Source organism: Phyllopteryx taeniolatus, chromosome 11, assembly GCF_024500385.1.
Source record: "Phyllopteryx taeniolatus isolate TA_2022b chromosome 11, UOR_Ptae_1.2, whole genome shotgun sequence".
NCBI lineage: Eukaryota > Metazoa > Chordata > Actinopteri > Syngnathiformes > Syngnathidae > Phyllopteryx > Phyllopteryx taeniolatus.
In genome coordinates, this window is record NC_084512.1 from 26357803 (window position 1) to 26418750 (window position 60948).

Consider the following 60948-nt stretch of genomic DNA (forward strand, 5'->3'; position numbering starts at 1 on the left):
ATAATCCTCTGGACATGCAAAACTGGTTGGAAATGTTGTAGTATGCATGCCAGGCCTTTAGTTGGCGACATCACTTTTTTAAAGTAAATCTAGTGCTCCTCCTCACAAGTCTTTCAAATACGTGTCGTCATCACGTATGTGTTTGAAATCCGCTTTATGTGGAACGAAATGTAAAAGCTGACTTCTTGTGCATGCTACAATAACGAGCATGACTACAGTTTTATTTCATGATTGAAATTTCTTTATGGCTTTTTTTTCCAAGATGGTACCGTGAAGTAAGCATCCATCTTCAAGAGCTCCACTTTTTTAGTCATATGGTGTTTGCTGTCCTTCGTGTGGACTCGTGTTGGACTGTTCAAGGGGGCACTGGGACATTCATTGGAGGAGAATGTCGGTGCCTGCGCCTGGTGGCGCCCACTTGGCGGCCGGTTTGCAGCAGTCGGCGCTGTTCAATTGTCGCCACTTGTTTTTGGTTGGTCAGTTGGTTGGTAAGTCCTTGAAGAGGAAAGCTAGATTGGGGAGCAAGGTGGTCACTGTGTCCACCCTTCTCCACTTTAAATGGAAGAAGTTAGCCAGCAGACAACACTTTTGACCTTCTGGAGGTTTTCTACGAAAGGTTGTGTGCGTGAAAATGGAAAACTTCACAAAGTGTACCTCCAGGCACTGTAAGTAAGGAAAAACCGCAAGATACGAAACAATTATCCAATAAAAATTGTGTTGCCTGGACAACTCTCGGGAAAGTTGAAATGTTTTATTTACTTCATGTTTTATTTGGACTGGCCCTCGTGAGTCCAACTCCTCAACTCTGCATGCCTGACAAACTTATCACCTGCTTAATTCCTTCAGGCGGTGTGTTAGTGTGTGTGTGTAATTAAGATTGTACAACACCGTGAACACACCTCCCATGGCTCCTGTTGTCAAAACGAGAAGAGGCTGTTTGGAGCAATGCGGTTTGAAAATTGTGGGGCGGGGTGGGGGGGTGAGGGACAAAGGTGACTGCGGCACAATGGCGTCCATTCCTCGTGCGCAACTAATACATGCCACGCTAATTGCTAGCAGAGGGATCTTTAATAAATATTTCATCCGCTGCAGCATCATTACAGCCTTAATGTCGTTATTAATCTCCACCAGTAATTTCCACTTGGGAGGAAAAACGTCTTTGTTAATGGGGGTGGGTGGGTGCTCTTTTCCCCCTTCCCACATGGAGCAATATAGCTATAGCATATATTGCCAAGGTTATGAACAAGACGTTTACCTAACCTGCACAAAAACACGTTACAAAATGACTAAGTTGGTCTGATTTCTGCGTTCCCTTGTAGCGTCACTACTTAGTATAATTTATTTGCGTTACCCTGTAGCATCACTTTCTAGCGTCATTGTGCAGGATTAACCTGTAGCGTTACCTTGCAGCGTTTGCATGTGGCGTTATCCTGTCGTGCCCACCCGGAAACTTCCATTGTGTGTGTTGCGCCGTAGCATGAGCCTGTGGTGCGTCTTTCTTGTTACCCTGTAGCGTTATTGTGTAGCGTTACCAACCATGTAGCATTATCGGGTAGTTGTACCATGCACCATTGCCCTGTATCGTTACGTTGTAGCATTATCCTGTGACATTACGCTATGGAATTTCCCTGTATGTAACTTTCTAGCATAACTTTTATAGCATCACTTTCCAGCTGTAGCATTACCCCGTAGCCTTACTTTCTAGCGTCGTTTTAGACGGTGTTTTTAGAAATTCTTCACCGTGAACATTTTTATTGCTCCTGAAAAAAAAATGGAACAATATGCTTCCGCTAATGAAATGAAGCCTATCCCCTGTTTTTTTGTTTTTGTTTTGTTTTGTTTTGTTTTGTTTTGGCTGTCTTATCTGACAAGTTCCGAGCACCGAGTCAAGTTTAAAGTGTTATTGTGTACCGCATGTTGTTAGCTTGCAACTGAGAGTAATTTGTGGGCTAAAGATGAGAATGTGAAAGTGTCCCTGATGCATTTGCAGAGCATGTTGTGCGAGCCCTCTCTTCCGTCACACTGTTTAATACGCTAAAAAGGCGTGACAATGGCACCACGCTAAGCCTCGGGTGGATAGCAAATAGCATTAGCCACCACTTTTTTTTTTTTTAATATCTATCTGTGCCCGCCGGCTACGCTAGCCGACTGCTACTATGGGAATTCTCCACACTTGGGCTGCTTTTTAGGACAAAATACAATCTGAGATAAGTAAAAATCCCAAATCCATGTTGGTTTTATCCAACAGTGTATTTCAAGGCTTTATTTCTAACTTTTACGGGTATAGGTCATGACTGATTAGCAGGAAAGTGATTATATGTTCATACGCCGTGTCTCCATTTTTATATATACATTGAGGGGCTTGAGCTAAACCGCCCCAAATGCATCCAATCAGCCTCCATTTCGCTTATTCACACACACAGAACGTGATGGCGGACAAGGAAATAGAGCAGTGCGTACCATCCAATTATGTGTCAGGGGTGAATAATAGCCGCAATAATATATTCGCACTGCCTCCGCCGCCGATCAATTTTTAATCAAGCCCAGAAATATGGAGGAAGCCACAATGACCCGTCAGGAACTGGCCCGTAATACTTCACCAGAGAATTCCCTAATTCCGCACCAATCAAATTACCTCCTCAAAGGCTAACTCTTCCTTCCCCTACAGAACAGCGATAATGGTACCACCCGATGAAGGGGGCCATGGGACAAACTAATAGCCACGACCCGGCCTGATCATTAACAGGGTGGAGGTTAGGCAGGGTGGTGACCTTATTAGAGAAATGTTCTCTGATGATAAAGCCATTAGCCGCGACTCGAGGGCTAACGTGCATTCGCAGGTGCGCCGTGACATCGTTCCAGCAGATAAACAGGATCACATGACCCCAATACAGGGCAAGACCCTTTCTGGGAGTCCTGCTTTTTTGCAAATATTTGCTTAAAACTAATTTAATGGGTGGAAAGCTTTGAGGTGCAGCCCTTGCAAGCCCTCAGTTTATTTAAGATGACACTGGTTTTGTCAATATCAATTTTTGGGAAGACTTGAACCAAAAATTGGTCCAAAGGAATACTTGATGCGCAAGCCTTACAACGCCGCAGTTCAAGTTTACATTGGTGTTTTGTTTTGGAAGCAAAAGGTAAAGTGTATCCTCAAAAACCTTGGATTAAACTGAAAATTGGTCCTGAGGAATCCTTGATCTGCAACCCTTACAACACCTCAATTTACAGTGGTATTCTTGTCAATTTCATTCTGTTTGGAAACCGATGCTAAAACTCAGAGTTCAATCAAAACCTGGGTCCACAGGGATTCTTGACCTCGAACCCTTAACAACCATTGTCACTCCTTAGTTTACGTTTACACTGGTTTTTTTTGTCAATTTCGGGCTTCTTGGAAACAGAAGGTACAGTGGACGGGGAGAAAAATAACCTTTGAATTCAACCAAACATTGGTCCACAGGAAGGTTTGCAACCCTTACAACTCTTGCAAACCATCAGTTTGATGAGTTTACATTGGCATTCGTGTCGATTTGAGTCATTTTGGACACAGAAGGTACAGCAGATCCTAAAAACATCAACCGTAACTTGGTCCAATTATTGTCCGAACAATCCAGAACCTAAAAGAAAAACTGGGCATGATAGTGTCTTGGCATCAATTAAATAGATTTTTGGCATTTCTTTGGTTTTTTTGTTTTGTTTGTTTCTAAAAGGTCATCAGTGATGATAGGCCTACAAGGAATTGGTAATAACAATGTAAGAAGTAAAACTGTTAAAGGCAGGATCTTTTCGCTTCGGCAACCTCAGTAGCAGAGTCTCGTAGCTCCGCCCGTCCAATCTGCAATGAAAGCCTTCCTATTTGTAATAAAGCGCAGAGCAATCCTTGGGAGGATCCGGCGGCTCTTCGCTATAAGCACCGTGTCCGTAAAAACAAACGAGCCGGCAGGTGATTGCGGATAAACAAAAATTACATTTCCAATAAAGGCTCTTGTCTCTTCGGGGCCGCCGCGAGGGCTCCCCCCCCCCCCCCCCCCCTCCCCCAGCCCCCACAAGCCCCCCCTTTCCGCTGTTTAACAGCCTTAATATAGCCTCTCATCAGCCTTCCCGTTGAGAAGCCACCTGAGAGCTCTCGTCTTAATGCCGGCAGCTTGAAATGTTTCAGGCAATTAAATGTGCCACGCCGGAATAGATGTGAACTCCTAGAAACGGCACTCGGCGCATTGGATGATTGGGATTAAAATCATCTCCTTGAGCTGCAAGGCCATTACTTAGACATACATATCATAATCTTTGGCATACGTCGAAATAATAACAGGGCATTATAATGCATTAGGAGGCCGTAAACGTGTTTACGGGAAACAAAAAAAACAAAAACAAAAACAGATGAACTGAGTATTGATATGGATGTTGACCCTGAGACATAAATACAACCACAGGAGCTAAATGTTCCCTTGAGTGTTTGAAAAAAAAATACAACCAAAATACAGGTAGTTGTTAAGACTTATTTGTTGGTCTATTTGCTGGTTCGTTGGTTAGTTAGTTGGTTGGTTGGTCGGTCAGTTAATCAGTCAGTGAGTTCAGATCATTGAATCTACTGTATTTTCACTTTGGACTGTTACAGTCCGCTTGCATTGGGGCCAACTTGCCCCACTCACCACAATTGACCATCAAGAATGCTCCTAAAAACATTACCTGTACATCTCAAGTGATACGTACATTCATCTCAATATAAATTCTAGCACATGTTAAGGTTACAAGCCTTTAGATACACACGCACGCACACACGCACACACGTGCATATACATGAGGAGAATTCCATTGAGAGCAGGCGCAGATCCAATCAGTGTTTATCTGATACTGAGCCAGCGCAAGACGAAGGCTCCTGCTCGCCTTCCTTTTATCAAATCCCACAAAGAGTGAACAAGCATTTGGAAGGGGGCGCAAATTGATTCTATTATTATATTGTTATATTATTCTAATTATTATTATAAGAACAATGACGTCACGTGAGCCAGGACACCTGGTGACTAAACCTGGTGAGATTTGGATGGGAGGTCACAGGGTTCATTTGGCAACAAGTCACATAACGAGCGCGCGCCAAGAGTTCATATCATGTGATGACGAAAGACACTTCACTGAGCCCAGTTAAACTCTAAACAAAACAGCCATTGCGTATACAGTCTCTCTGATGAATGATGATGAAGGCCTAACCCAATGTTAGTTAGTTAGTTAACTAGTTAGACAAGTGGTGCACTGACCCAGCAAAATGGGGCATGAAGAGCGATCAATCCAGTCGACTCCGACGTATGGCCGCTCCACAATGTTGCGTGCGTCCATGTTTGTGCCCACCACCAAAAAATAAATCAAATCAAAATCTGCCGTATGCACCTCTAACGGCTCCTTGCCGTTATTTGTGGGAATAAGGAACATAAATGTGAAGTACCATCTTTTTTTGCGTGGATGTGTGAGATTGAGTCAAGACAAGTGAGAAAGTGTGTGATTCTAACGGGAGATTGAGTGCAAATAGTTTGGGGGTATTTGTGTCAGTTTAGTCTCATGGCGGTGGCTCCTGTGTGGCCTCCTTCGACTGCAAGCTTGATGGGAATACTCGGAAGGAGGAAAACATGCTAAACGTCTTTGGAGATCTTGAACTGGCTAATTCCTTCTTGTTCTTCTCGCCATCAATCAAAGCACAGCCGCGGTGGAGGCAATGTGCATGTCCCGAATGGCAACGCAAAACAAATATGCGTGTTTAAATAAAAAGAAGAAGAAGCTGGCACACACTCAAACACATACACACGTAATTGTATAAATGCATCTTCATGCTCAAACGTTGCCGTGGGCACATTATTTCTCTACGTAGGGTATTCAACGAGTCTTCAAGGACTCTTATGAACTAAGTTTGCTCAAGCACAGAGCGAAACTACGTCGACTATGCTATACTTCCACATTTGCTTTCCTTTCGAGACTGTCCGAAATGACCAAAACATGTCACATGAGCTCAAAATTGTTGGCGAGTTCGTTGATTGTGGTCAGCTGGTTGGTATCGTCCCACTTTTTCGCTTTTTGCTGTCGCTGGCCACTGTGGTGGAATCGCAGAAAAAAAGCCATAGAAAAAGCGAAACATCTTGCGGAGTCAGCTGTCCATTGATGATGATGATGATGATGATGATGACGATGATGTTGATTTTGGAAGTTTATTTTGGGGGGCTCTCAATATAGTTTTGATATAACTTCTAATTAGCCTGGACTTAACAATGCACTAAGTAACAGAAGTAGTCATGCAGTTCTATCGTGTGGACAAATTGCAAAGTGGGACGTATCATGCAGGATTCCATGCACGCCCCCCCCCCCCCCCGGCCCCCCCCCAACAGGCCGTCAAGCCCCGTCTGCTTCCTCCTCTGATGTGTTTTCCGTGTTAACACTTTGCAGTGCCTCAGGTACATCGTGCCGCTTCCCGCCACACACGAGACCCATTTAGGATGTTTTTCATGGGACGGCATCCTTTTTATTTTTCAATTAAACTTTTATGCTTTTGTGTCTTTTTCCCCCCACATTCTCTCCTTTTTGTAAAAAAAAAAAAAAAAAGTGTTGCTATTTTTCGTACCATTTCTTTATGTGCCTTTTCGTCTGAGAGGAAGGATGCATTGTGCTTACTTTTGTCTTTCTTCTGCACCAAAACAGCAAATACTTGCCATTTTCTTTTAAAAGAAGCTCTTTTTACATAAAGAAATGTGAGTACACATATTTTCCCACAAATTAATATAGTGGAACTTCAGGAGTTGGACATAGTAAATCATTCATTCCAATATAAAACCTTTATGAATTCTACAGGTGAAGTTTTCCGTAAAAAAAAAACAATAATCTTAACACTATAGAGAAGCGAAACACTGTATTCTAAAACCAAATAAATGTAAAATAAAGTAAAGCTGTGTTCTAAGGACAACAGAAATGCAGCTGTAATTACTGTGAAATGTTCATCAATGGAAACGCAAACAAAACGCACACAAAAAAGGGCAGAATGCACGCCTCTCATCTTTTGTATCAATGGCAGTCTTCAATTTGAATGGTTTTGTTTTGATGAGCAGCAAAGCTTTGAAGCGTCGGTCAGCGCCGGGCTCATTCGTGTCCTATCACATCTGACGCCCCCAAAGTCTGAGGAATTGATTCCCCGGCATTGCCATTGATCGGCTCAGGGCGGAGGGGGTTTGAGGGAGGCGGAAAGGGTCAGGAGAGAGATGTGCGAGGTCGTGGTAATCGATGGTCTCTCCTCGTGGGGAGGAGGCGGGAAAACGATGCCGGACGGGACGCGGTGCGTGGCAGTGAACGTTTTTACGAGGGAGCGCGAGCGTGACACCCTGCCTTCCCTTTCAAAATGACATTTGGTTGGCGTGTCGATCATAAGTAGACTTACAAAAAAAGTATCAAGAAGCCATGACCCGAAAAGACCGGAAGTCTGACATTTTGCTTTGAAACGGACATTTTAGTCATTTCCAGGGCTTCAAAGACAAACTTTTCTGAATTAAATATTTTGCAAATGATTGCTTGTGGGAGGACCATGGCAACAAAGTTTAGTTCAGTCATGCACTCCAGATTTCGGGGTAAAATTCAGCCCATGAGAACAGTTTGAATTAGCAACATCAAATTTGGGAAACGTGTCTTATCATGAGTAGACCCACAAAAAAGTCCCAAGAAGGCAGGCCAGTTCTCAGGACCCGGGTTTAAATCCGGCCTCGCCTGTGTGGAGTTTGCATGTTCTCCCCGTGCCTGCGTGGGTTTTCTCCGGGTACTCCGGTTTCCTCCCACATGGTGGGTTGTCTGTAGGTATGAATGTGATTGTCTATATGTGCCTTGCGATTGGCTGGTGACTAGTTCAGGGTGTACCCCGCCTCTCACCCAGAGTCAGCTGAGATAGGTGCCAGCACACCAGCGACCCTCGTGAGTATAGGCAGTTAAGAGGATGGATGGATGGATGGATGGATGGATGGATGGATGGATGGATGGATGGATGCTACAGGCTTGTAGCAGAGAGGGCCACAGAGCGACAGCACTGAAGGGCCCGGGAGAAGCGTTGTTGCCAGGTCCCCCGTGCAAACCTCCTCGGCCGCTGGGTAATGAATAAAGAAACAGCCCCTCCAACCATCTACCCTCATCTTCTCCTTCTTCCTGCGCTGCATATTTGGCGTACAAAAGGCAAACACGCGTGAGCGCCATCGGCCTGACAGGCGCAGGATACAGCCTCGGGTTCCGGGGATTGTGTGTGCGTATGTACAGGTGTGGGCCGCCATCTGCGATGTATTTGGCTTCTCTTTAGTCCTTATGGATTCAAGGCGTTCACACACGTTTTGGCTAGGAGGCCTCACAGATGCAGGAACACTACGAGGCTTCGCCACAATGTGAAATCTCCGCCAAAGACGACTTTGCGACGGTCAGACTGAGAGAACCCGCTTAATTATTCAGCTCGGGCCGATTGAGACGACGACGTTAGCGCTGAGACCTTTTCGCCCGCGAGTCGATGTGACATTTCTAAACGGTACTCACCGCCGCCGAATGAAATATGGATATTTTGTTTTGTTTCCGACAGGATCCGTTTGGCGATGCCACGTCGCGTCACGGAGAGAGGAGAGCGAGAAGACTGAGTCCGTATACATATAGATCAGGGGTGTGCAAACTTTTCTTTCTTCCAGAGAAATCCAAGGATGCAAGGGCCGCTTTGACATTCTTCATCTTTGGTTTATTTAACAATTAATGCTAAAACCAATCCACCAGCGTAGGTGAAGATAAGCGAAGCAACTAAATATTCTTTTTAGACACTGTACATTGTCTCTGTGGGGCAGAAACCGCGTATGTCCAAATATGGTCAAGTCGATATTTTTCACAAATCAATACTATCAGTCTGTCCCTACGTACGCTATTTTTACACATTGTTAACCAATAAAAAAAAAAGTGTTTAAAAAAGCTCGAGAAAACAAAAATCTACAAACTCTTTTGAACATACCGTCTGAGAAGCGTTGTAAAACTCCGCCTCTTCCCACATTCCACGGGAGCCGTGCAGCATTATGCTGCTCGAGATTAAAAGTCTGGATGTTTTTTTTCAGACAATAATAGTTAGGTGAGATACATTTGAGTACACCTGATTTGTTCAAAATGGATAGCTTTAATGCTTAGGTGCAGAAGGAACTGCTCAGCCATGAAGGTAACTTTGCATGCAGATGATTTTCTGCCTGTAACACTGCTTAGTCAGCTCATTTTATTTATTGCCTCATTTATTGCTTGAGACCTTTGAAAAAGAGTTTGGGGGAAATGATGTCACCACAGTCATTTGACTTTGTGACGTATTAATGGCTTTTTGTCTGGTCTGGCACTTGGCCAATTAAACTAGTGATTGAACATGATTTTGTGTTGGTGTTGTGTTGATGGGCAAATGTATTCGATCGCAATATGAGGCATAATACCAACTTGAACGATGCGGTGTTTGTTCACTGAACCAAGATGGCGTTCCTTCAAAGCAGCTTTAATATTTAGGTTATGCAGCTCCATGAGAGACTCAAACTACAAGTCGAGGCTCTGCGTTACGGCATGTAAGTTATATCATAACAATATAATAGCAATACAAAGTCATATACTGTACTGTGCGTTCTATATTGCGGCGTGTACTGTAATAATGTCCTCACCGTGCTGTTGCTCTGCACCAGGGAGACGATTGCGCGGTAACCTTGACCCGTCTGCCTCTCGTGAATGACGCCGCCATCTCGTCCCAGCTTGTCATCACAAATGCAATCACACAAGAGAGAGGCTACGTTAGCAACGTATACAGTAAAATCACGTGAAGAAGAGAAGAGGAAAACAAACAGGAAGTTAATTGTCATTTGCTTTGTCCGATAACCAAACGGGGTTTTTCAATTGATCGCCCAGCCCTAGTCGGACGTACAAAGTTACCACCGTGTCTGTAATGTCCGCAAGGATCCTGGGACAGGCCGATACGACGTTAGCGGGCCGGGCTAATGAGAAAAAATAAGCACCTAACCGCGTGCCTTTGTTGCCAGTTAAATGACAAAAATGCATCCGTCCGCCCCTGCGATAAATCGCTGGCTAATTGAGCGGGAGGGCCGAGTGATCGTTAAACCCGAGAAGCCTCGCTATACGATGGCTCCGTGTTCGATGCGATTGAGCGTCCGGCCCGAAATGCCGATCCGCATTCGGTGCCCATTTTCAGCTGAACCCGCCTTTGTTAGGCGCGCTAATGACTCAACTCGGCCGCATTCGTACATTAGCCAAAGAAACAAATGAGGTCACGAGTTAGAAAACTGAAGTGTTTGCACTTAGTGGGGAGATGTGTGTCTCTTTGTCCTGTGACTCACTTTATGCAAATGCTTCACTTTTTACTTACGCGCGCACGCGCGTGTGCGTGCGCGCGTGCACGGTGCACTCTGTCGACCATGCTGCCGCGCTCCCACAATGCCCCTGGGACCCATCTGCCTCCCTGTTATTAATTCATCAGGCTTAACCATGCGGCACTTTACGGCTCTGTTTGGACTGACCAAGTATCTTCTCTCTCTCTCTCTCTCGCTCTCTCTTTCTCTCTCAGCTATATATCGGAAAACAATATCTGTCACGCCGAGGTGCTGTTTTGTATCCTGCCTCCATAAGCCAGCGTTGTTGTTCTTGGTCCATCTTAAAAAAGGGGGTTGGTCGTTCGTTTTGAGAGGTCCGGGAACCTCTGGGGCCAAGTTTCCTGCACGGAACATATCTGATTGGGGGATTATTCGCCGCATTTAATGTGTGTAAACAGTTCAAGGAACGACAAGTACCAAAATATTCCTGGTGGAAATGCGGCTGGAATGATGATGTTTTTAAAAGCGTCTTTTGATTATAGGGACTTTACCCTAGAAAGGGTACAGGAACCTTTGGGGAAGGTTTACCACACTGAACATATCTGATTGGAAGATAACTAGTCGCATAGACACAATGGTTCCGGGAACTCCAAGTTACCCAAAAGTCCTTTATCGGTTCTCCTGTCCGCTTAAAAGCATCGAAATAAAGATGAAAATCCGTCCAAAACGATTAAAGTGAAAAAGCACACACACTCGTGAATATCCTGTCACTCTTTAGGAGGCTAGAAATCAGATCTCGGAAGGTCCTCTCCCAACTTGGCCTTGATTCCCATCGGGAAAATGAAGAGGAAAAACAAAGCCTTTTAAGATCTATAAACTTTTTGCACACTAATCTAAGAATCTAAGAAAATAAGTTATTGGCCCTTCACCGTGAATACGTCTTGATTGGCGTGTCTAAGTCGAGGCGGCGAGGAGATGAGAGATTGCGCACTGTCAAAGGAGTTTATCTTTAGACGCTGATGACAAGACAGCAAGGGTAAAGTTTCTGGGTTACAGATGCGACTAAACAAACACTTTTTGAATTAAAAAAAAAAAAAAAAAAAAAGCAGTGGATTGGTTGCGGGGCTTAAACTTCCAACACTGAATGACGGTCAAAGACAGAAATGATCAAATGGATGTACACAGTACAGTAGACTTGGATAAAGCTCTCAGTTGTGTTTGAGGGAGCTCGACTAACCAAAATTAAAGACAAAAAAGCTTGGTAACCACCTAGATGAAGTAAAACTATAGGGAATATCATATTGGGAGGCCAACGTATCTTAGTTTAAACTCAATTCCTCAGAGGGGGCACTCAACAAGGACCAAATGGAAGGGCTTGCTGACCAGTAGTTCACCACTGGGGTTACACTGCCCTCCAGAGGCCAATAAAAGAACGCTCTGCTATGCTGACTCCAAGGAAGACAGAAGTACTCACACTGTGTACTGAAGGAGAAAACCCGTAGTACCGATTCAACTCATTTACCCCAGTAATAGCGGGAAAAGTACAGACTCTGGAATGTACTTAAGTACAAAAGCAAAAAACTTTTTTTTTTTCCAAAAAAGTTTTGATAACATCATAGAATGCAAAATAAAACCTCTGCAAACACACACAAAAAAAACTTTTTTTTTTTTTTTTTTTTTTTTTTTTACTTGCGTAGGGCTCACATTAAGAAGAAGAAAGTAAAGATTGAAAAAAGTAAAAAAACTTTTTTCGACAAAAGTAAGGAGTAGAAAGCGCAGATATCTGTTTTCAAGTGTAGGGAGTAAAAGTGAAAAGTCATCAGAAAAATTAAGTACTGAGCCCTAAAAAGTCTACTTAAATACAGTAATTAAGTTTTTGTACTTTGTTACTTCTCACCACTGAATTCAGACTAACGTCAGTCTATTATTACAAGCGCTCATAATGCTGGGGGGGTGGGGCAATAACTGAAGTATAAAAAACAAACAATATTGATGGTGTTAACATAAAGTAGCGCCTCGTTATGAATTACAGACCAGTTCAAACCAATAAGACAATAAAATAAATCAAGACCAGCATTAGACTAATAAAGAAAAAGAAAACTGGCGCTAAATTCTTACAATGTAGGAAGAAAAAATTGGATCATTTGGATTTGGAATACATTTTTCCCAAAGGAATTCATTGGGATTATTCGGGGCCAGTGTCAATCTGTCACTGTCGTAAAATTATTTACTGACAGTGCAAGCAATTACAATAAAGATTGCAATTCTAAAATAAGCAACAGGTTAACAACTGCTGTTTCTAAAATGAAAAACAATAAAACAGTAAATGTCATTTTTAACATTGTTCACCCTTGTGCAAGTATGGGGGGGGGGGGGGACAGCTGTTGTTAATGTCATATAAGACGTAAAAACAATAAAACACGAAAGGAAGATTTGCAGTCTAATTTTAAGAACAAAGAAGAAGAGTCACAAATGGCCCCCGTACTAAATCAGTAATATTCATCACTCCCACAAAGTACAGAGGAAATATGAGTATTATTGTATGCTGTTTGTATGTGTTGCTAGCGGACTTTTGAAATGATCTAATCCGGGTGAACATTTTTTCCGTTTAAATGTGCAATGTTTCATTCTTTTATGTGTCCGCTTTTACAGTAAACTTCAGCCGGGGAGCGAGCGAGCGGCAACAGGTGCTAACCCTGAAATGCGTGTTTCAATACGTTTAAATGGAAATGTTTAAAGTCCGTGAGAAGGGTAAAACCAGATTGAAAAGGAACACAAGTTTTTTTCTGTGGTCGCAGAATTTCACCTATGGCGGGTGGGCCCTGGAACATATCCGCCGCCAGGTTCAGTGTAACTCACTTAAAGAGTGTAAGAGGTCCCCCCACCAAAGCTTGGAAAACAATGGAGCAGTTGAGTGTTGGTTCTCGAGAGTGGCTTAAGGAAGCGTTGTATCTCCTTCAAAAGAAACAAACAGCCATTATCTCCTCGGGTAAACTCTCCATTTCCTGCCCTGAGCAGCTTCACCACTGAGTGCCTCCCCCAGGGAGCGCTTTCTTGGCAAACAGGCTTGTTTATTTGACACAAAACAAAAAAACAAAAAAAAGCAGGGGTGCTGCACCTCAAGCGGCGTTGTCTAATTAAAATGTTGCTAAAGTGCGACAGAGCAAGCACTTTATTTAAGAGCTAACTGCGCCCACGCCTGGGACTGCCTGCTTTTTACGCACGCGCTCCTTGTCGTCGTCGTCGTCGTGGCGGCGCTGAATGTTAAACAGTCGGGAGTTAATCAGCGAGGAGTCGGCGGGGGGGATATCGGGTCGCCTCGTGACACGGGAGGATGCGCGTGTGATTAGCGGCGGCTACCGACAGGTGTTTTGAATCTCCACGCGGTGGGCGGGATCGGCGAGTCTCGACGTGTAAGGACTTGTCAGCGGAGTCAACGAGGCCTGCCTTTGACTTGACGGAATATGTTTTGATCAGGGCGGCACGGTGATCTAGCTGCCTGACAGTTTTGAGGTTGATGGTTTCAATCTGATTATTTGAAGATGCTAAATGACCATATTCGTCTACACAGCGCATGTAACCTGTGTTTGGCTAGCGACCAGTTCAGGGTGTAGCCCGCCTTTCCTCCTCTCACAAGCACAATGAATACATGTTTAAGTCCCCTCAAATTGTTTGTATCACTGAGGTCATTACAAAAACGTTTTTTTAAACAGACAACAATGTTGTTTCTTATTTTCTCAACATCCTTTTTTTTTATTTTCCAGACGTTTGTTGGTTCGCTCCTGTTGAAGCCACCGGTGCTGACATTCAAATGACAATTGAGTTGAATTTTCCCATGGAATAAACAACATGTACGATTTTGTTTGAATGACTTCGTAATAGGAATATGGATTTTATTTCGGATTTTTAATGGCTAGTTACTTTTCACCCACCCTGTATAGGTGCCCTGCTATTGGCTGGCAACCAGTCCAGGCTGTAACCCACCTCTCACCCTAAGTCCGCTCAGGATTGGTCAATCAAAATCAAATATTCATCACTATGAGCTTAACTACAAACACTAAATATGATGTATTTGGCAGCACGGTGGTTAGCTGGTTTGGGTTTCGCGTCACACAATGGATTTTATAGGACTTAAACATGTATTCATTGTACTTGTGAGCGGAGCTTCACAGAGGAAAAGCAGGATACGCCCTGGACTGGTTGCAAGCCAATCACAGGGCATGCTGTATATAGACAAACAAGTATTCACACTCACATTCATGGAAAATTTGGAATCTTCAGTGACGCTCACGTGCATGTTTTTTGGAATGTGGGAGGAAGCCGGAGTGCTCTGAGAAAAAAAAAAAAAAATAAATAAAAGAGATACTTTGCTCTACTTTCTTTGCAAACGTGAGCGCACAATGGAAACCGAGAACAAGGATGTACGTAAAGTAAGAGAGTGCTTTGGTTTAATCAACAGATGATTGACAGAAATTAAGAAAAGCCAGAGGGACGTAAAATTATATGATTTCATTTCCTCCCCCCCACACCCCCCACACATTTAATAGTCTGTCATTTTATCCCTTTGGGCGAAGAAGCACTTTAACAACGACCAGCAGGAATTGTCATGAAAGTGTCGTCATTGAATGGCGTGGACAAGGACAAAGTGGAGGAGTCATCGTGGCAGTAAGGAGTAGAAGAAAAAAAAAAAAAAAAGAAAGAAAAGAAAAAGTGGGATTGGGGGTTCAAGAGTGAAAATAAGAGCTTAGCTTGTATTACCTTTTCACACGTCTACCTCAGGCTGACAGGCCGCTAAAGCGAAACCATCCCAGCAGCCAATTTCAACAGTTTTGCGGCGCGCTGGCGCTCAAGTCAGGGTGAAAATGAAAAGCCAGTCAGAGGCAAAACTTGTGAATGGACGCCTATCCTTTTTCTTTCGATGTTCTTTCTTTTGTTCTACACCGGAAGAACCACACGAGGTTCCTCCGGTGTCGCACTGGTACTATCCCTGTACTGGCTTGATGATATAAAATGTAACATTATATTTCTGTCCATGTTTTGTTACCTCAGTCTTTTGATCGCTGTTGGTTGTTTGTTTGGTTGATTTTTAGACAGCTAGCTAGTCAGTCAGTTAGTTAGCCAGTTAGGTTCTCAGTCCGTCAGTTAGCCAGTCAGTCAGTTCATTACTTAGCTTGTCAATGAGTTATTCAAGCCAGTTAGGTTGTCAGTTACTCAGTTAGGCGTCAAGTTAGTCAGTCAGTTAGGTTGTCGGTTAGTCGGTCGGTCAGTTAGTCGGTGACGTTGATATTAGTCAGTCAGTCTTAGGCAGTCAAGTTAGACAGTTTAGTCAGTCAGTTAGTTAGCTGGTAAGAAGGTCAGTTAGTCATGCAGTCATTTGGTTGTTGGGTCAGTTAAGTCAGTTGCTCAGTTGGTCAAGTCAAGTTTATTTGTATAGCACTAATCAGAAAATCACAAAAGATTCTCGAAGGGCTTCGCAGCCCGGCAGTAGACAAAGATCGGAGGCATCCGCTGATCTAAACCACCCGATTGGTCAGTCAGTCAGTCAGCCAGTTAGTGAGCAAGTCAGTTAGGATGTCAGTCATTAAGTCAGTTAGCTAGTCAGTTACTATTCAGTGATTTAGCGAGTTGGTTAAGTAGTTTGTTATTCAGTTAGCTACTCAGTAAGTTTGCTCGTCGGTCCGGTAGCCAGCTAGTTAGTCAGCCAGTTAGTTAATTAGTCAGTCAGCTAGTTTGTTAGTTAGCTATTTGGTAGTCAGTCATCCGGTTAGGTTATGGTTATGTCTAACGTACGTCACATGCTAACATAAGAACAAGTACGAGCCATGACACATTTTGCCATGTGCATTTTATTGTAAATATCAACTGTAACTGATATACTAACCATATTTGCGTTGAGGGTTCCACCTGGCGCTCTCCTGAGTGGCGTTCTACTCGTTGTGTCTTTGATATTTGACAATAAAACGCATGTGACAGAGGCCCATCCAGCCAATGGAGATGCTACTCTTTAATGGGATTCAAGTGTGTTCCTTCCGCTCTCATCTACTGTTTGAACACTTGATCACGGACGCGTGCCCTAATCCGAACATCGATGCAGATCCATCAACACGCTCTCATGGAGCAACCCTCTAACAAAAGGGTGCCGATTTAGAGGGCAGGGGGCGGGGGGTGTCCAATTGTGCGCACGCACACACACACACACACAGGCTTTTTTTTTTTTAAAGACTTTCCGCTGTTGTTGGCTTTGATAGTTGATGCCGAACAGCTAATCTGGAAAAGTGACGGGCGTATGAGATCTGTGAGGCATTTGTGTGTGTGTGTGTGCGTGTGTGTGCAGTAGGGGGTTTTGTTTAGAAATCTAACAGGGAGATTAAGTCAGGTTGGTTGATCAGCAATGCATTTGTTTAGCTCCAGACTGGGCAGATGAGAGGCTGTCTATGTCAGATCTGTCATGAGCAATTGCAAATGTTTGGAACTTGTCATGTGTGGCGTACACAAGACATGCCGGCTGAGCCTTTAGAATGTGTTCAAAGAAAACAAGCGGACAAGGCGGACCGGCACTGATTGGCGGGTCAGCCCAAACACAACTTTGATGACTAGTTGAAAGTGTCACTGGGCAAAAGGCTAATTAATACTGCTTTGTGTTTATTGACTCTGTAGAGATGGAACTCCGAGACGCGAATAAACAACAAGCCATGGAGGAGAACGACCGCAGCAATGTTGGTAGGGAGAGAATTTTGATTTGGGAGGAGACCGAGGGCCGCTGCTGCGAGGGACTGTGGAGTAGAACACTACAAAAAGAAGTTAAGATAACATTAGCACGTGTTATTATTTTTGTCATTTCCAGACATTATCCGCAAACAAGGCAATTTCATTCGAGAGGAGAGAAGAACATGGACCACTGCAGCAAACTGGAGACTGTGGAGTATAACACTGCAGTGACCAGATCTAAGAGACGACAGCAGGGTAATCTAACATTAGCACGTGTTTATTTTTGTCATTTCTAGCGGTGTAACCTCAAAAGTAATGACAACAGGCTAATTTTATTTCAGAGGAGAATATGGCCAGTGTGAAAACGGGAAGCTGCAGCAAAATGGACACTGTGGAGTAGAAAACTACAGCAAAAGGTAATGCTAATGTTGCCACAATTTTTGGGGTCATTTCCAGCGTTGTAACCTAGAATGTTATAACGTTGCAACATTTTGAGGAGACTTGGGAAAGAAAGAAAACGAGCCAATGCAAAAAAGTGGAGACTCTGGAGTCGAACGCTGCAGCGGCGAAGGGCTATAACACCTCTAATGTTATCATGTGTGCTTACTTTTGTCATTTCTATATAAATCTAACAATGATGCTGCAATTTGTTTCTGATGGGAAATTAAGGGCAGCTGCAGCAAAGTGGAGACTGTGGACCAGAACACCACAATGGGCAAGTGTCATTTGTGTGTATGGCACTGCTACTGAGAAAGTGGATGACGCACTGAACCAATACGGCGTATGGTTTAAAAATTCAGGTCTTTGAACTTTTGATGGGCTCCTTGAACCTTCAATTATCCAAACACTGACTGACTGGTTCCCACAGCAGAACTCAAAGTCTCGTAATGGTTCCGGGGGGGGGGGGGGGGCCAGACGCTGTCCGTCTGCGTCTCCAGGTTCAGGCTCCAGTAAACTCCCCCAAAAGAATCCACGCTGACCACCACAGAAACACAGAGCCGTCACTTGCAATTAGAAGCCATCCAAGAGTATGATGTACAGTCCTGTCAAACGGCTAACGGGCCGGGGTGGGGGAAGGGGAAGGGGGGCAAATGGTCCTGTTTGTTTATTGCATTTGATGTACTCAAAGAGCCCAGAGAGTCGGCCGAAGATGTTTTTAAATTCATTTGGATGGATCTATTCTGTTCCCGTCTATTTTGGACTCACTTTCTGCCAGGCTCCAGTTCATTAGCAGAGCTTCATCGCTATCGAATCTTTTGCCATCAAGCACAGCAAACACTTAACGCACACGCTAATGTTAGCTTACTCTGTGGATCTGCAATGTTGTGCTCCACTGTCTCCACTTTGCTGCAGCGGCTTATTTTCGTGTTACCCTCAGGCTCCTCTCAAATAAAATTTACACGTCGTCGTAAGATTTGAGCATACGTGGCTGGAAATAACAGAAATAGACACACTATTTCACTATTTTCTAACCCTGTTGCTGTGGTGTGTATTATACCCCACAATCTCCACTTTGCTGCAGTGGCCTGTTTTCTAGCTGCCCTCAGGCTCCATTTGAACGCAGCTGGAAACGACAAAATTAAACACACACACACACACTAATGTTAGCTTACCCTGTTGCTCTGCCCGCAGTCTCCTCTTGAATAAAATTGCCACATGACTGTAATATTTGAAAATATGAGAATATTACAACAAAAATACACACACGCCAACATGAGCCTCTCCTGTTGCTGTGCCTTAGCTCTGGACACGGTAGTGTTGTACTCCGCAGTCTCCACTTTGCTGCAATTGTCCGTGTTCTTGCCGATCCCAGTCGAATCAGAATAAAATTGACTTATCTTAACATTTGAGAATACACGGTTCGAAATTTGAGAAATAAACACATACGTTTTAAGGATACACATCTGGTAATGACTCAAATTAACACACGTGCTAGCATTATTTTTACGCTGTTGCTGTGCCCTCTGTCTCTTCTGGGGAGGGGGGGAATTAGCATGTTATCTTGTTCCTCACTCGCTGATGTGTTCAATGCGGCGTAGGTTTTATCAGAATTTTGAAGCAGAAAACCGAGTCTGAGGCTTTGTGCTTCTGGTACAGGTACTAGGACATGGCAATAAAGTGAGGAGTAACTGTAATGATTTAAATTCATTAGACACTATGGTTCACGGACATCAAAAAGCTAACTGTAGAGCTCATTTGAACTATCTTGCTAACCAAAACTGCAGCACCAAAGCTGAGTTGTTTTTTTTTTGTTTTGTTTTTTGCAGTTTATCCGCAACAGACCTTTTCATTATTGTTTCACATATAATTCCAAATAACAATTTAAGGCTTCCTGTGCATCTGCAGTTTGGCAAATAAAGGTTTAAACTCTTATCACATACACGCTACATGTACAGTGCAGTCAAAAAAAAAACAAAAACAAAAAAAAAAGGCTGAAGTTGAGATGGTTTGGCTATAAATCTCAGCGAGTGGAGCCGCCACTTGGGCGAAAACCACAGACTAAACACTGATGACCTCAGTACTGACCTGCAAAAAACACACGCACACACACACACACACACACACACACACACACACACAGTCGTCCTTCCATATCACTTCAGAGGACATTGACTTACATCAATTTCCTGGAGACGTCAAAATGATTTAGCTTGTGAGCTTTTTCGAGGCGAGACAAATGTGCCTTTGATGACCTTGACCGGCCTCCCCCCGAACCAACACAACACAAACTTCTTTTTTACGTTGCTATCATAAAATAATTTTTAAATGGACTATCCATTAAATAAATAACGTATGGCTTTTTTTTTTTTTTCTAGTTTCAGATTTATGCAGAACATTCTGTTAACAAGTAGTTAAAATATAATGTTTCTAAATACGTATAATCTCCTGGGTGCAATTTATTAGTAAGTGTTACATGAGGTATTCATGTAAAACCAAATTTACATATCTCTAAGAATAAATAGATTGTGTGGAAATGTTGAGTAATTGCACCTTGAAGCCACCGAGGCAAAATGGGAGTGCACTGGTTTGCTGCAACCAGCAGAGGCGCTGTTGATTCATAGTTGAGGTCCTAAAGAAGAAGAATGCGATGTCAGCTCAAAGCATACCATATTTTCGTTGCTTTTTTAAATGCTATTCATTTCTTTTTTGTTCTTGTTTTATGTTTGAATGTTCTTCGAGTTATTTTATTGTAATTACTTTACTTTAATTTTATGGTTTAGTTGTTTGTTTGTTTTTATTTTCCCTCCTCCATCCATCCATTTTCTGTACCGCTATTTTATGTTTATTCATGTAATTAAATTTTCTTTTTATTATTTTGTAGCTGTTGTTTGGTTTTGTTTTCATTTGTATTTGATTTTTTTGAACATTCATATTGCAAGATTATGTTTGACCATAATTACTTTCTAAAATCGAAACTTGTATTTTTATTTCTTGTTTTTTCATGTTGTCTTTTAGTTTCTTTATTTTTAATTTCATGTTATGTTTTAGTTTTATGATTACTATTTTTTTGTATTTATTTTGTTTTCATTTTAGTTTTTGCTTTGTTTCGTTGGTTATTTGTTTTTTTGAGTTTATTTACATTTCATATTTTATTTCTGTTGCAAAATATATTTTTTTAATTTTTATTTATTTATTGTTTTTCTTTCTTCTTTGAATTTTATTTATTATTGTGAGTCTTTTTTTTGGGTTCTCTTCAAAGTTTTTAGTGTGCATATTTTGTATATTATTTTGCTTCTATATTTTTTTTTTTTTTTTTTTTGTTGTTATCTCTTTTTCTTTTTATGATTGTAAGATTACCTGTATTCTTGAAAGAACTATGAAAACTTGTACAGCATAACATGAGTATCTGTCTCCCCCTGGTGGATGAGGCTGGCTATGCAGTAAAGGTGTGTGTGTGGGGGGGGGGGGGGGTCCTCTGGTCCCGATGACTTCTCAATGCCCTCGAACCCATAAGAACTGTTGGGGTGACCTTTAAACCCTTCCCACACAGTGTGGGCAACCTCATTTATCACCTGGATGTGGGCTGTTGTGATTGTGTGCGTTTGTATGTGTGGGGGGGGGGGGGGGGGGGCGGTCGTTAGTGTGTTGTTGGTTTTTAAAATGGTGGACGACGGTGGTGGGTGGGGGGGTGTTGAAGGAAAGACTTCATATGTGTGCAAAAGTTTCAGACATGGAGACGCTGGCTGGAAGGATTGTGATCGGCTGTGTGTGTGGGGGGGGGGGGGGGGGGGGGCTGCAAACGGGGATGGAGAGGGGTCATGGAGTCAGGGCTGATGAATGTGTTCTGAGGGGGAGTCCGCAGTGTGGTTTGAATTAAAGACAAATGAAGCCCCTTTGAGGCTTCAACTTAGTGTGATAGGCGCTCATATAAATAAAGAGTAAAACAGTCAAGTATTTCTTCATGAGAGCACAGTTGAGTGAGCCACAGAGGATGAACTCTGCCGGTGTGTTTTGCTTTTTCTTTGGCTTTTCTTGCCACACTTGTTTGTAAGCCCAGCGAAAGGGTGTTACTTAAGAGAAGTTGAGAAAAAAAGAGCATTAATACGTGAGCTGTTTGCGCCGCAATGCTCCCCTTCCCATTATGCCTTTGTTTAAAAATAATGTGTGATTTTTTTTTTTTTGCGTGATTTCTTTATTTCTTTATTATTATTATTATTCATTTATTTTCAATGTTTTTTTTATATTATTTATTATGGGATTTCTGTATTATGAAATTTCTTAAATTGGGAATTTTCTTCATGAGAATTTTCTTGATTAATTTTACAATTTATTTTCAATTATAATTCCATTTGAATTCTGAAAAATTGTTTAATAGCGATATAAGTATGTGCATATGTACAATAATGTTTCATTTATAGTTTCTTTCCAAATATGAACTTTTCTTTTGATCAGGAGATATTATTCCAAGAATTTTTCAAATTACAAGAATTTTCTATGAATTATTTTTAAATTCTCTTGGTTTTGTTTTGCTCTGTTTTTTGTTTTGTTTTTTTACCTATGAGATCTTTTTTTAATTTACGACAATATCCTTTTAATTCTGTGAAATTATTCTGAAAATGTTTCAAATTACAAGAATTTGTCTTTATGAAATGTATTCATTTATATTTTTTTAACGATGAGACTTTTAAATTTCCGAGAGGTTTTCAACTTTGAGAATGTTTAAAATTACAACATTTTTGAAATTACATTTCTTCATTATTTTTATTTATTAGAATTGTTTTAACGGCATAATTTGTATTAATTGTGAAAAAAAATAAGATCTTTTTTTAAGTGGGAGATTTTTTTTCCCCCCCAACTATGATATTGCTTTTAAAATAAACATATTTTTTGATTGCATTTAATTTGAATAATAGTCTTTTCAAATAAAGAAATAATTTATGACGGCGACAGTTTGAACGTGAATGGGTTGTTATTCGGTTTCCATTATTCGTTATGGGAAATCTCTTAAATATCAAATATAGTTTGATATGTTGTCTAAGGATAATACCGAAATGGAAATATTGAAATGTTGGCCTTTGCAGTCCAGACATTTAAAGCCACAATACGGAAAGTTCACTTTCCTGTCAAAACCTTGGGGACGTTTTTTCCCCCCCCCCCCTTCTTCTTAATTGCTCCTAATGTATTTGAACAGTGAAATAATAAATTCACGTACAGTCGTAAGATCTGAGCCCGTTTAGTCCCACATACTCAACGTCCACGGCGGCCATGTTTACGTGATGTAGTGCCAAGGGAGACGGTGAAAAACACTCTATGCTGTTTACTTGGCCGGTGATGAACGAGAGGTCGCCTCTCATTAAGCTTCGACGTGTATACACATACGACCTTTTCGATGAATGAGCCTCCAAAGCGCAAATAGAAACCAGGCCACATTTAAAGGAAAAAAAAAAAAACGATACTGTATAACTAATGAGATGCATGATGTGATAGATCTCAAACAAAATGTATCTATATCTATTAGTTACTTCTTTGTGGAAACAAGAATCAAGGACTTGAGATTTCTTCATTTTGAGAACTTTTTTTTTTTTTTTCATTTTCCATCCTCTGAGTCATGCACATAAATGGGCGATCCCCATTTCAGCCACACGGTGCCAGTATAGGCCCTCTTCCAGTGTTCAGTCATCGGGCATGTGAAATGAAAAGAAAAGTCCCATTACGTGAAAAAAAAAGTGGTAAAAATAGGAAGAAGAAAAAAAATCTTATCGCTGATCTTAAGCATAAACAAAAGTTAATTTATTTTTAACAATGTGTTTAAAATATATGCAAATGTTGGTTTTTTTTTTTAAATATAGGGAAATAACTGTTGTTTTGGATTGTCTGTTTTTTTTAAAACAGAATGCTTTTTTTAGTATGACTGTTTTAATGGCAAGAATGTTCTTTAAATTACAATATATTTATTGCAGGATTTTTTACTACAACTTTTTTTACATGATTTTTTTTTAATAGCGGAATTCATTTTTATTATGCGAAAGAAATGAGAATTGTTTTTAATTCAAAGATATTTTAATTACATTTTTAATGACAATATTTTTAAGTACAAGATTTTGTTTTGAAATTATGACAAAACACATAATTATTTTTCAATTATAAGGGTATAATCACAATGTTACAAGAATACACTGTAATATTAAAAAAAAGGAATATGAGAATGCCGTTGTTTTATTTACTTGATCAAGTAATGCTACACAATTACGTCCATATATCAATTATTCTTGTAGTAGTTTGACTTTTATTCTTATAGTTAAAAGAACTATCATAATGGCAGGATTTTAGTAAATAATTCCCAATAGTTGATTTTCAAAGCTGCCATTCAAGTACAGTGATACCCCAATTTATGGGCTTTTGGGGCTACGATCAATTGCTCAGACATTTGTGTGTGTGTGTGTGTTTGTTTTTTGTCTTGAGCTGCAAGCAAACATGTTAGTTACCAGCACTAAATGGTGACAGTGAATTTCTCAACAAGTCGCCGTTGGGTAGATAGTGAACGATTCTTCAAAAAAAAGATGCCAAGTGCTTGCTTCAAGCCGTTTATCGCAAATCTCAGTTGAAGTTTAAACAAAACAAAGGGAATTACATGTGGATTGAACCAAACCATATAATATAACCTGCGAAATCTGCTAGCTTAATGTTAACACACAATGCAAAAAAAAAGCCATAGACATATCATTGGATACAAATGTATTTTGCATTCGTTTATTACAAAATCCATGTCTGGATTATACTGCCCCCTGGAGGCGTATGTGCACACACCAGAAGGAGCGGCACAATGTCAATGGACAATCATGACGCATGAACTATTTAATTATTTACATTCTATCCAATTACATTATTCACGTATGATTTTCTAAAGTAGCATATTGTACAGTGCTATTTTCTTTTTTATTAAAAAACACAAAAGATGATTAGAGATTCGATTGTGGCTTCAACTTGTAGGTCAAGGCCCCACTGACCTTGAGCACTGCGCTTAAAAAAAGGCGAAAATGGCCAGTAGAGGACGCTACAACATAGCACTTTCTCATGAAATCCTGCCTGAGGATTTGTCAAGACTTGATCCCCTCTTTAGAAAAACAAACAATGCAGTCCAGTGTTTAGTGCTGCTGTAAACACAGGCGCTAAAAACATCTCATTTGCTCACACTTTAAGTGGCTCAGAAGGTGTGAAAAAGATCAAAATCCAGAGCAATTGTCTCGGTTAAAGATTGAACTGCTTTAATCTGGCTTTTGTGCAATGACGCACGTGGGAGTTCGGAACTGCATGTTGCCACACTGTGAGGTGAGCTGAGCACAGATCTCCGCCAAGGCCTGAAAAGTCCTACTATGGGTCCAGCGTGTCCACCATTACAACAACAGACAACGACAAAAATAATAATCCAAATAATAATTCACACCACAAAAACACATTATCTTGTGTTTTGGATGAAAAGAAAAACAAAATCATGAAATTGGGAGATGTTTGGTTTTCAACTAATTATATTATTACATTGAAAAGCATTTTTTTTTGAAGCAACAAAAATGCTTTAGGTAGAAAAAAAATGTTTTTTTTTTAGATACACGGCTATGAATGAATGAGTGGGATGTTGGGCTTCCAGGTGACATTTCAGGATGAAACTAAAATGCACAATAACTTTACAACTTATACATATCCTGCATAGATATACATACATTCCTGTATGTACAAACGCACTATTTTGTTACTGTACTTGAGCAGATTTTTCATGCGGGTTATGTTGCATGTCATATGGAGCGTTTTATCGTCGTGAATTGTCCTGGATACGAATGAATGAACGTTTGTATACTTATGTAGTAATGTTGTAGCGTTCAAAACTAAATTTCCATCTGGGACGAAGTTCATCCTGATCCTGATCATGTGTCGACTTACTAGAGTATTTATTTTTCTCACGCCTTTTTACTTTTACTCCCAATATTTATTTTCTACTCTTTACTTTGTCAAAACTGGTTTGTTACTTTTTCCCCCATCTTTGTTTATGACAACAATGTGGGGGGGAGGGGGGGGGGGGAATTAACTAGAAAGAGGTCAAGTCAACTGTGGTTGAGATCTTGATTGATTGCTTTTGAGATGTTGGGACTTTTAAGGTGGGGAAGAAAAAAAACAAGGACAGCAGCAGCGTTGAGGAATGTGAACCACAGAGTGATAACGACAACGATGCAGATTCGGGGAAGCAAGATATTCCCACATCCGGGGCCCGATTTGGGAGATTAGTGCGCTCCAAAAAGTATGCATGGAGAATGCATTGCGTATTTGCCAGGCTAAAAACCATGAGCAATCTGAAGTCTAATTGAAAAAAAACATAAAGTGTACGTTTTCAGTTGTTATCATGAGCTAATTTAGCATTTGTCTGATGATATGGTGGTTAGTGGAGCTAAGGGGCGGGGGGGGGGGGGGGGTACTATTTATTATGGGGGCTGGGGGAGCATGTGGCTCCCAGCCCTTAGTGGAGCCTACGTCACTACTTCCGCCTCCTCCCCCAGCATCGCTGGAGCGACTCGGGCTGCCTGCCTGGCTGCCTCGCAATCCAACATGGAGTAGCAGCGCGAGAGATGGGGCTCTGGCGGGGCCACCCCACGCCGACTACAAGGCGCTTTGTAAGATTATAATCGCACTCAGCACCGTCGTGTGGAGGATATTTTTTGGGTAGGGAAAGGCGGCAAAAAAAATAATAATAATAACGACAACCAGCCAGCACCAGAGGGCGAGTCCATATTGTCCGGCAAGGCGGGGGGAGGAAAGGCTTGCGTCGGACTAACACTACCTGCTGGCCCGCTGAAAAGTTGGAGGATATCTGGAGGAGGTGGGGGTCGACATTTGCAATCGAAAAGCAGCTGGCGGGGGAGGGAGGTGACGAGGGAGAAGCGGGGGGCCTCGCACTGTACACACAAAAGACTTCCAGGGGGATATTTTGGTGATGAATGTGGATTTGTAGCGGGGATCGACGCGATGACGAGGCCGAAGAAGAACGCATCCGCCGCGCTACGTGACCTGAGGTGAAGCGAGGAAACATGATAGAAGAAGAAACACACCCAAACGAGTAAGTAGCCATATACACCCCCCCCTCCCCGACCCCTCCGTTTTACCCCCCACTGCATCCCCCTCTCGTGCTCAACTTGGTCTCGACTACTTTTTTTTTCTTTTTTTATTATAACTTCTGTAGATTATAAACGACAACAGAATATACCAATGATGGTTGCGTGGGTAGCTCGAAAGGGCCACCTTGTGTTTAGAGAAAAGCGAGGAGGAGAAGCGTGGGTGGATCGGAAACATTTCGTGAGCGGATCCCCGGCCAACAGCCCCCCCGTTTTGCAAACGCTGCCCCCGGCTGAGCGTGCTTGGAGCTCTCGCTCCGTCCGATCAAACCACAACGACAAAAGGCCGCCGTGTGGTCCCATCGGCGTGTGTTATTTGGTGTCCAGCTCTGTGAGAGCGAGTGCATGCGAGCGTGTGGTGCCTCCAACCGAAAGGGGAAGTCTCACAGGATATGAGATATCCGATACGCCTCATCCGCCATGTCTTTCTCAATCGCGCCTCATTTGCATACCCCCATTCATAAAAAAAAAAAAAAAAAAAAAAAAAACCGAGCCCACTTTATGTCGCTAAGCTAACATTTAACATGTTTGCGTTGGTCAAAAAATAACATCGACGTGCCTTAAACGCCACGCGTGCGTGAGCACCCTGCACGAGGCTTCCCTATCGAGCCAACATTGAGACGTTTACGTTTATGCTGGTTCGCCATTTTGGCTCTGCCATGTCGATTAGTGTTGTGTTGGTGGGGACGCTTTTTGGAGGAAGTGTGGAAGAGGCCGAAGGGCACCGGGAGGGGGGGGGGGGGATGTTTGCGCTGCGATAGCGTGACGCTGTCCTCATTCATAAAAGCCCTGGAAACCTTCCGGAGCTGTCTCCCCATTCATGGCCGGCGGCCGCACTCGCCTCCGCGGGGGCAACAGACAGAGAGAGAGAGAGAGAGAGAGAGAGAGAGAGAGAGAGAGAGAGCCACAGCTCCTTCTAAGTTGACTTACGCCTTATGTGTGCTAAATTATTAGCACAAACCTAAGTTAGCCATAACTATACAATTAGACATTTCCAACGCATATTTGACAGTATTCGTATCTAGGTTCGTAGATGGATATCTATGGATAAATCTGCGACTGAAGCGTTTTCATAGTGACTTCTGTCTTGAGCTAGCTGGAAAATACTCACAAAAAGCTCAAACTCGAGACTAACTGAAGCATTTCTGTCGTTGGTTCCTATGGGAGCTAGCTTCACGCCTTCAGTGCTAGCAAGCATAGAAAACTAACAGAAACTATTTTTTTTTTACGTCTAAATATCAAGTTACACATACACAACATACAGTATATCACCCTGGACTGCAACACTGTAATATGGTGTATACTTGTTATTGGTAAAGTTCCAATTTGAGACTAAATGCAGCGTTTCTCTTGTGAGCTGGCTGTAAAATGGAGACAATTTTTGGACGTTTAAATGTCAAGTTACACAAGTCTTCTCCCCTATATATAGAATACAGCACTTTAATATGTCGTTTTATCCATTATCCCTTAATAAAGTAAAAATTTGAGACTACTGAAAATAAAGGGTTTCCATAGTTGTTGTTGTGCACATTCAGTCACAGTAAATGTAGCGTAAATTCCCACAGAAAATTTCAGGATTTCAAGTGCTGGCGCATTTTGGCTATTCACCGTTTTCTGGTTACACAACATGTCCTTATGTGTCTGAACTATATCAATATACATGGAAGTTACCGTGTGAGCGGCTTGCCTGCGCTTTGTTGCTAGTATACGTACAAAATAGTAACAGAAAATATTTAAATGTCCATTCGTGCATCTGTACTATATCTGTATACACGTTGCAAATTAGTTTGCCTGTGTTTTCATGCAAGTAAACTTAGTGTACGTAAATGCTAACAGAGTGCTTTTTGTTAACAACAAGTCCTCGGACAGTATATCTGTACAATTTCTATATACATGTGCGATAGCTTGTCTGCGTGTTGATATTAGTAGATGCAGCATATATTTGTTTACGTGTAAAAGTGTATTAACATGATAGCTATACAGTAATCCCTCATTTATTGCAGGGGTTAGTTTCTAGACCACCCCCGCAATAGGTCAAATCCAAAGTAGCGAGGACGTATTTTTTTCAATCATTTATAAATATTTTAAAACTGTATGAACCTCCCCAGACTCTTAATCTTCTCCACACTCCTATTAACCTCTACCATACCCTTATAAACACTTTCTATACTCTTAAACACCCTTTAAACTCTTAAACATACAATTATGCACAGTAGTACTGTACACTGTGTACATTTTAGTCACTGTAATATGCGTTTTAATTAATGATTTTATTTTCTCCTTTTTTTTTTTAGTTTTAATGATTTAGGCTAGGAAGCATTTCTTTTACCACAAAAAAATGACAGCGTACACACAAAATCCTGCGACATGGCGACTTATGTTCGATATGAATATGAAACAAAAACTGCAATGCAATGAATCCGCAATAGGTGAACCGTGATATCAAGAGGGAACGCTGTATACGTGTTGTGTGTGAGTTATGTTTTGAGCTCCCATGTCTGCACGTTCATGCTGGTAAATAGAGCATACATGCTAACAGTGTTTTTGGCCTTTAACTGTCAAGTTACACAACATGTATCCTTCCCAATACACGGAAAGGAACACAGTTGTATCTTTTGCACTGTCTATATTACAATAGTTATCATGAGGGCAGATTAGGAACTATCAAAATACACAACTCACGAGAACCTAATACAGATGCTAACATTTCACAGCACTAATGGACAATCATTTGCAAACAAGAAATAATGCAACATTTGTCTACCATATCTATGCCTGGAATTAATGTTTTATCTTTGGCTGTAATTTCTCAGCGAGATAGCTGTTGACATGCATCTGTGGTCAGTCGGCATCCCGCGGAAAAGCGATTCATCTCCGATCCCGAAACAAACAAAAAACACTCATCACAAAGCAGACGCTCGAGTTGTGGTCTGCATGTTCACCGCCTCGCTAAGACTGTTTTGTTCCTCCAGTATATATTTGTCAGCATTTGATATTGAGACTATAATAACCCCTGCTAGGTGTGGAATTTGGGCGACTGGTAATAACTGTCAAGAATAACGCACTAAATTTGTGCCACTGGCCTTCACGAAGTGCACTCAAATAGCCTTGATTTGGCATTTACTACCTCCGACATACCTAAGTTTACCTCCACAGACGTCATCTTTGAGGAATTTCCTAAAATATGACCCAACTGTAGCCCAGCCTTGTTGTTTTAGTTCAAGAAACATTGAAATACTCACAACAGAGGGCATTTTTGTCCTCCGAATGTGATGGAAACCCCCACCCCCATGACTTCAATTGCGATGTGTTTGCATTCCGGTCTATTTAGTAGTCAGCTGAACTGACCTCATATTGATTGTCCTTGATGAGGCAGGGTTAAGCCTGCCCTAAGGCCAACAGGTACTCTCAACATAACTCATTGAAGCTTATTGGCTATCACTAGCAAGTTAGCAGTATCCTAAAGTTGACCCACTGGCCCGTCTGCCTGAAAACCAACTGTTTTCCATCATCGGATACTTCAAATTGACCTTGGATTACAACTGCTGTTCTTGTGAAACAACTCAAAAGGAGGGTTAAGGCTTACATGTACTTTTCACATAACACATTCTAACATTTTGGCTAGCGCTAGCAAGGTAATGACTCGCAAATAGCCCGTTTTCCGTCATCAGATGCTTCCAATTCACCCGGCAACATGATTGCTGTTCCTCAGAAGCAACATAACAGGAGGGTTAAGGACTCCAGGTACTGTCAACATACCAAATTGGAGCTTTTCGACATATCATACAAATGAAGCAAAGCGTTTTCCGTCACTAGAGGCTTTAAAACGTCTTTGAGAAGTTTATCGGGCTGATCGGATACCCTTAACCCTCCTGTTTTGTTGTCGGTAAAACTGATATGTTTTAAGTTTAAAAAATGTCAAAAGAGTACTGGTAGTTTGAAAATTATTTTTTTGTTCCTGAGGCCTCCAGGTGCATAAAATATTTTCACCTATCAGCTCACGCTAGCAGCACTTTAAAGTTGAACCACTGTCCGACTTCCCAAAAATTGACCTTTAAAACTAATTGTTTTCCGTTGTAGGAATTTTTGGGAAACATGTTAGATACAGATGTAAAAAAATAATCTCCAGACCTCCAAGTACGCTAGACTTAATGCATGCAAGGTTACTAGCAAGCTAGCAAGTTAGCAGCATCGTAAAAAGAATCTTCCTCCAGCAATATCCATCGGCCCACAATTGGCCATTAAAGCAATAAGCAACAAGTTGTTCTGATATAGGAATGTTTTGGAAATGTTTCAAAAACAATGTCCACTCTCGACAAAAACACATTCAAGCTTTTTGGCTAGCGCTAACAAGATGACCCATGGGTCAACATACATACCAACTGTTAATGCAAACTGTTTACCGATGTCAAGTGTTTTAAGATATCTCACTATGAGCGCTTACACTGTGTATATGTGGTAATTTAGCTGATATTTTTTATTTACGGTCGTATTACATTTTTTTATAGTGATTGCAGACTCTCAGGTACATAATTACAAAGACGTCAAATCTTTTCCACAGATTTACCCAAAATCGATCATGTTGTTTAAACTGGCTTAGACGCAGTAAAGACATTAAAACAGCAGATTTAAGGATTAAGGGTCATTTCTAAGCATAATTAACACCGTGAAAACACTTCCGCGGACACTGAAAATAACCCGGAGGAGGCCCGTCTTTCAACATGCATTGTTGGAACTATACTGTGCGTAATTAAAACACCATGTCTGCAGCGCATTCCAATCAATTCTATGAACTTAATAAACCATGGTTCTCCCCCCCCCCCCCCCTCCCTCCCCCTCCGCCACCATCTCACACACACACACACACTTGCACGCACACACACTATCATGTGGAACAGATCCTTGTTAACAGTGTTTCCTGTGTTGTACTCATCGCAGCTTTTATATAATAGCCTGAGCTGTTTATATCCCAAGAGCACACAATGGAGCCTGATTGTTTGTCCTTTTTCATTAAAAAAAAAAACAACAACTAATCTCTGCTCATCAGCTGAGGGGATGACCAGGATTGGAATAATAGCTGGAGTTGTCAACTTTGACACTTAGAATCTCAGATTCTCATCTCACTAGAGATAGATTGATGTAAATATATGTGGTTGGCTCCTCCGCGATATACACGTATCATGTGCTCTGCATTTCCAGGCAAGGCAAATGTATTTTTTTATGTGGCGCTTTTCCCGGGGAACATAAAGCGCAGTCAATTAGTGGAACAAGCACAATCCCTCCGGGTTATTTAAACTCAAAGAACTCGGCCGGAAATCACATCGAATATCAGACGGCTGACTGTTATGTCCCTAAACGCCCCCACAAGCGAAAACATCGGACTGTTTATGAAAACAAAATTAAGTTATCAAACACAAGGACGGCGATCTTATGGGTTTAGGGTACAATAATCTCGTAAGGTGTGTTCTTCACTTTTTTGAAAAAAGTTTTACATACAATAGTGACATGGTAGTAGGTATGCTGGGTCAGTAAGTGGGTGATATCAGTTTGTAAAGAAACAGTACAGGCATGTGTACCGACTACCCGTCCTCCTGAAATTGTCTTCTGAGTATCTTTCACTAGTTTATATCGCTAGCCTAATAGTCAAAGTCAGGAAGGGGGGGGGGGGACCTCAAACAAGAATCCAGTAGCCTCGATTCAACCTTTGCGGATTACCATGACCTGGATGACTGAGACTATAGAGACCAAGAAAAAACAACGTTTAGTAAACACATTGGTATTTTTTATAGATACTGTGACAGTAAAAAAAGATTTAGAGTAAGAAAATGTGAGTTAAGTATTTAACAAAACAAATGAAGGCTATGTTAACAAACCAACATGTTCCTAAAAAACGTATTTCCTTAGTGGTTCTGAAAAGTTTCACGTACATGCATCTTTAAAATGCCTTCGTGCACCTTTTAAAATTCCCATGGTTATGCATCGCTAACGCAAAGCAAAGGAAGGCTACGTTTACATACCAAGATCAGATAATTATGAAAACACTGCAGTTAAGGGTACGTTTATTTGTCAACATATTTGTCAAAATATCTTCTCTTTGCGTTTTTTAATCGTTTCATGTACAGGAGATCAAAAACTATCCACGTAGACCTTTAAAAAACCCAAACGCTGTACACAAATTAAGGCTAGGGTTGCACGTCAATGTCCAAGATTTAATAAATAAAAAAATTCTCATACAGACATAAAAAAAGATCTCCGTAGATAGGGACCCTTAACGACTAAAAATGCTGTAATTAAGGCGACATTTTCACGTCAGCATCCTCAGAAAGACATTGTCTTTGCATTTTGCGTTAACAGCGTACACTGTATGTGGATTTAGAATTTAATGTACACAATTAATCAATCTCCATTTATGGACACTTCGATGGAGAAACGTTCTATGCACAAACGCTACAACAGTTCTGTGTTGTTTTTGTTTGTGGAATTTACAGTAATGTACGTAAAGTGTCCAACTGTCCAAATTTGACGAAGTTGTCATAATGTACACTTTGCTGGATACGCATCATACGCACAAACGTTAGTACATGCCATTATTATATACTGCCATTGTTGTTTTGGTTTGCAAAGTACTCGCGCATGCCAACATTGAACTCGTAACATTCTTCGTTTTCACATATTTCAGTATTTTGACTGTTAAGAAAACCATGTGCTTTACAAAAATATCTTTCATGTTTGCGTTTTGCGTCCTCAAAAGGCAACACTTTTTATCCATTTCTATTTAAAAACAATGTTGTTGGATTGAACGTATTAGCTGCTACAGTATAAGAGGATATTAAGTATTCTGGGGGGTTTTGCTTGACCTTGTAAGAGGTTTAGAAGAAATGAGATTATTTTGCTGTTTGTGTTATCCGCAACAGGCTTGCAACCTTTACTAGGGGTCCTCAAAATTGGGTCTAGAAGCTTGCGGGCCCGCAAAATGATTTACAATAAAAAAAAATAAAAAATAAAAAAAAAACGTTAAAACAGTTTAAAAAATACACACAAGTATGGAGGCGGCCAATAAACCGATGACTCCTCCCTAGTTTAGCTTTGACCCAATTAAAAGTTAGTTATGGTTATGTTGTATTACATAAATCAGACCTCGCTGCGTGAAGTCCTTTTTTTTTTTTTTTTTTTTAAGAACAAAGGATGTATTGTTACAGAAATAAAGTCCTATTTGTTTTAGAACAAAAGTCATTATTTTTAATATAGTCCCATTTTTTTGAGGCATTTGTTTTGACAAAATAAATTTGTTCCACATTAAAGGTGGGGTTTTTTTCAGAAGTGTGTAATATGAGAATAAAGTTGTATTTTTGAAATACACTTGTTAAAATATGACTTTGCGTCATCATTAAGCTTTGACGTCAAAATCATAATATTGAGATTATCTCGTAAAAATATCATACATTACCACTTTCCATCCCCACAAAATGTTTTTGTTCTTGTAAAGAAAAAAAAAAGACATCCTACTCATAATAAAACATGTTTTCTCTCTAAATAATATGAATGTTATCGTAACATTACGACTTTTTTTTCCCCTCAAAAAATAGAATTAAATGTTGCGTAGTTTCATTAGGCGATTATAAATGGGGGTGGGGGGGGCTCTTTAAAAAAAATCCTGGAATTTTTTATTTACATTTTTTTTTAAAAGAACCTTATGCTACATTTTATGGCAGTGTTTGGGCCCCGTCAACAATGTCAACTGCAAACGCATCTGACTGGCTGGCTGGCTGAGCGAACTCTCCGCGCGGACGTGAGACCGAGTGTTCCACATAAGGGCGTCCGATTGGCAGGAAGCCGATCACGACGTCCCTGCGGGAGGCGACAGTGTCAATACTTGGGAATGAACTCGCTTCACCTCGCTATCTTGTTTTTTTGTTTGCCGTGGAAATAGGCTAGCTTTTGATTCCACTTCTTTTTAGCTGTGTCAAACTTGTACGTACAGTATAGCCGCAATGCCTCACCACGTTACTTGAGTAAACACAGATTCTTTAAAAGGGATTTTTGAGATGCCATTGACTGTTGTGATTTGCTGTCATGACATTTTTATGATATTCATAATTGCTACCATAGCACATGAAGAGCGAGGGGGTGTATCATCAATCTATTTTTTTTCCCCACAACGAAATAAGGGTTAAATATAAGCTTTTCCCGAATAAAAACATTTATTGTGCGAAAATTGGATTTATTCCCAGGGTGGGGCGCCCAATCTCACAATTTGTCAAACTTAATCTTTTAATGCTTTTTTTTTTTTAATGTTTGCATGATCCTTTCCTTTAAATGAGCTATGTTTGGAATGTCTTGAGAAGGTGTGTGCGGGGATCAGGGGTGCACCCAATCATGCACTCTGTCAAGCGGGCTTTTTTCGGTATATATTTTTTTTCATCATGTTTTCTTGGACTTTTTTTAATGGTGTGTAAGCGGGAGAGACTGTGTGCACTGTCTGTCAAGTGTGAATGATCGTCACTTTTAAATGGGCTTAGTTTTTACTTTTTAAGGATGTTTTTAGGGGAGAGGGGGTGCGCCGTGCGATTTAAAAAAAAATAAAAATAATAATTAATTTTAATTTAATCATGTTTGCATGATCTTCGCCTTTAAATGGACTGAATGTAAGTTTGGGAAAGGTTAGCAAAAGCGCATTGAATTCAAAATTCCGACACTAGAATATGAATAGCAAATATCAACAAAGCCAACACGTGCATCGTCGAAGATTTATGCGTGGCGACGGTGCGAAACAACGTGAGCTCATCAACCAGGAAGTGTCGCCGTGACTTCCTACTGGCTTGCACATGTGGCGTCCGGTCGAAGCGGCGTACCCTGTGTGCGTCTTTGTGCGTATGCGTGCTAGTGTTGATTGGCCCAAGGAGCGGCCCTGTAAGCCTTTTTCAGAGGAAGTGTCGCCGCCCTTATCACACAGGACGAGCCTTTTTTTTTGTATTATCACAATCAGTCACGCATGAGTCGGATGCCACACGTGACAACCTGACGACTGGCCGACCCTGTTAGGCTGCTCGTATTGCTGCACAAAAAAATGTCTACCAACGCATATTATTAGCCTAAAAGCGTAGATGGTGAAGTTGTATTTGTTGGAATTTTTTTGAATAGGCTAAAAATATTAATTACACATGTAATCACTAACATTACACTGACCACCAATCAGGATGTTACAAGTTTATATGATTGTATTTAGCCAAGGGAAGCCAATTGCGTTACTTTTAGGATTTACATTTCCTGGTAAATTGGCGCATATTGAGATTTAGTTGCCGGAGTGGTAAGTGCCTGTTCACACAGCTGATGCAGCAACAATTGCTTTTGAGGTAGATGGGACGTGGATAGTGAATCTTGGGTGTTAAATTTCACACTCAGCACAGAAACTGGTTGTTTTGTTGAACAACTGTGACGCTTTAAGACGTTTGAATTGCTCAGGTCTCGAGTAGCATTTATCATTATCATTAAAAATCATTAACTAGTGCTTTGAACAGTTTTTGTGTTGCAGGTCTGAATGTAGTTTTTTTTGTCACTATATTTCACTGATAATTTTTAAAGCCCAACACGCCCGTCATCAGTTGACCTTCAACCTGATGACAGGGAGGCTGTATAAATGAGAAGAGGATGTGATTCATGATTTGCCCTCACTCTTATCACAGTTGCCAATGAATCGCACGTAGTCCAACTTCGTTGCGGAAACACATTTGGCAACAAAACAAATAGGAAGCAGGAAAAACTGTGTGAAAAGTTAAATCGGTAAAGGTTGGATTTTTACATTAAAATTGTCAGACTTTTTAACAAAGTACTTGAAAGTCCAGTACAATACATGAAACATTTAATTTCTCCCATCACTTAGATTGTGGTAAAAGTCATTTAATGACGACAATTCGGAATCTGACCCCCCAAAAAATGGGGGAAAATATGCCCATAAAGTAGTAGCACAAAACACTCAGAACCCCTACACATAGCTCATAAGACCTTTGGGTTTGAGCTTTGCTTTTTCTTTGGCTTTTTGCAACACTGAACAACAGATGAGAAAATACAAATAAATGCCTGAAATCCAGTATATACGCAAACGACTTCCGCATTCGGCAAAACGGGTCGAACGCGTACTCACGGTTCGGGTCAATGGTGACTGAGACCGGATCAAAGCAACCATAGGAACTTAACGGCTACAATGTCTTTTTTTTAAAGAAAAGATGTCACCAAAGATGACTTATGAAATATTCGATGTTGGGGCTTCGTTCGTGTTTACATATCATATTAGTATAAATAACTGATCTACATGCATTTGATTTTTGTCACCAGCCATAAAGAAAAATATGTTCGGCTTCGAACAATCATGTCATCAAACCGTATATGCTCGTTTAACATAGCATACCCAAGAAGCCAGTTTTCCCATTTTTGGGTTTTGGTCAGGTGACATGATTCCGCATGTAGCGGATTAAGGACTTAAAAATGCTAATGTCACCACGCGCAGCATTACTCATCCCACTCATCTAAAAAATAGATGTGTGTGGCATCTCTGTAATTTTGTTATTAGTTAGATGGCTATATTTTACATCGGACTTTTAAAGAACTTATTTCACACTTGAGTTGACAATGTTCAAATGTTACTTCAAGCCTTGCCTGTATGGTTACTAAAGGTTTAACGACGGGAACAGTTTGATCCTAGAATGGAATAGTTGTACTTTGCACTTTTTCCTTTGTGAAAAATGTAGTTTTAAACCTGAACTTAAAATGACTTTGAAGTCCTAGAATTTGACTTTATAGAAGGCAAGGAACTTCGCAAAGAGCTCATCACTTTGGCCTCGACTGAATTAGATTCCCCCCCCCCCCAAATGTTCGTGTGCGCCCGTGTACGTTTGTCTGCGTGCTGGCCCAGAACATGCGGTGGCCGCCTCCACCGCCGTGTGTATCAAAGTAGGGCTTGTGGCTCTTCCCTGTGTGTTCCCACCGCAGATTATAGGGCCTGTCAGCAGACGGGGGCCCTAAACGCGGGTCACAAGACTCGACCGAAATGTGACATTTTCACATTTCCGACAGCGCTGATAGCAGCTATTGTGTATCTTGGAGCATGTGTGCTTCTAGACAGGTCTGGATTTTTTTTTTTTTTTTTTTTGTTATTGCTGCTTGTGGGTGGTCTGCGTGGGGGCCAACCTGTCGCACATGTGTTTAAAGTCTACCCAAAGTCAGCGGTGTGGAGCTTCACCTGAAACAGCTTGTGATGTTGATCGAAACAGAGCGGTTTCAGGATGTTAGGATCTCAAACAACGCCAGCACTGTGACTGCTAACTCTTGGGCTCTTTTAACCAATCAGAAGCCAGGAGAAAGTATTTTCTGGAAAAGGCCCCAAAAAATCTGATATGTGCCCTTATACATTGCGATGGAATCAACGTTTGATCGGTATCCTTATGCAGGCATCGTACAGAAATACGGAGTGCTCCATGTGCCGGTACCGGTATGAGCCACTAACATAACTTCGACTGCTGAAACAACCTTAATGATAAACTTTAAAATGTTTTCAAATAAACATGGCCTATAGGGTTGCTTTCTTCTACTAGGGCTTACTGATTTCCTACAACTACAGTAAGGATGGGCGTGATAGAAAATTATGTCTCTTAAGGCAAATTGTCTGCAATTCAACAGATGTGCAGTTGATTTGCTCTCAACTATATTTTGTGGTCTTAAGCACATCAAAATGGGGAGTGACAACTTGATACAATTATAAGACAGTTCATGTTAAGACTGCTTGTTTTTGTGTGTAAACAACAGTAGCCAACTATTCTTTTTAAAACACTTGACTATGACAAATGAAGTCTGAGGGATATCCTGTGGCTGAGGCCAAATTGGTCCTATCTTGAAGAACAAGAACAAAATGGCATCAGGTGACACCAGTGTAGAAACAGGAGTGTAGAACATTCAAAGAGAGAGTCTTCGATTTCAGAAAGAAAAAAAAAAATTAGTTGAGTCATGGGTTGAACCAATTCGAGTCAACTTTACTACTTCGCATCATTTTAAGCTCGAAGTCGACTAGCTGCTAATCACGCGTTCTTGGCATCTCATCTTCCAATCGGCCGATTTACAGAGAGGCCTTTCAGCTCGCCTGTCTGCTGTTCGGCTATTCCGATCCTCGCTACTTTTAAAAGATGTACTGTGCTGAAACAATATCAATGACTTCATCAATTAATCAACTTTGATCACATTATAGTCGACTACATAAAATCTTTAGTCGTACAACCTCTAGTTCAGCAATAATTTTTCGATCGTGGTAGCCTAGTCATTAATTTCAATTCAGTTCCTGACCTTAAAAATAACTTCGGGATTATTTAGCAAATCTGACAAAAAGTGGGAGGAAACGTTTGTCAGACATCTTGTGGTGTTTTCAGACGAATCTTACCTTCCCGGTCTATTTATACGACCTGTCGTTATGACTGAAGATGGCCTCAGTTGAGGTTTTAGAAGCCAAGGGAATGCTACCGTATATGAAATACAGATGTGTGTGTCGGTGGGTGAGCGAGCAAGTGAGGGCTGAAAAGGGAGATGGAGGAGAGGTGTTGTTATATAATTAGCTTACAGACAGTGCCGTGACAGTGCCGTGACAGTGCCCCCCCCCCCCCCCCACATACACACACACACACAGCACAGGTGGCGAAACCGGTCGAGCGGCTCCCTCCCACCCACGCACATTCATAAAAGTGACTGAATGACAGGCTGGTTGACGGCGTGACGACAGACAAACAGTGGAGCGCCGATCCACCCACCGCTTTGCATGTTCATTTTTAAAAACACACTCGCACGCATACACAAAGCCTCCTTCCTGTTGTTGTCAGATCAGTGCACCGAGCTCATTGTGTCGCCATGGAGGGTGGCGACTGTCATGTTGGAACATGACAACTCTTTTGTCTTGTACTGGTGAACGCCGTAGACTAAACTGTCGCAGGTTCTTCCGTCTGCATGTATGAAAAAAAACAAAAAAAACATTTTTTTTTTTGGCCGTTTACAGTGGAATTTCCTACATGGGTTCTGTGACGCTGGTTGACTTCCATTTTGTTCAACCCCCCCCCCACCACCACCACCACCACCAATAAACAATTTCCCATAGAGTATTATTTAAAGTCAATTAACTGTACAGGCAATGTTGAAAAAAAAATCCCAATTTTACAATCCAAGCTGTTATCAAAGAAGAAAGGGAAGTTAACCACTATCCAGGGTGTTCTGAAACTATGCACACATGTGCAAAAATGCATATTTTCAAGAAATGACAGTTAATTCAATTGGAATATTATCAATACAGTAGCAGGCCAAGCATTTGGTACCAGGGCCTTCAGTGGGCACTTACCTGACTTATTCCATGTCGTAATACCACCACTAATCACTTTGCAATTAAAGAAAACAATACTATACAAAAAGGGCAACAACACGCAACTTTGCCACGAACATCATTAGGAGCAGTTCACAATTAATATTTTTTGACTAGCATGACAAAAACAAAAAAATTTAAAAGCAATACTCACCAGAGAGACTGATTATTAAATGTATGAATTTGTACAAGAAGCAGTGGGAATTAATCTATACAATTTTATGGAACACGCCCCCCACTTATCCAACGCTCAATATTATAATATAATTTGCAAGATTCCCGTGAAGTCAATGCGATAACTCCATATTGTTGTTCGTTACCTGTGTGTCCAGACTTTAGGGACGCCCTGTAAAATAAAACAAAAATAAAGTAAAATTGCTCACTCTTTGAATATGACTGGCAAATTGGGGAGTAACAAGAAAGAGCAATATTGTCACTGTTTACCTCCTTATATTCTATATATGTTCTGAATGCTGTGAAGACCAACCCCCCCTAAAAAAAATTGCACTTTGTTACAGAATTACAAAGTTGTCGACTGAACTTACTGTAAAACACGTTCTTATTGGTCGCTGTTGTGGTTTATTCCCACGTAAGTCTCTTCCGCAAAAAAAAAACATGAATGGAGTCTTTGCACTCTGTCACACAAATATATTGTTTGCCAGAAGAGAAAACTTTGTTTTCCTTGGTCATTTCGATACGCATTAATTATCATGTAGTCCAATCACGGGATTTTCATGTGACATTGATGGGACTCCAACTACAGTATAAAGGTAAAAAAAATAGAAATCCTGACCATTAACAAAAAACAAAAAAAGTTAAAAGCAGTGTCAGTTAAATGTGTTGATGGTAATGCGTGTGCTTCTAACACCTCCCACATCGGAGGACGAGGCAAAGTTGTGACTGCAGACGCCCTCAAACATTCTGCCAATGTGTGAAAGCAAACTCGACGGGGGAAAGGATGATACAGTGAAACCTCGTTTTATCCGGCCAGACCCATCTGCAATAGGTGAAAATCTGCCATACAGAAAGAATCAAGACCATACTTTTTAAAAAATGGTTTTACCCCCCCCCCCCCACCCCCCAAAAAAACATTCAAACTTTAACCACTTAAACAAGTTTTAAACTTATTAAAACACACTTTTTAAAGTATTCCTTAGTGCCCGTTTTCACTCTCTCACTCCCACAGTTCTCTAAAAGAGGTACAGCGTGCTTGCTTCAAGCTGGTTTTGTCACGCCCAGTCGAAGTTTATTGTAAAACTGACCCATAAAACAAAAGAGAAATCAACATTATTTAAACACCGAAATGTTCAACGAAAACATCATTTCGTCTAATGAAAGTCAGCTAGCCTAATGCTAACAAATAATGCAAAATGCCAGGCTGACGAAAATTTCAGAATCAGAATCATCTTTATTTGCCAAGTATGTCCTAAAAACACACAAGGAATTTGTCTCCGGTAGTTGGAGCCGCTCTAGTACGACAACAGACAGTCAATTTTGCATAGATGTTACAGTAATTATAAACCTTCAAATAACTGCTACTTTAACACATTGAAAGTAGGCAACTCTATTCAAACCAGACTGTACACTGTAAAACACTTAAAAACCGGTTGCTTACAAATCCACGATAAAAAGGGGGTGCAAAGTGCAAATGATGAACTGCGATATAGCGAGGGTTCACTGTAAAAGAAAATCCTGCGATAGGTGATCGATCCGATCGGGGGTCTAACTCTTCTTCTTCCTGCGATGTTGCAGTGACAGCTACATCGTGCGTGTGAAAGCAGTGGTGATGACGCGGGACGACTCAAGCGGAGGCTGGCTGGCCCAGGACGGGGGCGCTCTCAGTAGAGTGGGGGTGTGCCGTCTGCGGCCGCCCGAGCTGCCCCAGCTACCGCCCTCCGGCATCTCCCAGTTCCTCATCCGGGGCGAGCGGCTACGGGACAAACAGGTGATGCCCCCCACACAAACGGCGAATATTTTAGTTTGACAAAATGTTTCTCGACAATGGTTGAATATTTTCCAGTAAGTTTCCAGAACATTTTCATGAAACTAAGTTGGGGCACGCATTGGTCTAGGTACCTCTACTGGCATAAAATATCAACTCAATTTACCAGTAGTAAATTCCTGCTTTATTCCCATTAATTCCTATAGAAAGTTTACATCTTTAAAAAAATTCCTGCAACACTACTCCTGACTGATGTCCGTTTGATTGGCAGGTGATCATGGACTGCCCGCTAAGGAAGGACTTGGTGTACACCATCGCCACACCCACCTTTCACCACTGGAAGGTGGAGGACCGGAGGTGTGGCCTGTCCTTCCAGAGTCCGGCCGATGCCAGGGCCTTCGACAGGGGGGTGCGGAAGGCCGTCGAGGACCTGGCGGAAGGTACGTGGCGACGTCACCGCTAACATCGAGTTTTTAAAATGACATTCAGGAAGGCACGATCAAGTTCTGCCATACTTCCTTTTTCATTCAATTGTTTTAGATTTTTGTGTAAACTTTATAACTTTGATAGCAACATCCAAACAAAAATTGAGAAGTAGATGTGGCATTAAACGATTTAAAGGCCCAGTAAACTGACCCAAAGAATGTCCAAATTTGACACATCACAGGGAAGAGTATTGTTTACAAGCTTGCCAAATTTTAATGAATTAAAAAAGTTAAGTAAAAAAAATAGCATAAACTATGTCTATATATATTTATATAATATGTAAAGTATGTGAAATCAGGCTTCAAAATGGTCAACGATTGAGACATTCTCTCAGCTTCCAGACACTGGGCGTGTCACTGAATGCCCCGGAAACCCCGCCCTGTGCAACTTTCAGCTGTCAATCAAAATGTGTGCCTTCTCTCCTGGCGAGAATTCCCAGCAATGCACATTGCACACGCTCTCACGGGTCGCAGAGAGGCGTAATGCCGGCAGCCGCGCCGACGGGACAATTTCCCCTCCGTTAAAATTCAGCAGACCGTGCATCACACTGCTGTGTCCGTCGAAGGGTGTAACATGTAGCGACATGTGATGATTTTTATTTTTTTTTTTTTATGCCAGAAAGTAGACGCCCAAGCCTACATGTCAATGGGCTAGTTTTTAGCCCCACCCAAATAATTCAGACAACTGAGATGGTGAAAAACTGTTGAATGCTATATCTCAACAATTCAGTACTAGGCTTTACACGATCAGGATTTCTGGGGCCGATCACCAATCAGCGAGTTTAAAAAAACGATAACCGATTACCGAGCCGATCACAAGATGGAGGAATGTGTCTATTTAAATGACCTGCTCATTTACTGTATATACTTGTGTACTTAATTGCTCAAAACATTATATTTACATTAAATAATGTATCTTTGTTCCTCTATTTATGCCAGGGAGGCATAGTGACAGAGAGAACAAATGAATGGTCTTCTATTAGATGGCAGGAAGTAAATACAACAATTCATGTATCCACTTTTTGTGACATTTTTGTTTGTTGGTGTGCCGTGAGATTTTCCAATTGTAAAATATGTTCCTTGGCTCCATAAAGGTTGGAAATCGCTGCTCTAGTCAGATCGTGTATTCTAATCAGTCAGGTCAAACCAACATTACAACATGACAGAAATGTTGGGTGCTAACTTACTGTAATTAAATTACTTTATTTTTAAATAAATTACTTCACACAGAAACTCTAGAGCATGATTCGACAGAACGCCGGCATGTTTACGTACAACCGTTCGTGCTAGCACTAGCTTGCTAGGCTACATAACGTTTTGTTGCATGCTTGCGAGCCGTATCGTATTAGACATACCTCAAGCAAGCGTTAAACGAACGTCCTCTCTTGTCCAGAGCACCGGTGACCATTTTGTCCTTGAATGTATGAATGAACTTTCTTGGCCGTCAGATATTTCCAATACTATACCAATACAATGGCGAAGCGGCGTAAACGTCTTCTGCGGAACCGATCAATAACGTCATTGATCGGATCGTCAAATTATGACATTAAAGCCGATCAGCATAAAATGCTAAATATCGGCCGATACCAATCAGCCCGATAAAACCTTACCTTCACATACTGTATATTTAATGTATTATTTTTTTTTAAACATGAAAAACTGGGTCTTTAAAGATCCGCGGACACAGTCTAGTCAAAGTCTAGGGTCTCAATTGATTAATTAGTCACGCAGCCTGGATTTATACTGCATGGTTTAGATTATTTGGGATATGCATCTGACTGCATAAATAGGGTGGGGGGGGGGGGGGGGGGGGGAAGCATGAATCATATCAGAACCAGGCTTCTTCTGAAGGTAGATAAAAATCAGACACGTGTCTGATGTCTGCTGATGTGAGTGCCATAAGTCTGCCGTAAAACTAAGCTACAGCATAAGCAAAATTACTTAAAGTCTAAAGTGCATTAGAGGTGTATTTGGGGGGGGGGGGAACTTTTTTGTGCCTGAATCTTTTAGCCTTTCTGACATTTTGGACAACCAACCGTCTACTTTGTGGGAACCATTTGGGAAAGGCCCTTTTCTGTTCCCAGTGCACAAAGCAGAGTGTTCCCAGGGGAGTCTTGGAAGCTTTTCTAACTGCAAATGGTGAACCAACTCCACATTTCTGGTGGAATGTCCCTATACTATTGTCCCAATCTTCCAAATAGACTTTATAGGAACACTCTTTGCTCATGGAAGCTTTGGGGTAAGTGGTACACAACATAAAGCACTGGGGTCAAACTTAAGGCCCGGGGGTCTTTTCCAGGCCACCATATCATTTTATGTGGCCCCCTAAAGCAAATAGTGTATCTACTTCATGTTTCTTGCAAAATGGATTTGTTCTTTTCATTTTGTCAGAAATGCTGTACCAACATTTAACAGTCATGACAAACATTTCCACACCACCAAATCCCTTCTTAACATAAATTCAACAATACTTGTGGTACCTTGACTTATGAGTGCTCCAACTTATCGTTTTTTTTTAGTTACGAGCTATCACTTGTTTGTTGTTGTTTTTATTTTTTATTTGCTTTGTTGCAAGCCAAAATATGACTTAGAAGAGAGCTTCAGATAGTCAATGCACTGAATGGCACAAACAGTCCAACACACAAATACAAAATGAAAACACTCACAAGGAGCATGGAGGAGATGCAAACTGAACTAACTGCGTGGTAAACTGCCAACCCGAGCTGGAGTCAGAGCTCCTGATGTCACTCACGAGACCACGCCCCTTAAAGGTACACATCAACACACAAACTACAGTGTATGTGGGAGACTTTAAGCTTAGTTACACTTTATAAAACCAGTTAATTTCTTTAAATTCGGTTATGTTTGTATATTTATAGTTTACAATACAGTGCTAATTTTCTTAAAGCTTTTTTTTTTGAAAAATGTATTTTTGTGTATTAATGGCATTTCAATTGATTGCAATGGGAAACATTGATTTTTACGAGTAAAGTGAGCTACAAGCTTGGTCGCGGAGAGAATTAAACTAGTCAGTCAAGGTACCACTATATCTGATTTTATTAAAAATAATGATCAAATGTGGACGGAATTGTGTATACTGTATGTAATATGTTAAGGTGATTATACATTCATGAATTTTACAGTCAGCGGCCCTCAGAGTCACCATAACTACTGTAGTACTGTTGTTGAGTTGTTGTTTTTGTCCCCCCCCCCCGCCCCCCCTCCCCGCTTCTTCCTCTGTAGGTTCCACAACCTCCTCTACAGCACTCCAGAACGAGGGCGAGCTGGGCGATGACGACGTCTTCACCGTAAGCATGTTTTCTTTTCGTTTAGCAAAAAAACACGAGCTGTTTGCAAAAAAAAATAATTTTTTTTTTTTTTTTTTAAAAAAGGGACCCTCCCCCAACCTCCTTGTAACCCAACACCAAGAGCAGCAGGCAGGGTCAGAAGGTTACTTCCTGTATCCTACCGCCTCGCTTTACCCCCGCTGTGCCTGACCCGTTCCCCTCCCCACCCACTCGGGCAAATTAAAAAGAGAGCAGCGAGTGAGCAAACGAGCGGCTCGCAGCTGTTTCTCAGCTTAGTGCGGGGCGGCTGATTTACGAGAGGAAGTGCCTCGTGGGTTCATCTTTTGGACTCTGGCTGTCTGCGATGGCCAAGACTAATGGGTGCTCTGCTGGGAGTGTACCGCCACCGCAGAGACGCAAACAAGCACTCAAAGAGGCCGAGGCAGGCTTCTACAGAGCTGTCACGAGACTCCACTACACTTGAATTTGGGAAAGCTAGGGATGGTCATTCAAAGAAATTCCCTTGGAACACGAATACAGTACATTTACCGATTGTACTGATTCTTTAAAGGGGACATACAGTGCTACCTTGATTTACAAGTTTAATTTGTTCTGTGACCAAGCTCGTAACGAAATTTACTATCAATTTTCCCCGCTGAAATGAATTTGAAATGCCATTAATTCGTTCCATCCCCCAAAAATACCACCATATTTTGTATCCAGTTTTTAAGAAAGAAAATTACCACTGTATTGAGAAATATAAAAACATAATAAAAGACGAAGTAAATAAATAAACTGGGTTTATAAAGTGTTATTAAGCCGAAAAGTCACATAGGCCCTTTGACTGCAGTTCGGGTTGGCCTTTTACCACACAGTTAGTTCAGTGTTAGCATCTTCTCCATGCTCCTTGTAAGTGTTCTCATTAACGGTCTGAATGTAGATTAAAACATAAATACATCACAAACTGTGATCCTAAAACAATTCCATTTCATTTCAAATTCATCTTACATTACCCTTAAAAATTAATTGCTTACAGATGACAAATTCGGGAAAAAAATGCACTCAATGTGCATGTGTACATGCGACGACTCTCTCACCCAACCAGACTAAAATTAGCTCCTCTCAGATATACAAAGCTATTCTCTGTATGTGGGACATTGTGTTAAACAAAGAAAAACAGAATACAATGATTTGCAAATCATGTTCGACCTATATTTAATTGAATACACTACAAAGACAAGATATTTAATGTTCAAACTGATCAACTTGATTGTTTTTAGCAAATAATCATTAACTTGGAATTTTATGGCTGCAACACGTTCCAAAAAAGCTGGGACAGGGTCATGTTTACCACTGTGTTATATCACCTTTTCTTTGAACAACATTCAATAAACGTTTGGGAACTGAGGACACTAATTGTTGAAACTTTGTAGGTGGACTTCTTTCCCATTCTTGTTTGATGTACAGCTTCAGCTGTTCAACAGTCCGGGGGTCTCCGTTGTCGTATTTTACACTTCATAATGCGCAGCACATTTTCAATGGGAGACAGGTCTGGACTGCAAGCAGGCCAGTCTAGTACCCGCATTCTTTTACTACGAAGCCACCCTGTTGTAACACGTGCAGAATGTGGTTTGGCATTATCTTGCTGAAATAAGCAGGGGCGTCCATGAAAAAGACGTCGCTTGGATGGCAGCATAAGTTTCTCAAAAACCTGTATGTACCTTTCAGCATTAGTGGTGCCTTCACAGATGTGTAAGTTACCCATGCCATTGGCACTAACCCAGCCCCATACCATCACAGATGCTGGCTTTTGAACTTTGCGTCCATAACGGACCGAATGGTTCTTTTCCTCTTTGGCCGGAGGACACAATGTCCACAATTTCCAAAAACAATTTGAAATGTGGATTCGTTGGACCTAAGAACACTTTTCCACTTTACATCAGTCCTTCTTAGATGAGCTCGGGCCCAGAGAAGCCGGCTTCGTTTCTGGGTGTTGTCGATAAATGGCTTTTGCTTTGCATAGTAGAGTTTTAAGTTGCACTTACGGATGTAGCATCGAACTGTATTTACTGACATTGGTTTTCTGAAGTGTTCCTGAGCACATGTGGTGATATCCTTTTCACATTGATGTCTTTTTTTGATGCAGTGGTCACGGGTATTCAATGTTGGTTTTCGGCCTTGCCACTTACATGCAGTGATTTCTCAAGATTCTCTGAACCTTTTGATGATATTATGGACCGTAGATGATGAAATCCCTAAATTCCTTGCTATTGTACGTTGAGGAACATTGTCCTTAAACTGTTTGACTAGTTTCTCACGCAGTTGTTCACAAAGAGGTGAACCTCGCCCCCTCTTTGCTTGTGAGTGACTGAGCAATTCAGGGAAGCTCCTTTTATACCCAATCATCGCACCCACCCGTTCCCAATTCGCCTGTTCACCGGTGAGATGTTCCAAACAGGTGTTTGATAAGCATTCCTCACCTTTCTCTGTCTTTTTTGCCACCCTGTCCCAGCTTTTTGGGAACATGTTGCACCCATACAATTCTAAGTTAATGATTATTTGCTAAAAACAATAAAGTTGATCAGTTTGAACATTAAATATCTTGTCTTTGTAGTGTATTCAATTAAATATAGGTTGAACATGATTTCCAAATCATTGTATTCCGTTTGGCGGCACGGTGGCCGACTGGTTAGAGCGTCAGCCTCACAGTTCTAAGGACCGGGCTTCAATCCCCGGCCCCGCCTGTGTGGAGTTTGCAGGTTCTCCCCGTGCCTGCGTGGGTTTTCTCCGGGCACTCCGGTTTCCTCCCACATCCCAAAAACATGCATGAATTGGAGACTCTAAATTGCCCGTAGGTGTGAATGTGAGTGCGAATGGTTGTTTGTTTGTATGTGCCCTGCGATTGGCTGGCAACCAGTTCAGGGTGTGCCCCGCCTCCTGCCCGATGATAGCTGGGATAGGCTTCAGCACGCCCGCGACCCTAGTGAGGAGAAGCGGCTCAGAAAATGGATGGATAGATGTATTCCGTTTTTATTCATGTTTAACACAGCGTCCCAACTTCATTGGAATTGGGGTTGTACTAAAGTGCTTGCGAGATTCAACTTTCCCTCTTTACCGCTGTTGAACCTGTTTTTATCGGCCCATTTAAGTTGCCAACTAGTCGGGTCTGAGCTGGTTGTACCCCCTGCCGGTTCTTGTACAAAACTTGTCAAAAAGGCACTACACAACATAGCATCGCTGATAAGGACAAAATAATCCTTCAGATTCTAAACAACGACAATAGTTTTATTTATTTTATTTTATTTAAATGAGGGCTCTGAAGGGAAACTTCCCCAAATAGTTCCTGAATATGTGCTTCTTAAGAATTCCCTCGCAGCTCATGTGATAGCCTTCCTTCCTTCCTTCCATCAGTCTCTCTTTGCAATGACTAAATGTCAAAATGGTTCTAGTAGAACATTGGCAGAGAATTTTGCAGTTATGGTGGTGGGGGTCAAACTGAGGAGAAGAGTCAGAATTTTTATCCCAGCAAAATACATCTTTGTTTAAAATTGGAACTTTATTTCTTTGAAAAAGATGGCACTCATATTAGTTTTTTTATCATATATATATATATATTCTTCTCCATAGCACTTAGGGGTGTGCCCCCCTGTATCTGTTGGATGCAGTGAAAATCCGTGATTTAGAGAACCCATATAAAACTTTTTTTATGTAGTTTTCCCCCCTCCTCCTACACGCTGTAAACACATTTAAACATATTAAAACACACGTAACTTCTTAAAACACTTAAGGTATTTATTTATTTATTAGCGCCTGTTCTCACTCAGACTTTCTTTGAGGAGACATAAAGAAGGCTCTCCTTGCGCAGTTCTCCAAATAAGAGGCGAAGTGTGCTTGCTTCAAGCTATTTGTCACTCCATTTTGAAGTTTACTGAAAAACTGACACATAAAACAAAGAATTAAACAGTGGACATTTCAACAGCAAAATTTTCAACCAAAACAAGTAAATTTTTGTCTAATGGAAGTCTGTTAGCATAAGGCTAACATATACAGGTAATATGAAACACCATAGACGGCTAACGGAAATTGGCCTCATCCCAATAATTATTAACCTTCAAACAACTGCAACCTTAACAGAAATGGCGCAGTAACACATACCAACATCAACCACCATACAACTATACTAAATAGTGATATATTTTCTCATCTCTAGTAGGAGACCTTCTCTTCCCCTTGCTGTCAAATACTCTGCATTTCTTCATGTCCACTGAAGGTGCGCCAAACTAAATTCAGACTTGCTCAATTATTCAATTTTTTTCAAAATAACACAGAAGTGTTTGCATGTCCGAAGCATTCATGAGATTAATATTCGTAAATAAGCGAGTGTCTGTACACTGTCAAAACTCAAGTGTAAAAAGCTGCAATATAGTGTGAGCGGGATAGGACGATTAACCACAATATAGCGAGGGAACACTAACGTGATATTTTCAATGTTGTCCTTTCTGCTGTTCCTTTTAGCCTCTGTTAATGACATCTCCCAAAGTTAGCAGCGCGACAGTCACTGGGGGATGGTAGGGGGCGGGGGACGAGGGGACATACTTCCCTAAATGATTCCTCCACCTCCCTTTCGGAACATCTCCTCTGTCTCGCTGTCTCTATTTTGGCTCGTTCGCAACAGGGGGAGTGGATGCGAACGGGGGGGATTGAGGGTCAATTCTGGTTTCGTCCCAGGAGGGCGAGGCAAAGACCTGGAAAGTAGCTCGGGAGTGTCCAGAATTGGGAACTGGAGGGATTATGTCCAGAAGTATAAACTCAGATTAGTATTATTTTTTTTTTAAATGCATTTCAAACTTGCTCGCAGAGTGAGCAGTCCGATCCTGTTTTGAATTAGTCGCAGCCTCGCAGGCCAGAGTACAGAGTATGTTTTGTTATTTTTGGCCGGCTGCTCCGCAAGGGCTTTTGTAAGAAAGCAAAGAAGGGGGGGGGCTGGAATTCTCAGCGTGGCAGTGTCCATGTGGGGAGCGCTGCTCAGGGACGAGGCCAGGATATAACGGGTACAGCTTCACACAAACACACATATCTGGGTCATATAAATCTGGAAAATAATTCATAGATGGATGAGATCAAAGCGCGAGAGGTGAACAGTTTGTCCGTGTGATCATGCTTAGGAATAACTTCCGAGGGGTGAAAATGACACCATGGCTAAAACAGATGTGTAATGCGAGAAACATTGTTTGAAAGATACTCGCTTTTATCGGATAACCGCTAATAAGACCTGCTAGTATAGTGGTGCCTTGAGATAAAAGCTGTTGCAGATTTGTTTAGTTTGGCAGAAAGCAAACAATTCTGCAAAGAAAAGAGGCTTCAAGTTGTTTGTCATTCCCAGTTGAAGTTTACTGTCAAACTAAACATAAAACAAACATTTAAAAACACCCACACAACTTTGCCTTCCGCTATCATAATGCTAACAATGCAAAAACGATAGACGGGCTAACGAATAGCTTTGATAGTTGCAGTGGTATAATCTAAACTGCTAATCCAAATTGAAAGCATTTTGGTTTTAGTGTTTTTTTGTCACACTGCTTCAATGTCATTTAAATAGATCGATTTAAGCAAACATGTTTTGATAGTGTTTGGCTTCGGTGCCTTGCACAATGAGCTGCACGTTTTCTGGAGAGATTCCAAAAAACTTGAGGCTGAACCATGATGAACCTGGAAAAACCTGGCCATTCTCCTCCACTTTTGTTTACCAAATCTGGACAGTGTTTTTGACTTGTACAGTGCCAAAGTCTAAGATCCCCAAAATCTAACCGTGACACAGCCTGCTACCATATTTCTCGTCCATGAAATATCCCCTACAAACCGCATCCCCGAACACGTGCCTGTCAGCTTGGACGCGGCGAGGCCCCCTCCGCGCCTGCGACCTCCGGTGTGCCTGTCTGAAATCGATCTGCCCGAGTGCTGCGTGGCCAGACTTGTGTGGTGTCTCGCCAAGATTTGATTTGGAGCGGAGCCCTGACGGCCTTTTGGCAGAAAGGCTGTCAGGATGCGGGTGACGTGAACATGCAAAGTGGATCGAACATGCAAATCTGTCGACGCTGTGGACCCGAGACTGACGGAATTGTAAGAACAAATTGTTTTTGATCGACTGGAGGCTCGTTGATGGCTTTCTCAGCAGGCTTCTGTAGGGAATTCCCTTCCAGAGCAACTATCATCAGGACAATCCTCCAGAGAGCTGGGGGAAATGTCAGCGAGGGCTAATCTCTGCTAAAGCCTTTAGTCAACTAAATGAGCTTTTTGCCTTTTTAAAAGAGATTTGACCCCAAATCGGAAGTCCTGCTAATAGATGGACTAACCATTGTTGACAGAGATGTTGAACTCATTCACTGCCAGCTGTTTTCAACGCACAGTTATTGCCATATTGCCAACCGTTTTAAAGCATTTTGACTGATCTTTCAAGACCAACAGAATATTGTGTTCTGTCACACCGAACGTACCAAAAGAAAGTGTAGACCAGCATTTTTGGAAGGAGTACAACATGGCTTGGTTAGCACGCCTGGCTCACAGTTCTGCAGGTACTCCGGCTTCCTCCCATATTACAAAAACATGCATTTTCGGTTAATTGAAGACTCTTGAAATTGGCCACCAGTCCAGGTTGCATCCCGCTATCCCTCTGTGTCACTAGCACAATGAATACATGTTTAATACACGCTCCAGCTCACCTGTGACCCAAGTGACGACAACCGCTAGAAAATGGATGGCTGGATGGATATCTTCTTTTAGGGACTACTTCAAAACTGTTTAACTCCATTGACATGCTAACCACATCCACAAATGTTATAAGTCATCCCTAAAGCCATTATGGACTACTTGCTGGTTTGATGGTTCCGTTTCTAGGCAGATGAGTTGAAAAGTTTGCCCCAGTTTCCAAATGAGGAAGCCAAAAAACTGAAAAACAAAGCTCTCCTTTCCTGTTTTTCCCCAATCAGAGCAGAGCCTTCCTGTTTTTGTTTGTCAAATCGCGGCGTCCCCCTCCTGGCGACCAAGTTTTTTTTCGTCGCATCCTATGACAACGCTGCTCTCAGACGCATCCTGTGTTTGTTTGTCCTCCACCTCCTCCCTAGAATGCCACAGACAGCTCATCCAACTCCTCCTCCCAGAAGCTGGAGAGCTGCCTGCCGCCGCTCGAATCCTCGCCTCTTCCGCAGAGGCACAGGTGCATGCTGGGATATCGCCACAACCTCCACGAATCGTACCGGCTCTCGGACCACTACCTGCTGGACCAGGTGGGAAGTTTGTTCGAATAGGACAAATGAAAGAGCTTGTATTAGGCCGAGGCCCACCTGAAATCTTTTAGTACCCGTCTGCGACCCAGTTTTGGGTCCTGACCGACCAGTTGAGAATCACTGTGTTAAAGTATTCTCTCCTTCCACAGCCTCTGCCCCGGCTTCCTCATGTCACCTTTCAGGAGGATGAGGAAATTGTGCGCATCAACCCGCGTGAGCGCAGTTGGGAGCGGACAGGCGACCGCATCAGCGAGCGCCTCCACGCGCGACCGTCAGAGCGCTCCTGGCTCACGGGGTATGAGGACTACCGCCACGCCACCATGCGCGACAAGTTCATCCAGATGGACGACACGGAATCCTATGTCCACTTCGCCAAGAACGAGGCGCAGAAGCACGACTACACGTACCCGCTGGCACCTGTTCTCTCGCCCTCGGACTCCGACCCGGCTCTCGGACCCTTCGTCGGTAAGGGCCACCACGGCGGGTCCTACCGCCAGGGCTTCTCCGTGGTCTCCGCCCAGCCTCGATCCTTCCTGCCCAGCTCCTCCCTGTCTACCAACGGGGGCAAGAGCCGCAAGGAGGACGGGCTGGAGCGGGCGCACTGCGAGCACTGCGGCGAGGCCTTCTCGGTGGCGGAGAACAGGCGGGGCTGGTGCCAGGACGCGCCTGACCCTGTGCGGGGCTGCGTCAGGCGGGTCAGCTGCATGTGGCTCGCAGACACCATGCTCTACCACTGCATGTCCGACCCGGAAGGGGACTACTCTGATCCGTGCTCCTGCGACGGGGGCGAGGGCGGCCGGCTGGGCACACGCTGGCTGGCCCTGCTGGGCTTGTCTCTTGTGGCGCCCTGCCTCTGCCTGTACCCGCCCCTGAACGCGTGTCACCGGGCGGGCCTTGCGTGCGGCTGCTGCGGGGGACGACACAAGGCCCTCAGCTGAGAGGACGTGTGGGGGGGAAAAAAAAAAAAGAACCCAACGCAAGCACAGGGAAAGACAGGAGAACCGCAGAGGTTCTGCTTGATTGCCTGAAAATTCCTGGAACTGAAATAAGCCAAAAAGTCTAGAAAAAACTGGTGCATTTTCTAAGAGGCCTGGGAAGATAAGCTCCCCCGAAAGGCAGACACTTGTCTCGTCTCTCCATGCAGCCATTTTAGCGCTCCGTTTTTGGGCGAGAGACAGCACTCTTTTCAGGGGGCCTTTTATTTTCTGTTTTTGTTTTATAGCTGAACATATATGTATCACATATGCAGGTACTTTATACTTTGTACACTGACTTTGGCATAAGAGAACTTGAATTACAGTGTTCCCCCGCAAATACAAGGACAAGGCCCTGCTGCAATAAGCTAAAACGTACCCTTAAAAAGACTTAAAATTGCCTATAGATAGATACAAGATGGTGCCAAAGCACTACTTGTCTATTAGAATACATGAAGCTCCTCCCCTCACTGCAACATAGCTCCTTGGCACCAAAGCAATAATTTTGTACAAGACAGGGCTTTGGCCTGAGCACAAAAACAACAAATATGAGTTTTTCTGCGAATTGCAGAGGATAGGTTACAAAAAAAAAATTATTAAAAATCTGCTATATGTGGGGGAACACTGTACTCTTTTCTTGATTCTATTCTTTATGTTCCGGTATCCCTGTTGCGATCGAGACACTACACCTCAACGTACAGTATGAATCCACAGCCTACCAATCAAAACATCCCAAAAGAGTTGTATTTATTTTCTCACTGTACTGATCCACCAGCAGAAATAAGGACGTTTTGGCCATGTGGCTCACTCGTGGTGCCTCCAGTCACACTCGCCAATTATTGCTATGATTATTATTCCAAAAGGTGCCTCAAATATAATTACCCAAATCCGGTCGGATACATTTCTGCGTTCTTTTGCTGCCACTTGCCTTAACAATCCAGAGCGAAGATTTAGGTCTCAGAGCTCGTAAAATGCGGTGACAAAGTTGGTTGAAACTATTTTTTCTTAATACTTCAAAATAAGACATCCGCGACGTACAATCAGTTATGGCCACCGGTCACATTAGTGGAGCAGGTACTCAAACCCACTGAAACAGAAATCCCTACTGAATTTATACATTTTTGACCATTTCATAACCAGACAGCTAACTACAATGCCACATTTGTGGTAAAGTGTTAGCATTGCTTATTCAGTACTTTAAAAATTCTGTCATTTAATTTTCATTAACTCTAAACTATAGTCACTGGTATGTTAAATCCAAACAACACATGAAGCAACACGATAAAATAAATACTAGCGCTGTGGTGGTGTAAGTGGCATGGATGAAACCATTACAACTATAAATTTTAGCCCATCAAGGATAATACGCAACGATTATGCAACAATAAAAATAGACAGAAAATCAGATGTGATAAATTGCGATATCATGCATACTCTATCTAGTTAAAAACTAAATTTGGTCTAAGAAAAACATTTCACGTCATCGATAACTGATGTTGGCGTATCGACACAGTATTGATATCTGCGTATGGATACTGTACCAATATGCGGCGATGTCCGTGTGTCAATGCAGTACTGATAGCTAATGTCGGCATATCTATACTGTACCGATACCTGATATTGGCGTATCAGTAGCACCAATAGCAGATGTTTGCATATCGATACATTACTGATAGCTGATTTAGGCGTGTCTATACTGTACAGATATCTGATATTTCTACTATAACTATGTCTGATGTTGGCATATCAATCATGTATCAATATCTGATATCTGCCAATCAATACCGTACGGATATCTGATGTCAGCGTAGTTCGTGTATACAGTACTGATCGCTGATGTTGACGTATAGATACAGTAACGATATCTGACGTCTGTGTATTGATACAGTACCGATAGCTGATGTTGGCGTTTCAACACTGTACCAACATCTCATATTGGCATACCTACACTCTATTAATATCTGATGGTGGCATATCTATATTGTATCAATATCTGATATTGGCCAATCAATACTGTATCAAAATTTGATGCTGCCGTATTAATACAGTACCAATATTGGCATATTTATCTTGTATCGACAGCTGATGTAGGCAAATCTATACTGTACTAATATTGGCTTCTCGATACTGTACTGATATAATATTGGCGTATCTATACTGTTCAAATATCGGCATTATTAATCCTGTACTGATATGTTGGTGTAGCTATAATGTACCGATATTGGGATACTTTCTCTCACCCCTTACTGGAACCAGTTTGATGTAAATGGTTCCCAAACTTTTTTTCAAGAAAATACATTTTTTTAACATTTAGAAGGACAAGGGTGCTGTGGTTTTTTTTCCGTCTCAACTAAAATCCAGGAAGTAAAACTCCCGTCCCGATTGTGGTGCCAAGGAAATGTCACTTACTATAGTTGAAGTCCAGAATGGCTGAGGATGTCCTTTTTCCTTGCGGCCGTCTCACACGTCCTGTGTTTTTTACCTCCCGACGCTGCATCTGCGGGGATTTAAAAAAAAAAAAAAAAAAAAAAAAAAAGCATCCCGTTTGTGTTGCCACGCATCAGGGAGAGACAATCAGATTGGAAAGTTTGTCTTTTTTTTTCTTCTCTCCATCCACTCTTTTATGTCCTTTCAGAGCCAACTTACAAGTGCCTGAACGCATAGGTCTCTTCTGTCTCATATTTAAGTTGAGAAATTATTAAAAAAATAATAATATGACTCCCTGTATTTGAATTAGACCCATTTTTTTACGCTTTGCATTTTTACCTCTGTAAAAAAAACAAAAAACACACAAGAGCAAAAGTTATATATCTCGTGTATGTTGTACATTTATTTCTATTTTTTTTAATAACTGTTTCTAACTAACGTACGATGGATGTAGCTTTTTGAGAAGGAACAGGAAGTACTTTGTAGATAACGAGTGTGTGTGCGTGTGGGTGTGTGTCGGGTGGGGGGCTTTGTGACGGTGGTCGGTTCTGTGAGAAAAAAAGTCAAATGTGTGTCTTACTCTTTGCCTTCCGCCGCCAATAAAAGGAAAGAAAATGTTGAAAGCACACCCGAGCCTGCCTGCTGATTGTCAATGGGATGCTACGATTCACTTCCTCTTAGATACTACAAAATAATGGAGAAAGACGTTCATAATGTTGCACCACAGGATCAAGACACAAAGTACCCGGCACTTTTGTTTCCTCGTGCTAGAAGGTTCCTTTAGTGCATCGATGTATACACTTCCACAACGGCCTGAGGTCTCTGGAACATTATGCAAATAAGGAAGATAATCCAATAAGGTCATTTTTGTACCGATTTCTTTTCTGATGGTCCTGTTTTTTTTTGTTTGTTTTTTTAAGTGTGATTCATCCAGAAAATGGTGCCAGTAATGACTTGCTCTACTCTAACAAGGAGCTGAATGGCACTTTTTTCCCCCCCTCAAGGATGTCCACTTCTATGCCTTTCTGTTACTCTTCCAATCTCTGTTGCAACCTGATGACTCTGTGACACTAACTGTTGATGTTGCAATTTCCTAAAATGAAAAGATTTAAGATTACTTGTATTAGTCTAAGCGCAATGACTGAAAATCTCTGGTTGATCACCTCAACATATTACATTCACACAATTGCCCACAACATTTGATTTTCTATTTTCAACATTAAATTGATTGTGAAATCAGAAGTCATAGAAAATAGTGGAAACCAAATATTTTTAAGCATACAGTAATACTGAGGCTCGAACCCTGCCATGAATAGCAAAGGTCTGCTTGTAATTGACGCCCAACCCAAAATGATTTATAATTGCCTGTAGATGCCACAAGATGGTGCCAAAGCACTGCTTCTCTTGTCGACAGGGCTTTGAAGTCATCTTGGTGTTTCAGAATGAGAACAATAACAGCGAATAGGCAAATTTTTCAGCAAAACAGGTGGACTTTCCACCGATTTGATCGGGCTCATCGGTTATCGGCCGATATTTAACATTTTATGCTGATCGGCTTTAATGTCATTCTCCGCAAAAGACATTAACTCCGCGTTGTTGCATGCACAGTATATTTGAATCCAAAAGCTAGTTTATTTTTAGCCTTGTCGCATGTCTTTTGACATGGTACTGTAATATCTGATGGTCAAAGAAGTTATTTATATCAAAAAAAAAAAAAAAAAACATCAGCGGTGTAGGACAGACAACACATCGGAGACAGGCAACACGTAATGCCTGGATCAGACTACAAGACAAATTGGCTCTTTCACGATTGCATTGTCAAATCTTGTCTTCCGATACCAACGCATTTTTACGATCATTGGGCTTTATCTTGTCAACTCAAATGCGACCGGATACACTCGTTACCGTGGCGACAACAACGAGTGGATCGCGCAGACTTTATATAAGGATAAAATGGAGAAAAACGTCTGTTGGTGGTCACCGGTGCTCAGGACAGGAGAGGACGTTCGTTTAAGACTTGCTTGAAGTATGTTCACGTACTTTTAATACGATACGGCTCGCAAGCAGGCAACAAAACGTTATGTAGCCGAGCAAGCTACTTCTAGCACTGACGGTTGACCTGACTGATTAGAATACACGATCTGACTAGAGCAGTGATTTCCAACCTTTATGGAGCCAAGGAATATATTTTACAATTGAAAAATCTCACGGCACACCAACAAACAAAAATCTCACAAAAAGTGGATACATTAATTACTGTATTTACTTCTTGCCATCTAATAGAAGACCATTCATTTGTTCTGTCTGTCACTATGCCTCCCTGGCATAAATACAGGAACAAAGATACATTATTTATTGTAAATATAATTTTTTAGAGCAATTAAGTACACAAGTATATACAGTAAATGAACAGGTCATTTAAATAGACACATTCCTCCATCTTGTGATCGGATCGGTTAGCGTTTTTTTAAACTCGCTGATCGGTCCCAAAAATCCTGATCGTGTAAAGCCTAAAAATTGGTGAATCTGCGAATATGTAAATTTAGGAACCATGAATAGGCTATACAATACAAGAAACAAAGTACATTGGAAGGTGGACCCCCACCTATTTGTAGTTCCACATTTGCGAATTCACCTTTTTACTGTTTTTTTTTATTATTATTTGCAGATTTTCGCTGTGCGGTGCATGACATGACTTCGATTTGCAAGCAAAAATTGGAGATATGAGCCCTAGATGGGGGCAGCAAATTGAACTCAACTCACAATAAGCAGCAGTTTGGCAGAAAGTGAACAATTTATTTAAAAAAAATAAAATTAAAAAAGCCTTCAAGCTCTTTATTGCCGCAACTATTGAAGTTTACTATCAAACTAAACATAAAACAGAGAGAATTACACTTTGTGTAGTTAAAACAACCCTAGTTTTCAGTCTGCTATCTGAATGCTAACACATAATGCAAAACACCACAAACGGGCGAAGGAATGCCATTCATAGTCGCAGTGCTTTAACCTTTTAAGCAACGGATATTAGAACACAAACTGTGAAGTAACAGACAGACAATATGACAATACTCACAGGCATATATTCTTTATCCCCCGTTTAAAAAATGACTAATGCTACTGCAGCTTACTGAGTCAGTTGTAAAACTCAAGGCAGCACTGTAGACACATTATTTGCTTTAGTTTTAAATGTCAAATCTGGAGTAAACTATTCCTCCAAAAGTTCCAGAGTTAAAGTTCCTCTAACTCCTAACGTTGTGTCCAAAAAAACTCTCCTCCTTCCCAGCTGCCTCCCCTCCTCAGCGGGAACATGTGATAGCCATCGAGAAGGCCGTTCAAGCTCAGGATGTCTCTGCAAAAAGCATGTGGGCGATAATGACTCAGGGAGGAGGCTCTGGAGAGAGAAGAGAGGGAAAAAAGCCATAGTCCTGCAGGGCTTTTGGGGGGCCTACTCCAGCTCAGCGGCTGCACCCAACAACAAAAAAAACGTCATAAGGGCGCACATGTGCAAACATTTAAGATAGCTGCGTGTACAACAGGGTCAACGCGGCCCCTCTGCGAGTGCTTTCCTTACGGGAACGGATGCCGCCAAGGTGCAGCATGTCCAAAGATAGGCAATGACTTAAAATACATTTTAAAATCAGTGCGACGAGACACCAGTATGTTTTAAGGCCCTCTCTGCTGGCCAAAACACTATCAGAAGCACTGATCTAAATTTACTACCTAAATTCTAATACAGTGGTAACTCTACTTACGAATGACCCAACTTACAACTTTTTCGAGATTCAAGGCGTCACTCAGTAGACGGACAATTTAACAATACTCGCAGGGATATATTGTTTATCCTCTGCCAAAAAAACGACCAATATTACTGCAGCTTACTGAGCAGTTGTAACCATATTCTTTGTTAATGTATGTATTATACTGTCCACTTGTGGCCAAGGCACGCACACCAGAAGGAAACATTCAATATATTAAACCATTAAATGACGACGCACAAACTGTTTAATTCTTTACAGTTTGTTTCATTATGTATAACTGTTTGATTTTAGAACGTACTATTCCGTAGCGTGCTAGTTTTCTTATTTAAAAGTGCGTTACAAAATATTTTGTTGGTGTTTTATGGGGACTGGAACGGATTAATGGCATTTCTATTCATTTCAATGGGGTGGGATGAGTCACAGCTGTGGTCAGGGAACAAATTAAACTCACAAGTCAAGGCACCACTGTATTTGTTCCATGAAATTGTGTTAATTTATTCCCAACAATGCATTCTCTTCATTTCGTAGCGTTTGTCTTTGCTGCAATGGTTCGTAGCACATGTATGTTGGATATGTTGTCAAATCAGATTTCAACCACTGTGTTGCCATGTATAGGAGCAATACAATTCATTTACCTCTATCAACTAAAAACATTCAGTTTTATCATGCATATGCTGACACTAACAGTTATGAAACACGCTTCGACGCTATTTGGTAACATTCAATGGGTGAATAGTTTTACTTTTAGTTGTATTTAGTTTCAATATAGT

At 41.5% G+C, this 60948-nt stretch overlaps 1 protein-coding gene and 1 long non-coding RNA gene across 3 annotated transcripts; both read left to right on the forward strand.

Annotated features, from left to right (window-relative positions):
- Positions 1 to 9394: 9394 nt before the first annotated feature.
- On the forward strand, positions 9395 to 17871 carry LOC133486260 (uncharacterized). 2 transcript variants are annotated; one of them, XR_009790973.1, is made up of 4 exons: positions 9395 to 9575; positions 16986 to 17048; positions 17173 to 17291; positions 17378 to 17871. It is a non-coding gene; the product is annotated as an uncharacterized LOC133486260 (long non-coding RNA). The 2 variants fall into 2 exon arrangements; XR_009790974.1 differs by lacking the exon at positions 9395 to 9575 and adding an exon at positions 16582 to 16896.
- An 8143-nt stretch (positions 17872 to 26014) lies between these two features.
- Positions 26015 to 57046, forward strand: LOC133486254 (sprouty-related, EVH1 domain-containing protein 2-like). Its single transcript, XM_061791131.1, has 6 exons — positions 26015 to 26580; positions 41775 to 41967; positions 42236 to 42404; positions 45693 to 45757; positions 52858 to 53019; positions 53169 to 57046. Exons 1-6 carry the CDS (start codon positions 26552 to 26554, stop codon positions 53955 to 53957), a joined length of 1407 nt encoding a protein of 468 aa, XP_061647115.1. The 5' UTR covers positions 26015 to 26551; the 3' UTR covers positions 53958 to 57046.
- Positions 57047 to 60948: the final 3902 nt, after the last annotated feature.

Coding starts and splice junctions, on each gene's coding strand:
- LOC133486254 (XM_061791131.1), top strand. CDS start 26,552: ATGATAGAAGAAGAAACACACCCAAACGA. Junction 42,405..45,692: donor CGTCGAGGACCTGGCGGAAG/GTACGTGGCGAC, acceptor CTTCCTCTGTAG/GTTCCACAACCTCCTCTACA. Junction 45,758..52,857: donor GCGATGACGACGTCTTCACC/GTAAGCATGTTT, acceptor CCTCCTCCCTAG/AATGCCACAGACAGCTCATC.